Source organism: Pyrus communis, chromosome 9, assembly GCF_963583255.1.
Source record: "Pyrus communis chromosome 9, drPyrComm1.1, whole genome shotgun sequence".
In the NCBI taxonomy this organism is placed as follows: domain Eukaryota; kingdom Viridiplantae; phylum Streptophyta; class Magnoliopsida; order Rosales; family Rosaceae; genus Pyrus; species Pyrus communis.
This window is the reverse complement of record NC_084811.1, coordinates 24891069-24957956: the sequence shown is the minus strand read 5'-3', so window position 1 is coordinate 24957956 and position 66888 is coordinate 24891069. Positions and strand designations below refer to the sequence as shown.

The window sequence follows — 66888 nt, the reverse complement described above, 5'->3', positions numbered from 1 at the left end:
TCCACATTTCTCGCTTATCCATCTCATTACCCGTAATCGGGTCATGAGTAGTGCGAACCCAACATTCACACAACGTAACATCTTCACTGAGCTTCCACGAAGTCATTTTTTTCTCTCAAAGTGTACAAAATATTCAAATGTAGAAATTGTAGAAAGTGTAGAAAATATTGAAATGTGGTGTAAGGTGGAAGATGAGGGTTAGGTATTTATAGAAAAAAAAAATTAATTTTTTAAAATTTTTCTGTATTTTTTAAAAAAATTTTGACATTTTTTAATTAATTTTTAATAAATTTTAATGTTGTAATTAATCTGGACCGTTGGATTTGAAAAATAATCAAATCCAACAGCCAACACGTTGCCACGTGGCCAACGGTCAAATTTCTGACCGTTGGGCCTTTTTTTTTTTTTTTTTTTAAATTTTTGGTGAAATAAACGTGGACCGTTGATCTGTGATCGGACGGTCCAATTTAAAATTTAAATTTAAATTTTTTTTACCGTTGGAAATCCAACGGCCTACAAAAACTAGCCGTTGGAAATCCAACGGCTCTAAGGTGGCCACGTAGCACATTCCCGGACTCATGCAAGTTGGCCTGCACGCGGGCCCCGCCGCCTGCAACGCCTGTCGGCTACTCGCCCCGCAACCCGCGTGTGTTGCACGCGGCAAGACACAGACCGGGGAATGGGTCTGTCCATTTTGGGCTGGGCTGTTGACTGGCACGGGCTGGGTGCCAGTCAATTGCACGGGCTGGAGCAGAAAAATGTGGTGCCAGTCCTTTTTCTTCACTTGGTGCCAGTCCATTGGGCATGGGCTGGAGTTGCTCTTAAGGAAAACTAATGAAAATGACTTGAAAACTTTGAGTTTTAATAATAAGGACAAAATAAAAGGTAAAATAAATAATACCAGGTTTGACTTTTTAGTGTAAAAATATAATTTTTCATTAAAATAAACAGTACCGCAAGCTTTTCATTAAAACTCCCTTATTATTATTGTGAGCTCCGCCTCTACAACTCAAAGCGTTCCGAATTCAAATTCTTTCTTACTCTTAGCAAAGCTTAGAATAGTAATATCATTTATGATAGTGTGCTTAATGCTTACTATTGAAATTCTTGAACAAATTCTTTAATTTTGTCAATTTTTTTTAACGAGATTAATACGCAAATAAAATGTTCTATTTATCTTCCTATTCTTGTCGAGTACTCATAGGCTCATAGCCATGGGGGAGATAAAAACATTGTTTTATATTTTATACAAGCAAATCAAGCTAAATTGTAGCAAAGATTCATGATCAATACCACGAAATTAGTTTTCGTTCTTGAACTTCATTAATAGTTTCTCATGTACTCGAATTATATCATTTGTTGCCCTAGTAGTCATTTTCGTTAACTTTGTCAACTTTTCCGTTAAATTGAGTAGTAGAATAAGAAAACGAATTTTTGAAAGAGAGACTTGGCTCGTCAAGGGTTAAGGAGGAACTCCTCAAAATACCTCGTAACTTAGGGACCGAAGTCGTAGTGATAAAGAACCTGAGGGTTTGCGGAGACTGTCATGTTTATAAAGTTTGAATCGAAAAGGAGGTTTTGGACTCGAAATCATGAGAGAAGTTGAGGTGAAAGGTCGCTATCTTGGCTAGAAGTCCTCATCGGCTTTTGGCTGTTGAACACACAAACACAATGCCAGAGAACAAGTTTCCTACAGGTGTTGGGCGACTTAATTCCAATGATCTCGGTTCTGATTTAGCGGGTTCATGGAACTTCTCTGTGACAATACATGGGTTTGAAGTACAAACTGTTCAAGAGAATCACTGGCTACGAAACCTGATACTAGTGGAGCAAGACGACGAAGATATAGGTACATTGTTCGTAGAAAGAAAGAACTACTTACAAAAATAATCAACAATTCAATCCGCCTATTGGTACGGCCGCATCAGTTCCTGTAACACATTCTTCTTCAACATACGGAATAGTTCTCCGCACCGTCAATTCTATCGGAGCTTTTTCTTTGCCTGCAAATAGTTCAAATTATAAAGTAGAATTGGTTTCTCAATCATTTCATTAATCCACAATAAAAATAAAAATCATTAAACAAAAAGAAAGTGAAAGACTCTCACCTCCAACGGTTTTATGTCTTTCCATACAAATGGCAGCATAATGAGAACCGGCCAACTCTAGAAGCGAAAATTGCCAATTTCTTGTGAGGTTCACGGGGCCAAAAGGTTCAACACTTATTTCGGATATCTAACAACAGAGTGAATGTTCAAAGGGAGGCCAAAACTTCTTCAAGATAAGTAAATTGCATACTAAAACCAATATTAGACCAGAAGTAATTTTTATATAAGCTATATGCGGAAAGTGAAGATGGTGGAGAATATCCTCGGACTCCATAAAATAACGATAGTAGACCATTGTACTTCAACACTATAGTTCATAATTTCATAGCCAATTCACAGCCAGGGTTATCCCCGGACTCTATATAAAACGCTTTCAGTTTGATACCCATGGAATATGTTGCAATAAATTTCTGTTTATAAGTCTCTGACATACCTCAGAATCTACGTCCCCAGATAAATTGATGCCTCTCTTAGCTGCATCCCTCAATCGAATGGTGAAGGTATTAAACGGAGAAGCAGAGAAGCCCATTCCCAATGCTTTCACATATGCCTCCTGGAAAGGAGAAAGGAGATTGATGGCAATAAGGAAATGCTTGAGAAAAACAGAGCCCAGACTTGAAGGTATTATGCGTTTTCAGTATATTCGTGAGCTCGTATTAAATTTTATGGATATCCCAGTTAATTTCAAATGTTTTCCATCGTTCATCCCCACCTTTGCATATGATCCCTATATAAGTGCTTTTATGAGTTTCTTTTCCCTTGACCAATCTCTGGATATTTTTTTGGAAAATCATACAAACAAAAGTTTCTTACAGAAGTTATCAGATTTTCAGGCTTGCCATTTATACCTCAGTCATGTACCAATTCAAGTGTTCATGTAATGTAAGATTTCATACAACTATAAAAGAGAAACTTGATGGATTATCATTATTCAAGCAGTCTCACAAACCTTGAGAGTCCATAATTTTATAAACTGTTGACGCTGAATTTCAATGTCCGAAATAGAAGATAAATGTTCCACTTCATGAGAAGAAAAGTACCGTCGAGCAAAAGCTAAAATATGGTTCTTCAACTTCCGCTGCTTGTCTTCCACATCTACACCAATCTAAAATAGGAATCAATTCACATAGGTTCAAAGTATAATTTCTTCAATAACAATCTGCACTACGCACAATCATAATAAGTATACTTGAATAATCTCAATACATACCGGTGAATCCACAGTTACACCACAAGCTATCAAGGACGAAGTGTGAGAGAGGTTGAAATGCAACGGTGGTGGCTGCCAGCCATCTGCAATTTGCCACTCTACCTACTCAAGTCAGTTATAAGAACGATTAAAATTTGCTCCAGAAAAAGAGCTCAAACAACATGATTGTAAGAAAAACCAAGTCAAGGAAATGAGAGTATACACAAATTTTCACTAAACATCAATACCTCAGGCTTCCCATGATTGTTCTTTTTAAACTTTACGGATCTCGGATCAACTCGATGGTCTGTCTGATCTAGTATTAAACAATATATCCACATTAACCACACAAACAAGAAACAACACAATAAGTCATTTTCTTCAACTTGTAAAGCAAAAATTAGGTGACCTACATATCTCGAAATCGTAGTGCGAACCAACGCCCGGGCAAGCAATGCTCTTTTCTGGAGCTCAATCCCACGCATGCCCAAAACATTCTCTCTCTCAGACGGTGACAGAAGCTCGAAATACCGATTCAAAAGGCCCTCACTCTTCACCTCCTCAGGCAAAACATACCACAAATGACTTTCCCTGCAAAACCCATCATTTTTAAGACGCAAAATTTGAGAATTCGATTTCGAAAAGCAGTAAAATGTGATTGAAAATTGTGGGCTTTGTGGTAAATACACTTACATTCGAGAAGGAAGTTGAAGAGGGAGCAGAGAGCAGAAATTGCTATGGAGGGCATGAATGTTCATTCTGTAAAATGGTCTGCGTCTGAATACAATCATGCGTGATACAACAATCTGTGACACAAAAAATCACGATTTGAACACCACGATATTGAAAGCAAAGCAAATCAAAAAAGTTAGGTTACCTCTGAAGCAAGCAATCTAACTGGTGTCTATCAGCACAAAGAGAAGAAATTTTGCTATGAAACATGGATTTTGCTCCGACGATGAAAGCAAAGACGGGGAAAGGAAAGGTGGAAACTTGTGGAGGTTTGGGTTTTGGGCTCGGCGGGTTTTATCACAAAATATGGGTCGGGTTTCTTGACCCAATAACAGCGGCACTAGTCCCACCCACTTTTCTTATTTCCCGAATCCACCCGCACAGACGGGTAATTCGAAGAAAATAATCGAACTGAATCAAACCGAAAATAACTCAGTTCTCAGTTTTGCCGTTTAAAAAATCGAACCAGATACCTTGTATGGTGTCAATCCACATACAACTTAAATCTTTTTATAAATCAAATATTAATGTAGAATATTGCTTTTAATAAAAAAAATAACAATAAAATTATAATCGTCTCAACTCTCCTTCACGCTCTTGTAGTCTCCATCTACACCTCCAATGATGTCATCCGAATTGGTGTTTCCCTTAAGAGTTGATTGATGGATCCGTGTAGTGTCTGACCTGAATCTTCAAGTGATGATGAGGCAAACCCAACAAAACAAAACGAATGAGTTCGAGGCCAAACCAAATAGACCGAACACAGCCTAGCGAAACTTGTATGTGAGGGGATGTGTCGAATAGGAGTCTCACATCAAATGTAAGTGAAAGATATTAAGTTAAATTTCTCGTCCCTACTAGAAAATACAGAAAATATTAGAATGGGTTAGAGAAATGTGTACAAGGGACAAGGTTAGGAAGCTTAATCCACAAACAAATGTAAAACACACATCACATCATACAGACAAAGACATACACAATATTTCCACATGGGAGACGCAATAATAACCCAAATCTCCCCAACACCCGAAAACACCTCCAGAACACTCTTCAACGCCAACCTTCAGCCAACTCCGTCCTCGAATTTATGCGGCTAAGAATTCCACTTCTTTTGCTCTTATCTGCAATCACAGCAGTTTGAATCAGCAGCTGCTCGTTTACCTTCTTGGGCCCCTTCTTCAGATTCGAACCGCTTGCTTGACCACTTTTGATCTTCCTAATGTTTGGCTGAGCCTCTCTACCTGAACTTGTTAAACCCTCTTCTTGGGGCCCATTTGCCAAAGAGCTAACTTGGGATACAACCTCGCAAGGACAATTATCTGCCAGAAACCAGTTTCCTCCCGGAATGATATTCTTGATAGAAGATAGAAAAGTTTGAGATCCACTTTCTGTTGTGGGATCATTTTGTGTAGAATGAAGGGGGCTCTCTAAATCAGGTTCTTCGCCAACAAATACGCCCTCCTCATTTTCCTTGTTAGCCTCTTCGTTGGCCTCTTTGTCATATGGTTGAAAAGTGCTTTGGTGCTCATCCTCGTCAGAAGGCTCTAGGCGGGGTACAGGGGCTGTTTCCACCAAAGATTCCTCTCTTTCTTTTAGTGTCTTGACAATAAGAGTCTTGAGGAAATTCATCACTTGGACGGCATACATCAATGCAGTCAAAGGATCTACCATCTGCGGAAAACGAAAGTTACAAAGGCTTGTTAAAAATAATTTGACAACGTGTGGCTTAAACATGACAACATGCTGAAACAAGACTATCACATCTAACCCTAAATGGAAAGTGAAAAAAGATACCGGATGAAGAAATTTATCACACCGCGTAGTTATCAGATTAGTAATGGTTTTTCCTAGATGATTCATAACAAGACTGATTTCCGGTCTTAGAACATATTAAGCATGTAACAGAAAACCAAGCATTGCAATAAAATCTCTCTCCAAAAATTATACCTCATCTTATCCCATTCTAATTCATTCTATATATCTTCAAGCTTTGAACATAAAAATTGCCGAATGCATTGATTATTGATAGCCTGATATTTGAGTTAACACATTGGCTCCTACTCTAGTACATAGAACGTGTTGGCATGGATGTCGCTAACAATGAAGATTATGCACGAAATCGGGGTGCGTTTTAACTTTAGACAGTAAAGTTTTCACTCACATGAGTCATGTTTGGTGCAAACACCATGGCAATATTGCGTGCATTCATCTTGTTGAAGTGTTCCATTTGTGCAACATCAGCCATTAGGTTTACTGCCCAATCCAATAACGCAGCTTCTGTTGGAGGTAGGAGCCTAACAAGTTCAGCACACTCCTCTTCCGACTGGGACTGCATTACCTGCTCTGGTGTTAGAGAGTCTAACACACCAGTTGGAAGTTCTCGGAACCAAGCCTGAGAAGCAACAGTACATGAATTTTAACATCAAATGTCATTTTGTGAACTGAAAGCGTTCAAAGATGAGTTCACCCTTTGGTTGACTGTGGAAGGGGACATGGAGCAATGACCATAAGACGGAACAAAGAAGAAGACTAGTCATTAACAAACGGTAAAGCCTTACCTTAATAAGACCGGCCAAACAGTGCACGTCAACACCCTCCGGTATCACTCCCCGATTTAATTGGTCCCTGACGTACTCCTCCTGACTGTTCTCAGCATTAATTCTGAAGATCCCTTCGGCCTGCATGTATGAGTGAACTTCAGTTTTTATTGAAGATAGTTTGAAACTTTGAATTATAACAAAGTGTCCGAAATTATGTCTTCTAATTACATTCTACCCCGGACGTACTGTAAGAAATGAATATAAGCAAAAGAGTGATATACCTGCAGACCCCCTTGTGCATACAAATGTCTCTGCATCAAAATAAGTATTGTTGGGACACTGTTCCCTCTGGCATCAAAAGAAAGCTGCATAGACTCTGTTGAGACCCCAAAAACGTTTGCGCTGCAGATGAAATCAATGTCAGTATAATACTTACCCTTGAAACTTTATTGATGCTGTTAAAATGAAAAACAAAACATAAATATACAACAGACAGACTATAAGTATCAATAAAGAACATAGGTGTATCCAATTTTTTTCTTCATCGAAGCCAATGTGCCGAATCCAGTGCTTATTCTCTATATTACATGTAGATATAGACTGCAGATCATAGTTGGCAGCACAAGCATATTCTCACCTTACTTGAGCCACACAAGGCACCAACTCCTTAACTCATAACAAAACACGCATTTAAATATGAATACCGACAATCATTTTCCACGTATTTGAAATTCAGAAGGGAAAAACAAAATAAGAGCAAAACGAAGCACATTAAACATCACAATACTCAAATTTGACAGCACATCGTCACCACACAGAGTTGAATCGTGATGAAATTTTACTACAACAGACATTATACAGTAATCAGAAAATTGGCATCCATTGTTCCTTGTTGATACATGTTGAAGGATAAAATTAATGGAATAAAGTACAATAATTGGTGAGTCTTGTGAGGAGGAAAAAAATAAAAATAAAAGCTTTCTACGGAGCAGAATCAAAGCAAGCAAAGCAGAATAATGCCATGTGCCAACACAGAAACTAAAACAAAACGACGATTTATCATCGAAATTTTCCAGCAAGGCATAAAAGAACAAAAGAATGCAGCTCCAAAACCCACCCAGAAAACACGTTAGAAATCTTTATCCCCAATACCCCAAATGAAACCCTAACGCAGGGATTCCCAATAAAAATTCAACAAACTCAATTTTTATCAAGATAAAAACTTTCAAGAAACCCAATTATCAGAAACCGAAAACGTTAAAAACCCATCAATCAAAACAGAATTACACATGGCAAAAAAAAAAAAACCCAACAAAAAAAAGATTGAAAATTTGCAATAGACCTGGCACTCGGAGCCCTCCTGGGGACCTCAGGTTCAAGCTCAACAGGCAATCCAAGAAACCCATTGAAGCGATCAAAGGTGACATGGGCAACATGCCTGACATTCGAAGGCCACCCAATCTCCATGGAAGAAAGCTTCCCTCTTCCACTATCTGCACTATTAGTACTGCTACACCCAATCAAAGACCTCCTGAAAGCAGTGACCAAAAGGGTCACAAGGGAAAGCTGATCACCCTCTCTGTCCCTCTCCTTCCTCTTCCCCTCTTCTTCCTCTTCGTCTTCGCTTTCGTTTTCTTCGTCTTCCTCCGAACCCAAATACCCCTGGAGGGTATCCTCTAAAAGGGCATGTGGGTATGGTGAGTCATTGGGTGTAGGTGGAGCAGCAGCACATGGAGTGGAGGAGCTTGAAGGGGAAGGGAAGTGAGATGGGGACGGCGATTGGAGGACCTCGGTCATGTTTTGGAGGAAAAAGATGCAGTCTTTTGTGATGATTGCTGGGCTAATTAATTGGGGTTTTGACTAAATTTGGATTGTGAAATGTTTGGAGTTGGAGTTGGATTGAAGGAAAGGTTTCGGAGGAGGAGGGTGAGACGTGACTGTCATCACTTTACTTATTTTTCTCATTATTTTTAATATCTGTCATTGATGCTCAACTCAAAGACTGAAGATGTTTAGAAAGAGAAAGTGAGGAGAGAGAGATGGAGAGATTAAGTGCTAGGTTGAGAGATGGGGATGATGAAGTATGAGTAGAGAGAGAGAGAGAGAGAGAGAGAGATGTTGAATTGTTTATTGTTGTGGAGGTCTTTGGGCAGATTTGCAGGAATAGAAGGAAAAAGAAAGAGAGGAAGAGGTGGGTGGTGTTTCTGTTTCCGCTTCTCAGCAAAGTCATCCGGTATATATTACCTGGCTGGATTGGTATGTGTAAGCTGTTGCCATAGCTAAAAGTTATACGCGCAAATATGAGAGGCTTTGCTCGTTCTTGAGAATGAGTCCAATAGGATTAAGATGTCGTTGCGACAATATTTTAAATTAATCAAGTAATTGTATATAAAATAGTTAAAATGTAATACGTGATTGTCACTCAATACTAGTGGTATTCCTATTTACTTAGAAGTGAGAAGTCTTAGGTTTGAATCTCGTGAATAGCGAATTCGATACCAAATTAAGCTGCCCATTGTGTGGTTTAACTAAACTCCCCATTTCCTTAAATATCGACGTACTAAAAAAAAATATAATACGTAATTGGTTTGTAATGATGTTGATGTATCTACTCCATTATAGACAAGTATTTTTCCACTCTCATTAGGCTGGATTAAGATTCATTTTGGATCTTAGTGTCCAGAGTTCAAAGATCACAAAATTCGGATCACTCAATTTCAATTATACGACCCTCATTAGCTCACCTCATTAACCTACCTCACAAAACTCCAAAAACTTAAAGTGCCCGGATTTTGAGGTCCTTATGCTTTGGACATTGAAATGGGAGGAAATCTCAATCCCATTAGGCCATGTGTGATAACAATTGGAGAGAGAACTTCATTAACCTTCAAAATACAAGAAATTTTAAGTATATTGTGATTTTCAAGCCCCTGTTTACTCCTTATGCACTTCTCTTGTTTTTATTTTCTGATTTTTTTTAATTCATTTGACGTAAAGACTTTAGCTTATTTAAAATCACCTATTTTAAAAATCTGTCAAATTAATTTAAAGATAAGAATTCCACCTCAGTCTCACTTAGATGATACTAGTTTATGGAGTTAAATCACATTCTTACCAACACCCAAGCGTAATTATGAAAATGGGGACCAAAATCTTAGATGAGATAAAATTGATGCAATGTTGGGACTTTTGTGCCAAAGTGGAGATATTTTTCTCTTTAATTAGTAGTGTGGTAATGTTGCAGGGAATGCAATTAAGATATGATTGAATTATTACCCTTTACCAAGCGTGGTGCCAAAGGGTGGTTGAAGTTGGTACTTAAACTGTCTGGCAAAAGATAGACAATTCAAGCATGAGGTTACACTAAATTACTTTTTTCATTATTTACTCATTGGAATTATATTGTAAACTAGATACACGCTGATAATTATAAGTGATGAGTTGCACCAGTGGATAATATCTTCTTCTTCATCTTATTACATTTGGAGTAGGATTCTCTCCTCTTCTTTTCTCTCTCCTCTTCTATTCTATTTGAATGGTCATGATTAAGTCACGTCAACTTCTTGTGTTGACTTCTTCATAGAGAGAGAAGGGCAAAGTGAAAAGTATGAAAGAAGGGAAGAGAAGGGGGGGGAATTGGTGGGGAGAAAATCCTAGTCTCCCCTCCAAATCTCATTTCCGCCACCCCCCCCCCCCCCCGCCCCTCACCTTCCTCTTTTTATTTCTCTTCCTGTAAAAAAAGTCAACACAAGATGTTGACGTGGCTTAATTATGTCCTTTAACATAAGAAGAGACTGAAGAGAAAGGGAATTTGGAGGAGAGAGAATCCTACCCATTGCATGTGCATCTCGGTTCAAACTTTCCTTTTTGTTTAGTCTAGTTTAGAGTAAAAATATTAGTAACTAAATGAAAACACTTTGATACCACTTGGTAATACAATCTCGTAGTATCCATCTTCACTTATAAGTGAGGTAAGTGTAAGGTCTTAGGTTCGATTCTCACCAAATGCGAAATTGAACCACATTATTATGGCAAACTCATTGTAAGCTTAAGTCCACTCCCCCACCCCCTTAATGTAGATACTATCGTTTGTTCAAAAAAAAAAAAAAGACATATTGATAATTATAAATTATAAATAAAATAAATAATAATAATATAATAAATATAAAAAAAACTATAATAAAAATAAATAAAATAAAAAACCCATTTAGGGAGCTCAGTTGAAGAAAAAAAAAACCTATGAACTAGCCACTTCTGGACTGTTCTAATTGGTTTTTAGATTCAAAATTATTTGTAATGTTCTCATTGGGCACTCAATGGAGTCTTTCATTTATTATTATTTATTTTAAAAATAAAGGCTGAAGTGTTTTTTTTTCCTAAAGTGTAACATTATTAAGAACTTACGTATCACAATTCAAAATCAGACATAAAATTTATGGTGCAATGATAAATACTCTTAATTACGTGATTTACATCTGTTACGAAAAGATCCATATTTATGTAAGTAGGCCTCCCAACCGCTTGCACAATTGAACTTTCAAGTTTCAACCCTTCAATAACTTATCCATAATGATCGAGTTGTCCCAATCTTTGTGTATAAATACAGAAAAGGGAAAAGGAAAGGATAAGCAATTAGCAACAACGAAGTACAAGACAAGCAATGACTTGTCTATTTTTTGGTGCAAATTGAAGAGATTTCTATGGTGCTTCCAAATATACGATACTCTAGACTTTTTAATCTTAAATTTGTAAATCTAACTATCCAAAATGTCTAAAATAACATGTACTTGGAGTATTATAGAATTTCACGCAAATTTAAATCCGTCATAATTTTTTTTTAATAAACGATATTATCTACACTAAATGAGAGATAATGAGTTTAGACTTACAATGGGCTAATAATAATGTGATTCAAATTCGCCTTTGGCGAGAATTGAACCTAAGACATCTCACTTACAAGTGAAGATAAATACAACTATACCGTAATACTAAGTGGCAAATCTATCACAATCTTTATATCTCAATATTATGTACACCAAACACATGTGCCACGTAAAAACTCAGAAGGATTGGTAAATTTTAAAAGGAGAAACTTAGGGTTAGGGGACCATTTCTTCATCTGAGCAGAGCTGGTGAGGTTTTTCTTATCTTACTGTATAAAAACATGTTATGTGTGGCGAGTTATCGATCTAAATCTTACATCCAAACATGCATTACATGATACGATGTTTCAAACTGTACGATTCGACAATTTAGCAATGTAACATGTAGAAGAGCATTCAACGAAAAAAGTTAAATTCAGGAAGTTAAGACAGATTTGAGCTTTCCATTTGAACCACCAAATATAAAACTGGGGATATAAAGGGTTTTTACCTTCCAATATAGGGAGCTAAATGGAGTTCCTCCACTTTAAGATGATTGTGTTATCTTACGCAATTTTTAGCAACTTCGCCTAAAAAATAAAAATATCAAACAAACGGGGAAAAGCTGGCTATCGGAATCGAACTGATGACCATCACATTATAAATGCGATGTTATATTTAGACTTTGTTTACTCTTTTATTTTAGTGGATAACATCTTCTTCTTCATCTTATTACATTTGGAGTAGGATTCTCTCCTCTTCTTTTCTCTCTCATCTTCTATTCTATTTGAATGGTCATGATTAAGTCACGTCAACTTCTTGTGTTGACTTCAAAGTGTGAAAGGAGGGAAGAGAAGGAGAGGGGAATTGGAGGGGGGAGAATCCTAGTCTCCCGTCCAAATCTCCTTCCACCCCCCCTCCCCCCAAAACTCCCTCACCTTCCTCTTTTTATTTCTCTTCCGATAAAAAAGTCAACACAAGATGTTGACATAACTTAATTGTGTCCGTTAACATAAAAAGTGACTGAAGAAAAGGGGAATTTGGAGGAGAGAGAATCCTACCCATTGCGCATCTCAGTTCAAACTTTCCTTTTTGTTTAGTCTAGTTTAGAGTAAAAATATTAGTAACTAAATGAAAACACATTGATGCCACTTAGTATTACAATCTAGTAGTATTCCTCTTCACTTGTAAGTGAGGTAAGTGAGAGGCCTTAGGTTTAATTTTCGCCAAATGCGAAGTAGAACCACATTATTATTAGCAAACTCATTGTAAGGTTAAGTTCACTCCTCCACCCCCTTAATATAGATACTATCGTTTGTTCAAAAAAAAAATCTTGTTAATAATTATAAATTATAAATAAATAAATAATCATTTAGGGAGCTCAGTTGAAGAAAAAAAAAAACCTATGAACTAACCACTTCTGGAGTGTTCTAATTGATTTTTAGATTCAAAATTATTTGTAATGTTCTCATTGGGCACTCAATGGAGTCTTTCATTTATTATTATTTATTTTAAAAATAAAGGTTGAAGTGTTTTTTTTTTTTTCCTAAAGTGTAACATTATTAAGAACTTACATATCACAGTCCAAAATCAGACATAAAACTTATGATGTAATGATAAATACTCTTAATTACGTGATTTACAGATATGCTACGAAAAGATCCATATTTATGTAAGTAGGCCTCCTAACCGCTTGCACAATTGAACTTACAAGTTTCAACCCTTCGATAACTTATCCATAATGATCGATTTGTCCCAATCTTTATGTATAAATACAGAAAAAGAGAAAGGAAAGGATAAGCAATTAGCAACAACGAAGTACAAGACAAGCAATGACTTGTCTATTTTTTGGTGCAAATTGAAGAGATTTCTATGGTGCTTTCAAATATGCGATACTCTAGACTTTTTAATCTTAAATTTTTAAATTTAACGATCCAAAATGTCTAAAATAACATGTACTTGGAGTATTATAGAATTTCATGCAAATTTAAATCCGTCATAATTTTTTTTTAATAAACGATATTATCTACATTAAGGGAGAGAGGATGGGTTAGACTTACAATGAACTAATAATAATATGATTCAAATTCGCATTTTGCGAGAATCAAACCTAAAACATTTTTCTTACAAGTGAAGATGAATACAACTAGACTGTAATACTAAGTGACAAATCTATCACAATCTTTATATCTCAATATTATGTACACCAAACACATGTTGCCACGTACAAACTTAGAAGGATTGGTAAATTTTAAAAGGAGAACCTTAGGGTTAGGGGATCATTTCTTCATTTGAGCATAGCTGGTGAGGTTTTTCTCATCTTACTGTATATAAACATGTTATGTGTGTCAAGTCATCGATCTAAATCTTATATCCAAACGTGCATTACATGATACGATGCTTCAAACTATATGATTCGACAATTTAGCAATATAACATGTAGAAGAGCATCTTCAACGAAAAAGGTTGAATTCAGGGAGTTAAGACGGATTTGAGCTTTCCATTTGAACCACCAAATATAAAAATGGGGATATAAAGGGTTTTTACCTTCCAATATAGGGAGCTAAATGGAGTTCCTCCACTTTAAGATGATTGTGTTATCTTACACACTTTTTAGCAACTTCGCCTAAAAAATAAAAAATCAAACAAACGGAGAAAAGTCGGCTATCGGAATCGAACCATTGACCATTGCATTATAAATGCAATGTTGTATTTAAACTCTCTTTACTCTTTTATTTGAGCTGGAACTGTGACAAAGAGTGTCGAAAGTGTGGTAGCTCCACATTTACATCCCAACATGGGAGATGCTCTAATAAGAAAACATTTTTAAACAGACACCTAACGGCCCAATTAGTCCATTTTACGTTTTGAGTTCTTCTTTTTCTACATTTGATTGCATTAAATTCATCTTAATTACGAAGAAAGGAATTCAAACTTAAGCATAGAGGATTGAGCACGCTGTTCTAATCGAAAACTGCTAAAAATGAAAAACGAAAGCGTCACCAAACTTGCATCAAATGTAGCAAACTTAGCATGCACCATTGCCCGAAAACTGCTTTAAAGTTGTAGGCAAAGCAACCACAAAGCGCATGTCGATAAAGGGAAAGGCAAATGCTGCTTTCAATCCAAGCTTCCTCAGTCGGCATTTTTTAGTTGCCGTTGCCGTTGCCGTTGTCGTTGGCTAATTGTGAAAAAATATGCAAGCATCAAACAAAAGTTGGAAACACCGAAAAAAGTGAGGAAGAAAAAGCAGGTTTAGCGCGTCGTAGTCGAGGCTTTCTCCCGAGCTGTTTTTTTCAGGCAGCAAAAGATGCTTTAGAACTTCCCAGGAGCAAACGCAGCTAGCCGTTGTGTGGCATCTTTGCCTCGTTCAAATTCAAAAATAGACAACCGTTAGTGGTTTTCATTCAACCATGGCATGCTCAATAAAGGTTTTGCTTTTTCTATGACCGCCAGTGACACGCAGATTCTGGCTAGGGGTGGACACGTTTTGATTTGGTCTAGTTTTCCGAATGAAACCGCAAACCGAAGCATAGAATATAACCAATTTCGTTCATTTAGGTTTTGCACGATTCATTTGGGTTGGTTCAATTCCGTTTGAGCTCATCCCCATTTGATTTCTTGAATTTTGGGAGCCGAAAAACGAAATTTCGAGAGAGCATTTCCAACAACCAAATCCATAATATAACTAACTTTATTTAGGTCCTTTGATTGGAGATGAGATATGAATATGAATACGGCATAACATAACTCATAAAAAATAATTTTTTGCAAAGCTATAATTCTAGATTGGGTTATGTTTAGCCCCTTTTCGGTTGAAAATAGCCTAAGAATAGAAAGAAAATTTTAGAGATTAACCGGTCCAGTCAAAATCCGATCTAATTAATAAGGTAATAACCCAAACCATGTCTAACCAGTCTGGTTGAGGTTTTTGAGTCGAAAACCACACCAAACCCATGGGTTTAGACCGGTCTGGTCTGGTCGACAAAATATCATAACCTCTAATTTTGGCATCTTACTATTTTCTAATCATTAACAATCACATATTAAGTTGAATAATAAGCTGTTTTAAACTAAAGCACAGAGTGTTCAAGCTTGAACAGTCTGATGGACCAAAACACAAGCAGAACTAGGCTTCCCGAACAATTAGTAAAGTTTTCTTAGACAGTGAGAGATCTTATATTCGATTCTCGCCAAAGACGAATTTGAACCACATTAAGAGCCCAGGCTCAAAACACATCCCGATGCCTAGTTCTGGCATTCAACATGCATATCAGGCCACCATCCAACTACACAGATATACGTGCAAAAAAGGAGCTAACTCAGAGTTCATAAACAAACAAGAGCTCGTCCCAACTCAACTGCAAGGGAGGAGGGAAGCACGCAATAGCTCGTTTAAATAAGTCTAGAAAGTAGATATCATCGAAGAGAATAAATTCGAAGTGAGTCATATAATCGACGTCCAGGATGACAATTACATTGTATATTATCACAAGTCAACTAACTGGTATTCCATGACAACCAACACAAGTACATATTACCACAAAATCTCTATGAAAAGGGAATCTAAATATTACCGACAGAAAATACATCGAACTCAAAGGAATGCAAAGCCGGAATCATCACTGCATTTTAGCCACCGGTTCGAGTGCTTCAACTGTAACTACACTATTGCCCCTGATCACCTGCAGAAACAAAAGTTAAGAATTAAGCAAACCAACCAAATTACCGGAACATCTGGCAAATGGCAGTGGAATTATAAAAGTAAGAAATAAAGGAGAAAACTGGGACCTACCACCATGCCAATTTCATTCTTTTCGTCGCCGTTGACTTCTACGGTGTTGTCAACGACCAGGTTCATGAATTGGTCAAAACCACGGAGGGTTCCAACAACCATGCGATTGGCATTCATCTTGACTGCAATCCAAGACATCAGTTAATTCAGCCATTTCCATTTAAAGTTCTCGTAATGTTGAAGAGAAGAAAATATAAATTCCAACGCATTAGAATCAAGGAAAATTGTTTCTGCAAATTTAAGACATCAGGTCATCCCTAACCGAAGGCTGGCTAGAGGGCCCTTCAAGAAATTAATATTTTAATGAACAATGCAGGGCCATATTTCTTCCCATCTCCAACCGAGAGCCAAAGGATCATAGGGCTCGTTTTAGCCCTGTCACAAAAAATCATCTCCAAGCGAGGGCCAAATGGCAATAGGCCCAAACATATTATTTAAATTTAAAAATTACAACTTAAATTAAATGCACACTTACCAGTTATAAATGCACATTTACCATCTCTAATAGGAAGCTTATATTTAGGGCACCCATTATATTTGTCCCACATCGGGAGAGAATTGAGCAAGCAAAAGTTTGCATGTGTGGCACCCATTATATTTGTCCCACATCAACTCTGGAAGAGGTTTGAGCAATTAAACATGCTTATAAAAGCAACATCCCCACATAGAAGCCAATCACTTTTCTGGGCCTTAATTAAATATTCTTTTTAAAATTTTGGCCCAAAAAAAACTGTAAAAATTAAAAAATAACGGGTAGCTGACATCAGCTAGCCGTTGAGATTCAAATTTTTTAGCCTAGTCCAAGGCCGGATGGCTCATTTGGGCCGGCCAGTTGGCCCTTTTTTGTCTAGTGGGGCCCACGAGCCATTTGGCCTAGCCCACGGTTGGAGGCAATTTTAGGGCTATTTTCTACCCTCTAGACCCTTCAGTTGGAGATGGTCTAAGGCTGGCCAAAGGGCTCGTTTTAGCCCTCTGGCCCTCCAAGAAATTAATATTTTAACGAACAATGCAGGGCCATATTCCTTTTCCATCTCCAACTGAGAGTCAAAGAGTCATAAGGCTTGTTTTATCCTTGTCACAAAAAACCGTCTCCAACCGAGGGTCAAAGGGCTATAGTATGGAATGTGAAAAATTAAAATAAAACTAAGCCATAAACCCTAAAGTGGGCTGCGCAATGAAAAAGAACAAAAAAATTAAAAATAAATTTGAAATTGGGCTAGACAGCAGGTTGGTTGAAAGTGGCCAACCGGTTAGCCCTTTCAGATTATGTGGGGCCCACGAGCCCACTGGCCTAGTCCTTGGTTGGAGACGATTTTCGAGCGTTTTTCGACCCTCTGGACCCTTAAGCCATCTCCAACCGAAGAGTCCAGAAGGCCAGATTGAAGAAAATAGCCTTAAAACCATCTCCAACTAAGGACCAGACCAAAGGGCTTGTGGGCCCCACTGGACAAAAAAGGGTCAAAGGCCCAACCAGGCAGCCTCAGGCTGGGCTAAAAAATTTGAATCTCAATGACTAGCTGACGTCAGCTACCCGTTATTTTTGAATTTTTCATTTTCTATAGTTTTTTTTTTTTGGCCAAAAATTTAAAAAGAATATTAAATTAAGGTCCAAAAAGGTGATTGGTTCTATGTGCGAATGTTGCTTTTATAAGCATGTTTGATTGCTCAAACCTCTCCCACAGCCGATGTGGGACAAATATAATGGGTGCCACACATACAAGCTTTTGCTTGCTCAATTTTCTTCTGATGTGGGACAAATATAATGGTTGCCCCAAATATAAGCTTCCTATATCGTACATGTGCATTTAATTTAAGTCGTCGTGGTTTTTAAATTTAAATAATATGTGTGGCCCTATGGTTATTTGGCTCTCGGTTGGAGATAGTTTTTTGTGACAGGGCTAAAATGAGCCCTATGTCCCTTTGGCCCTCGGTTGGAGATGGTAAGAAATATGGCCCTGCACTATTCATTAAAATATTAATTTCTTGGAAGGCCAGAGGGCTAATTCGGTTGGGGATGGCCTAAGGGTTTGACCTTCTACCATTTTCCCCTAAACTTCAACAACTACATACAAAACACAGTAACTATTCCTATTTAAGCTTTATCCCAAGCACTGCTAGAGAGGGGCAATCTAGCGAAGCAAGAGGGCCAAGTTAATAACTTGATTTTCACACAACGATCCCAGGTGATCAAACATCTACCATCTAAAAAAATTTCAAAATGCCTAATGATTTTAAAAAGGAGCTAATAAGCCCTTATAAACTCATCATAATATCACGCAAGTAAAGCAACTAATAAGCCCGTATAAAAACAAATGGCATATCCTTGCTAACTAATACAAATACATCTTTATGTGCTCAGACGGTCAGTGTACAGGCATTAGAAAGTGTCCCAACAAACCCCTACTTGACTAAAAATGTACAAGAATATAAAATCAAACTTTTATTAATGAAAAATTAAACAAAATAAACTTCAGAACGCTGCAAAAATAAAGGCCATCATCGACATGCCAGCTCCCAAATCACACCAGATTAGGAATGCAAAGGCCTCCCCTTTTTTATCCTTTTGTTTGAGGCTAGAGAATTAAATGCAGAAATAGGGGAAGGGTTCCAAATCTTTTTTGGTTCCTGTTCAAAATTTCACCTCTACCTTTGAGATTAAAAAAAAATTGATTTTCTTATAACGTAGGAGACATCTCTATTTTTCCCCCGGGGGAATCCTTGGAATTACCATGATCAACCAATAACGAGTAATCCTAATGTTGGGAGGTGGAATCTTCTAGTTCTTCCTATTTGCCGTTCACAGCACAGAATTATAGAAACCAAGCTTGAATGTATGTCATGAAACTCAACTTAAAGTTCATGTTCACATCAATTTAGAATTACATGTTCATTAACAAATTACTTTGACAGTCTGAAATCATGACATTCAACAACAAATTACTGCCAAAGAAAAAACCTAAACCCCCCGTCACGCTCACAAACACAAGCATTGGGTTACAGAAAGCGATCTTGCCTTTTACAAATGATAAGATAATAGTAAACCAATCAAAACATAAAAATATGTAGTATTATTATCTTTTGGCCTCAGAATATTTGGTAGTATCAATTACGGTTTCTGTAAAATCTCAGACTTCTTCCAAGAAAGCAAAACAGACAGATCATTTCGTTACTAACTTTTCCACCTAGTATTTAATACCCAGATAACTGAAAATTACGGTTAAATTCAGCTAAATTTTCGTAGCAACCAAACAGAACAGGAATGCAAATCCAGCAGAAGACATAAAATAGAACAAAATTGAGGAGAAAATGCATCGAAAACTTACTTTGGAGCTTTTTGTCCATGTACCTGTTGAAATAAAAAAGCAACAAATTCGAATTAATTAGCACCCTAATTCATTAAAAAAATTTCAAAAAATAACGAAAACAATGCAGCAGAGAATCGGAACGACGAAATCGAGCATTCGACACAAAATAAAACTTACTTTTTCAGATCCGGAGGCTGGCCTGATCTGCTCATGGCGAGGAATTAGAGAGAGAGAGAGAGAGGTTTTGGGCGAAGTCGACCTCTGCAAAACCCTAGCGAATGAGATTTCTGGTCTCTTAGGTTTCTATGGGATGTAGGAAACGGGTTTTGATTGAGAGGTGGGCCATAAAAAGCCCAGTCACCGGACACTTGGGCTCAATAAGCCCACAAAAAATGAGGAAAATGTTGGGGTGTTGCGAGAATCGAACTCACGACCTCTCGCACCCGAAGCGAGAATCATACCACTAGACCAAACACCCGTTGTTGGTATTAGTTCGGAAAACAACATACTTAGACGTTGCATGATAAAACAAACTTGATAACTTTCATCCGTTTGTACTAAACTGCGGATTGAGATGATTTTACTTCCTTATGACATATGTGTACCCTATATGGCACGTTCTATTAATGCTCTGCCTTGGCGCACGTTTCTTCGTATCTCCAAGCCCAAGAATTGGACGATGCTACTGTGTTGTGATCGTGATCGGCTTTGTTGACTAATGGTTCCGTCCAGAAAGTTTCAGGCCATTCAACCTCGGTTCCACCTTCAAGTCACTCTTACGTTCTAATCGCGTCAACAGACGAGAAACTTTTCATCTCCGCTTGTTTATAATTTGTTGTTAGTTGGTGTTATTTCCCCACTGAACGCAGGTTCTTCTCCAAGTCTTTCACGTTCCGATCCCAACACAGTTGTCTTGTTGTAATTTCGAATGTAATTTACAGTGTTGGTTGCTGAAGTTAGACGATTTGGTGTTGGGGTTGGGTTCATGTTATGGTGATTGGTTTCTTGCCTTGGTTGCTGGAGTTTAGTTTTGTCCAAAATTTAGGTACTGATAATTTGATTTAATCTTGAAGATGTTGTTATTGGTGTGTCGTTGTTGTGGAAATGATGGACGTGGTGTAGGCAAGGTGTGAAAGTTGGTGTACGTTGAAGTTCAAGTGTGAGCGGTGCTCCTTTTTTCTTATCCCGAGTTTGTCCAACGTGGTTTTTTTTGGGAAGGCTTTTTACTGAGACCCACATCAATGGAGCGCACCATTGATTAGCTTCATGTTCTTTTCTTGGAAGAAGTTTGTATTTTATGGTTAGTTACGTTGGTATTTGTATGACCTTTTTGTTTGTTACGTCTCGTGATGTTAATCAGGCAGCGTGTTTTTTAATTAAAACGCAACCTTAGTTTTTTATATTCAATTTGGGTTTGGATAGATTTGTTATTCTATGTACTATCTTATGATATTTAATAAAGTATCAAATTCATATAAAAAAAATAAATAAAAAAAACCAATATTCTTGTTGCTCGCAAGAAGTTTATATATGGCTTGGTGTTGTAAATATTATTTATTATGTGGCTGTTCATTTCTGGGTCAATGTGTAATTTGTCAAGACTTTTCTACGTAAATATTAAGTCTATAAATAGACACTCTAATGAGAAGGAAAAGACACTTTGAATTTTCCTCCCAATCTCTCTCTCGTCTCTCCTTGTTCTCTCTTACTCTACACTTTATTTTTAATAGTTGGTTAATAATAACAAAAATTAATAAAAATGGCTTGAAAACTTTGAGTTTTAACGATAAGTACAAAATAAAGAATAAAGTGAATAGTATCATGATTGACTTTTTAGTGTAAAAATGTGATTTTTCGTTAAAGTGAATAGTATCAGGAATTTTTCGTTAAAGTTTCCATAATAATATTGATCTCGAGTCATGCGTCCGGCTCCTCCCTTATATCATTTGTATTAAAAAAAAAATTGTTATTAGCACTCCAAAAATCTCATTCTACACTCCTCACAAGTGTATTTTTCTTTCTAATTATAAAAAGTTTGAAGTGGCAAATAAGATTTTTGAAGTGTTAATAACAATTCAAAGAAAAAAAAAAAAAAACTAATATTTCAAATGCTAACGGGAAACGTTAGTCCAATGACATAGAGAGACCTTGACAAACCTAGGTCTCCGATAAGTCTCCTAGAACTAGAAGACATGGGGTGAAAGCTAATCGACAACCACGCTTCCCTCAACTTTGTCCCCACAAAATTGGGAATCTTTTGACACGAACGAACACTTTTGTTCGTATGTTCAACTATTTCAATTGTGTGATATTTCTAACTTAAAGACTAAGAAAGTCAAAATTGAATACTAAAGTTTTGGAAGATTTTTGGTTGTCCACATAGATATATCCATCTTCTTATATCGCTCATTAAATGATTAAGAAAAACTGATTTATTCAATCATATGCAAGCATCAAACATCTCTCCACGACTTGGAGAAATTCTTATGTTTGACGATCATACTTGTTCAAATCTAAATGATACGCAAACACATTGAAACACAAATCTTTGTAAATGAGTCCAATAATCAACATTATTTTACTGTCGGACGCAAGAATTTCTCCACTACTCAACATAGACATTTGTGGACACTTGTTTATTAAATTGTTTATGTATTCCTTTCGTTGGATTTAAATTTTTCAAAAGGTGTCCTTGGTGACTGGAGTACATTTTTTACGTACAAATGGATGTCATGGCCCAAATAAACAACTCAAAGTCTCAAAGTATGCCTCTTAGGCCTGGTCAATGCATACTGTTCCAAAGTCTTGAAGTATGATTCTTAGGCCTGTTCAAAGTCTTATTTTTAAAATTTGACAATACATGTTAAACCTTCTATATTGTCAAATGCCGAAGTGGGTCATTAGGCGTTTTTGAATTAAGGAAATTCTTTGAGATCGCACTACTTTCTTCCATTTACTTTACTTGAAAAATCTAGAATTAGATGAATTAGGATAGACTAGTCGATCGATCTCATTCACATTTTCGATTCATGACTTTTCTTATTCTAAGTAAGTAAATAGGCAATATGTAGAAAATTTTCTCAGTGATAATGTTTATTGATAATGATGAGAATCCAAAGTGTAAGTGTTATTCTCATTCTTTAACATATCATGCATTTACTAAGCAGATGTTATTACTGAGGGGATTGTTTATCTCATACTTGAACAACTAGGTCACATTCCCGTATCATCCTTGTATTATTCTCATACTTGAAAAAGTACATAAAGAACACATATATCAACGTTTTATCTAAATTATACATTTTAAACTATTCTAACCTATGTAAAAGTGATTTAAACTTGAAAACAAAAAACAGGCAAATTAAGCTTCGTAATAGCGTAATTGAACTAACTTATATATGTCAAAACTCTATAATATCTTCGCTTGTGAGATTAATTGCTCTAAACAGTTATGTTTGGATCAAATAATTGCTCTAAACTGTTAAGAAGTCAGAAACAAATGGGGAGAAAGAGAATTATTATTACTACTATAGATTAACATTTTAAAAAGTCAAAGGAGACTCCTTCTGAGACATTCAAAGGAGACTCCTTCTGAGACATTCCCCCCATTCCCATAAATCTCATATAAAATCCTCTATCCCACCCACCACCATTTCCCAATCTCCACTAACCAAAATCATGAAGCCACTCCCTCCTCCTTAGCCTTCTCAACCTCCACCACCTCCAATCTCCACCCACCTCTCTCTCTCTTCTCCCCTCTCTCTAAACCTCAAAAAACTAAACCAAAATGCTTCGAAAAAAGATGGTGAGTTTCAAAGAGCTAGCAAAGAAAGTGAAGGTTATGGGAGGAGCTGAGAGAGAACCATCACACCATGAGTATCTGCTGAGGAATTCAGAGCAAGGAGGCTCTCCGTCGGCGCAAACGCCGACTGGGTTTTTGGCCCTGTATGTAGGGGAGGAGCGCCAGAGGTTTCTGGTGCCAACAAGCTCCCTTTCTCATCCACTCTTCAAGATGCTTCTGGAGAAAGCTTACAACGAGTACGGCTTTCAGCAGAGATATGGGCTTGTGGTGCCCTGCAGCGTCTCAGCTTTTGAGGAGGTTTTGAATGCTGTGGAATGCAGCAACGGCAAGTTTGATTTTGGTGAACTTGCTGAGGAGTTTATTTCATGAGTAAAAAATATGTGTTTTCTTTTTGTACGAGAAATACTGAAAGAGAGATAAATCGAAATCGAGACCTCAAGTGCTAGTAACATAGGGCGATCGGGCCAGGCCGAGTCAGAAAGGTTTTGATTGCAAGAGGTGAATGCTCTTAAATAAATTGAACTACGAACGGTTGAAAGTAAAAGGTTGTGTTTAGATGTTTTTTTTTATTAGTGATAGTGTTTAGCTTAGTGATATGGGTTTATAATTTCAAGTATGTACTAGAATATGTTCGTATTACATATTAAACATTGCTCACTATGTTCCTTAATCTCTCTTAATACAATTAATTGAAATTCTCAGTTCAACTTCTACAATTTGACCTCTAAGTTGTGGTCTTTAGAGCGAAGGACAAGACAATTGACGTGGCAAACCTACTTTTCCTTCCACATCAACATTTTATCTTCCAAAGGATGAAGGCAAGCGTCTAAAGGCAATTTGCCTCAACGGGTTTAGCGGCAAGGCAACACATTGCTTTGTTGACAAGGTGAAGGCAAATAGGGACCCATTTTTTATATTATTATTTAGAACATGATTTATATGTATGTCATGAAGTGACGTTGTCTGGGTGTTTGGTTAAGAAAAATAACTTGTGCTTCATTAGTTGCCTTATCACTTAGAGTGGCAAAGTAAAATTTGAGGCACCTGTATTTTGATGATCCATATGAACTTTCTTCAGTATTTGCCTCATGAAAAATTTGTCACTCTAAGCAACGAGGCAAATACTGAAAGCAAAAGTTTACATGGATCATCACAGCACATGTGACTTAAAAATTTACCTTGTCCCTTGAAGATGCTCCAAGATCACTTAATAAGGTTGCAGGTGCTGTGGAGCTAATTCTGCAGATTTTCTACCACATTGAATATAGAGGCCAAATTTACGGTGCAGAAGGAAGTTTTATGACTTGCAAAAGGGAAATTTAGACATGATGGGCTGGTATGTTGCCCGGGATTGGATTGGAGTTGGATAACTCTCTAAATTCAATGTGTGTTGAAGGAAGAAATGAGTAAATTTTCCAACTTGGAAGTAGGAGATGGATGAAACTTATCCCATCCAATTGCTAGAAAATGGTAGGTTTAGAAGAGATAAGTTTCCTTCCTGTCTAATCCCTTGAATTCAACTCGGAAAAAAAGAAAATCATTCACTTCTACCTCCACACATACCTTGAATTATATAAGAATACAAAACCTAATACAACAACATATAACATGAGTACACCACCACTGTGGCAATAATATGACGCCGTGTGTAAAGGTTTTTACACATGGCATCGTATCATTGTCATAAGCCGTCACAATTGCTGTGTACCTGTGCCACGGAATTCCTTCTTCAATCCTAGGCACCACATGAGATAGCCCAAGACCGGACTGTTTCTCATGATGCATCAGAGATTCTGAATAAAAGAGCAATTCATACAGTTGGGCATCTTTGTAGGAAACAAATTTTGTTGTCCATTTTATTGCAGACCATCATACTACACCACCAAGTACAAGTTTGAACAATGATCTTTCCAGGGAGAAGGAGAACCTGGTAATAAACTGTAAACCCGGTGAACTGACGGGTTGGCCTCTTATAGGGCCTTCTCGTCCTTCATCGGAAAACTGTATGGCCCGGGCCAATGGGCACATGCCTCCCTTGATTAAGATCATAAAACAACCTAGCTCTCACCCTCAACATCCTTACAACCGTCCACAAGAATGCTCTTCATGCGGTCCATCAAGTCCTGCATTTGTTCCCTCGAATGCAATGGAGACGGATAAACACAAGCACAGTTCAAGCATCCATCACGTATGGTGTCGAAAATGGCTATGGAGGGGCCAACTCCATGGACTGAAGCGCAACCCTCATAGTCCTCAACCCCAAGCTCTTTGTTGACTTCACTAGACTCATCAATCACGGTGTCCTCAAACACTGAGATAAAGGCAGTTCTCATTGCCGATGATTGGGTCAAGCCAGGGTTTTCAATAGCCTTGCACATGAGAAAGTTGAGGTCTGCCATGTCCGTGAAATGCTTGTTAGAGTTCTTGGCACCGGCAAAGGACGTGTAGCATCTCTTTGCCAGATCCCACAATGTATTGCCTTCTCCGTTGATGTCATGCGTGTTCATGATGGCAGAATGATAAAACCCTGAATCAATTAGTGATGCATGCCAATCTTATTTCACCAGCACTTTTATTATTGACAATTTGACATTGTATTCTCATCAGTGATCAGTGACTTTTAAAAACTGAAATTTAATTGTCAAAAATTCGATTGAAGGTAAAAATAAGCAATGGCTTACCGAGATGATTGATAGAGAGGGGTGGATCAAGAATTGGCCGACAATCGAGTAGGGTTACAACACCATACTTCTCCCATTGATGATCGGGAAGCTGCTTAGAGGCACGGGCAGCAATCATTCCAGCAGCTGCCAAGGCTCCGCATAATTTTATATCTCTAGACTTACAACCCTGCAGTTCAAGTCACCAATAAAGCGACCAATAAGTAATCTAACAACACCATCAGTCACAATTCTTGACATTTTCGAGAGATAACAAATCAACAAATTTGCACTGACAATTACTTAGTTTATATAGAACCATAGATGTAGAAGTACAAAAGAGAGCTCTAGCCTTAAGTTTATAATAATTCACAAGTATGTGTATAACCCGAAAATGTTTGTATGGTTCGCATAATACGAAGCTTGATTGTATGTTATGATTAAGTAAATGGGTTGATTAGAACGATTTATGAGTGCACCAACAAATTTTCAAGTAACATCACTTGAGCATGAGATTGTCCTTCCTATTTACAGACATGAGTCCATGATGAACCCAAGGATATGGAGAAAAACTTCAGTAGCAGTTGTATGCGTAGGTCTGGTCACATAAAACGGACACATAATTATACACAACTGGCTACAGTTAAAATTTTCGTCACAGATGTGACGCATAATTTCTATGGAAGAAGGACAAATCATCAGGCCCATGATGCCCATTCCTACCACTCCAAAGGCTTACACATGACAAGGGTTTGATGCGACAGTGGACCAAACGACTAGTCGTATAGCCCACAGGACCGCGACCCATTTCCATTCTCAATATGGAGCCCATCTCAGATCATTGTTAATTTTGTTACCTCTTTTGTTTCTGCAACAGCACAAATGAACCCACTCGGTTGCTGATACGATATTTCTTTTCACTTTTAAGTAAGATGTTTTCAATTTTACTCTCATTGATAGCAAGTTCGATACTGAATTATTGTAGCAGACTCATTGTGAGATTTAGCCGAAATTCTTCTTTTGTATTTTATTTTATTGTTATATTAAAAAAACAGAAAAAATACACCCTATACATAAGTGGTCACGTGTCAATAAACAGGGGATAGTTTAATCAGAGTAGATGGATTATTAAATTGCCGTTAAAATTAGGGTCATGCGCCGTTACATTTTATAAGGCAACCTACTTTTATGTCCTTTTCAAACTCATGCATGCAGTGACCCTTCTATCTCTAACAAAAATACATAAACTAATTAAAAAAAAACTAAAATAATATCGATAAAGCACAAATATTCTGTTGATCTAATAAAAAATTGTGTAATTATTTATGTTTAAATGTGATATTAAAAGTGTAGAATAATGCATATTTGCGTAATTTCATCATTTAATGTTAAATTTAACGGTGAATAACGATGACCGAGAGAACGTGACTTAAGAATCGAAAACGACTTACAGCGAGCAGCCTGTCGGTATCTTCTGGGCTCAACTGTAATTTCACCACCTGGGAGCGCCTTTCTGAACTCACGTCTTGGAACTCCAGGTTCGACAGCCTCAGCGAATTCAAAGAGTACCCCAGCATGTCTACCCCACGCGCCCAAAACGGCTTATTCGCCTTCCCGTTCGGGATCAAATCTTCTATTCCCAAACTCACCTCCCCGTCTCCCTTTAATTCCCTCTCTGCCGCTCCTCCCCCCGTTGACTTCAACTCCCCCAGCAGCTCCTTCAGCACCGCCACGGCCGCCGCGCGGTCGCATGCTGACGTGTGCAGGCGGAGCACCAGTACCCACCGCGACTCGCTTATCGCGTACGTGCTCGCATACATCACGTCCGTGTCGGATTGCAACGAGGGATCGAGGTTTTGCCACGTGTTCAAGTTCAGCTCGTGCTCGAGGATCTGATGCAACGGGGTGATATTGTCGGGGTTGATTTGGAGAATGGGAGCCGTTGATGGGAGATCGAACGGCTGGATTTGGAGGTGAGGGGTGGGGGGAGTGAGGAAGGAGTAGGTACCGGTGGCGGGGTCGAAGTGGTGTTTCGAGCGGAGGATGGGGTGGGAATTTTGGAGGCTGTGGAGGGCAGTTTGGAGATTTGAGAAGTTTGGGGGTCTCGAGAGGAGGAGGGCTAGGACTGTTATGCCGGTGCCGCTAGGGACGGCTTTGCACCAGCTGAGCTCAGTCCCGCCGACGGGTCGGGTCTTGGGCTCCGGCATTGCTGGTGGGTTGGGGTTTTGATGATCCGACTCCGACATGTTGGAATGCGAGAGATTAGATGAATAAAAAAAATTAGTTGGGGAAATGTTGGGTCCGTTGGGATATAAAGGAGGAACATTATGAGAAAATAAAAGACCACGTTTTATTTATTTATTCATTTATTTTCAACACATAGAAACTAGAAAGTAAAAGACCATTGGCTCCTCAATGCATAGTGAGGAGTTCATCCTCAATTAATTACGTAGCCGATTCATGAAATCGAAATCGTTTATATTTTAGATTCCTATGTAACGATTATTTTTACAAAAAAATTAAATAAATATAATTAATTTGTAAAATTACAAATCGTGTATTTGTTTACAACAATTAATTGATTAACAACTTTAATTTAAATTCTTTTTATAGATAATTTTTACAATATAAGCTGTTCAGATCATAAACTCAAAATTCTGTTTTGTGTGGTTTTAAGTATTTTTCTTTATTTATGGGTCAACTTTTGTGTGCATGTCAGTTTAATTCTTAATGTTTGGTACATTTTCATATTATTATTTTGGGGATACCTAGGCCCGTAGGGATATGCTATCCTGGAAAAGAATACGTGTGCTTTATTTTTGGTAAGTGTTATGTTCTAAATGGTAATTACGACCAAGGTTTGTACCATTCATTTTTCATTTAGTAGCAGTTATACGAACATTTATTTGCCAGGATATGCACACATTATTTGCCACATCAAAAAGTAGATCAATGTACATATTATTTGCCACATCAAATGGTAGATTAATGTCATATGAACATGTGGTCTCCTTAACATGTTCTTTTAAAGAGATGACGATATATATTGTAATGAGATGACCATTGTAGCTAGGTAAATTCGTGGCCTAACTTTTGGAGAAGTTTTTCAATGCACGAAAACTGTCGCGAAGTCAAGAATTGTGTGAGGAAAGACGAAATTTAAAAGGGTAAAAGGTTCAAAAAAAAATTTAAATAACCAAATGCTTTTAGCATGAGATTAAAAAACAAAAATTTAACACATGCACAGCGCAGCACCACGGCAAGTCTACGACAACAAAGTTTTAAATATCGATTTTTACGAAAATATCGGCATATATTCTATTTCGATATCGATAGACATTTGGAGAAAATATTTTACAGATGCACTCAAATATGTTGTATAAAAATTAGGTAGTGTGTATATCATATATTTCATTATATAACATATTGTCTAACTACTACTAATTGACCCAATACGTTCAAGTTATTGTTGACAAAAAAAAAAAAAAAAAAAAAAGGCCGATCAATTTTTGGTTTTGGGCTAAAAAATTGTGGAAATTTTGGTCGATATAATCGATTTTGTGGATATTGACAGATATTTGCCCAAAATTGCCGACATGAAGAAGAAAACATTTCGTCAAACACCTGATGTGCATATTCGGAGGGGCAAATTCCTCCCTCTTCATAGAGATTTTCAATAATATAGGTGTGGCCACACTTCCTTGCATTGTTGTGGCTTCACCACTGCACTCAACACACCGTCATGTGGTGTTAATCTCCACTTATATTATGAAATACGTGAGATGATACACAATGTGACAAGTGTATTCTATACACCAAAATTCATTCAATATTTAAGTTTTACCTTTTATGTCTGATTCCTGTGACAATTGTATAAGCACTTCAAAATGATCGTACACCATCATATATACAATTATATGGACATGGGAATGATTTAACCCATTATATGAGACCCCTATCCATGAAAAATCATCGGAACTCAATCTTAACGGAGTTGACGGGATATGGGTGTGGCATAGAATGAGATCGTCATTATTTATTTTCGGTTTTTCAATTAAAATGGTTTTTGAGAATTGCATAACTTTTCATTTTAGTCATTGAGATTTAAAATCAATACAAGTGGTTCATGAGATTGTCCATCATCAATCATTTTGGTCTTTCCGTGAATAGTTATGTTAAATAAATATTAAAATGACAAAACTACCCTCAATTTAATAAACAATAGGCTAAAATGATTTGACAAAAATTGAGTATTTTTGTTATTTTATCTTTATTTAATGTAGATTTTTCACGGAATCATCAAAATGATTGATGGTGGACAAACGTAAGGACAAATTCTATCGATTTCAAATCTCACAGACCATTTTAGATAAAGAAGTTTTTATTTTCAGTTTCTTCCAATATCTCAAATTCATATGGGTTCCAAATAATTCATTTTCCAAAGCCGTGATGATATGTTCATCCTTTTCTTATCCACGTATCGCTCTCATGTAAGTGTGACCATACATAGGACCATAACATCAGTTAAGTATGTTGTATATATATATGAAGAAAATTCAGTTTCGTTTTAAATTAAACTTTGATTTAAAGGATTTGGACAATGTTGTAAAAAGAACTTCTAGTGATTTCATTCATTTTCGAGTAATACTATACTTACTGTTTATTTGTACTATCTTTCTAATAAATGTGGAGATCACCAATACATGTGACACAAATATACAGTATATTAGTCAATTTGTCTTCAGTGCACACCAAGATATCTTCCATATAATTAACCTAATAAAGAAGTTGACTAAAAAAAAAAAAAAAAAAAGACCTAATCAAGAAGATTTAGGGTTTAGGGTGAACCTAATCATCAGGCAATGAACCTATTCTTTTAGATTACGGAGAGATTTAGGAAGTGTGAAACAATCACGCTAATAAATAGTAAATAAAATAATGGTTCAAATCTCAAAATTGAAGTCACTTAATATTACGGTCTAGTAGTATTTTTCTTCACTTGTAAGTAAGAGGTTTTAGATTCGATTCCAGGCGTATTAGAACCATATTATTGTTAGCTCATTATGAGGCTCAGCCGCCTCCCCCACCCTTTTAGATAGGCTTGACAAATGGGTTGTGTGTTAAGAATATGCAAAATGTGAGAGTTTTTCTTTTCAAGGTTGTGAAACCTTTCTAAGAAGTTAAAACAAAATACATATAAAAAAAATATTAACAAAAAGAAAAGGTTAACGCAAGCTTGGAGACAATCGGTATGGTGGAGGAAGACTTGAGAGGGTGGTCGTGGACTCGTGGCCGAATTTGAGGTTCGAGACTAAGATTCGAGAGAGAGAGAGAGAGAGAGAGAGAGAGAGAGAGAGAGAACGGCTACTTCAATTTGAGCCTTCGGCATTGAGAATGAAAGAGAGAGAGAGTGCAAAGTTCAATCGAACCGGTTGTTTTTATATTAGAGAGTGCAAAGTTTTGAGTCTATATTCATAGCAAAAAATAGTCTCTCCACCAAAGCCGTTGTGAGCGGTAATATCAAAACCAATGTAAATGCTTACATTGGCTAGGATTAGATTCTAAAAAACGTTAGGCGCTAGTTAGACAGCGGACTGAGGTCTTGTAGCTAGGCGCCTAGACGAGATCTAGGCAGGAGCACAGATGGATTTAAATGAGTTTCTTTTATCGTAAAATAAGCATTAAACAATATTTGCATTATTTTTTTAAAAGTAATACAATATTTTAGATAATGTGAGAGTTTAAGATAAAGGACAATACTTGGGACAATACTTACTCACCATTCAGTACCAATTTTACTCACTAGACTTCATGGCCCAATTAAATTACGACAACTGTCATTCTCAACCGTCTAACCAAACAACAACATATCTACTATTCTAGCAACCACTTTAGATATCACCCTTAATGCCTCTTCTCTGTGGCCCCCGAATACACCTTGCCCAATCCCTTCCTTCTTTGGCGACCCCAATGCCAATGACCTCCACCATCTCCACCAAAACCATAATTAGGAGACTAAAAGCGTCGTCGCTAGAAGCAGAGGCGTCCAACTCTCGCCGTTGAAGCAAGCCAGCACCGACAACCTCTTCATTCCGCTGCTTAACTTGTCCATGGACAATAATTTGGGATTTTTTATTTTTTTATTTTGTAGTTTTAATCGTTCTTATCCTATGTCAATTGATGCTATTGCCTATCATGTTTTGCACAGGAATTAAACTGTGTGTTTGTATAAGATATGTACTCTAGGAGAATGGGCGTTTTAGGGCGGGATCTAAAAGCTCTACAACGTGTTGCGGAGCCTTCGGCCGTGAGAGGGGAGGGTCTGCTCATTTTTCATTTCGACAATGAGAGCTATGATGAGCATCAATTTTATGGTGGAGATGAATCGATGCAAGAGTTTTCTTTTGGGTTTAATTTTTCTTCAGTTGTCGCTATTTGGTATAGGGAATGTCAAACTGATTAGCCTTCATCTTCTTTGCAAGTTCCGCTGCTCTACAACAACTTTTTTTTTATTTGTTAATTTTTTTAAGATTTCGTTTTCAAATCTAAAAAAAAAAAAAAAACAAACCCAGCCCTGCTGCAGAAACCAGATCACCGGAGCGGGAATTCTCACTTTCGGCAAGAGTGGAGGGGCTAAAGCAATGCTCCTAGGCGTGTTTTCCAGCGAGGGGAGGGGCGGCCGCCACTCCTCGCCCTCACGTAGCTTCGCCACTGAACCGGAAGGGTGGCATGATATCATCAAAAGTGGTGTCATCCATTCTAATTGAGCAAATTTCTTCCAACTATTAAAGGCAACTGAGATTATGAAAGATTTCAAGAAATATTATGGGTTGGATATTTTGTATCATATTGCTTGGTATTTGATGGTATCGGCGAAGAAAAGGATGTACGGTGACAAGTCGTCGTAATATAGGCATTTAGCGTGATATGTCAAAGCTATCGCTAGTTCTAATTCTAGCTCACATTGCGTGTTGGAGTGCGATTCCCACTCATCCTGTTTCAAAAGAAAAAAAATTCATGCCATTCCATGTTATACAGAGTGGTTTACGTTTTGCAGGTAAATGTTTTCTTAATTTTTAGGGAAGTGTTATTGGCACTTCAAAAATCTCATTCTACACTTCTCAAAAATGTATTTTTCTTTCCAAATATAGAAAGTTTGGAGTGTAGAATGAAATTTTTGGACTGCCAATAACAATTCCCAATTTTAATTCTACATCAATATTAGTGGTGTCATCGTCACATTCTTTAATTTACCTACCAACGCTTGTTCAGGCCTATGTTATTTCTTGAAGGATTCTGATCAGAACCGCATGAATCATTTAAAGAAAACGGAATAAAAGAACATACAAAATGCATAAATTGACGATGAGAAAGGAAAAGAAACAAATAATTTGTCGCTGCCGTTCTCATCTCTTCCCGGCCCTTTTGTTATTTTTGTGGCAACCGAATAGACGGAAACGAAGCTATTTGGGATTCTTCCCTAAAAATTAAGGGTTGCGGATGGCTTGTACAAGTATTTGGACTTTGCGAGACTATTATGCCTTTTCAGATCATGTATTTTTTTTTCTTTTTCTTGTAAGTTTAGTTTTCAATTTGTGAGAAGTTTTGTTAGAGCATTCTACCTCTATTTCAGTATAACGTACAAGTCAAACGGTAGTCGTCGCAACGTCGTCCAAATACCATTCAACAAAGCCTATATGTTTAGATTTTGTAGCTCTTAACGTTTCCAGGATTCTCATTTTGCATACGTCGTTATACCATCTTGTGATATAACGAAATGTCAAAGTGGCGTTGTAGCTGCTTGTACAAGGAACTACCTCAGGATGTGAACGATACAGCTGACCGGCTAACTTTAGTGATTTCATGGAAGTTTTCGCCTCTGACGACATGGAACGAGAACTTGTTCAAGTATTAGCAGAAACACGTACGATGGATGGCGAGCTAATCAGTTCAATGAATTTTATAGATAAAGATCACAAACGCAAATCATATATAATTATGCCAGCATATATAGAACAAGTGCTGCATCATAAACTGAAAAACATACAAACTTCAGTTTATGTAGATGGTTTAGTACTCAATTTTTTCAGCACACACGTAATGTTAACTACGTTGGAAAAATTAAAGAGCAATGAAGAATTGAGAAGATGAAGAGCTAGGGAGCCAACTGAGAAGAAAGGAAATGATCTTTATTATCAAAAGACTTGAATAATTACAATATGATTCATCACTCAATTATATAGAGTACGAAGCTTAGCTCCAAAGATAACAGATATAACAAGCATAACAGCAATAACCAACTCTATCAATCTAACAACCTTTCAACAAACTCTTGATGACATGGCAGTTTGATGTGAATATTGCCAACATGCCCCCTCAATCTCAACTCGGATTTCCAGTTTGAGATTGTATGAGTGCTTGAGAAATGCAGAACAATGAAATCCTTCTTGTCCATGTACTCCTAGCCTTGCTCCCATCATCAATTAATCCTCTGTTCTTGGTGTTTAAAGGTGTCTTCATGCATCTGCATTATCAATTAATCCTTTGCTCCCATCATCAATTAATCAGCCTAGTTTTCAAAACGTCTCTGTCTAGTTGTATTTCTTGTCTTCACTATGTGACTGGAATTGATAGCTCCACTTAACAAAATTATCATCCTGAAGTTTTACAGTCAACATTCCCAACAACCCTTCAATCTTGACACTTGAATCCACCATTGTATCAACACTCTAAACACTTCAAATTGAATCTTTGCAAGAACCCTTCAAACACTTCTAGCTATCGGCCTTTCTAAAGCAATAAAATCTTAATTTTCGTAAGTAAATCACAACAAGAATTCTACACACACTTCTGGCTAACGGCCTTTCTGAAGTGGGATGCAAAAGGGAAATGGCTATCGACCTCTCTATCCCAACAAACACCTCGCAGCAAGAATTCTACACACTTTTGGCTATCGGCCTTTCTGAAGTGGAACATAAAAGGGAAATGGCTATCGGCCTCTCTATCCCAACAAACACCTCATTTATCTACAAATTCCATGATTTCAACACTTATGGCTATCAACCTTTAACAATTATGCAATTTGAAGCAAAGAACTTGGACTGCGACACTCCATCAAACACATAGAGTGCAAGATATGAATGAACCTGACAATTTTGCGAACCTTGAATCTGTACCCGAACTAGAAAATATATGAATGAAGATCTTCACCTCTGTTTTGATCACAATCAGCAGAAGTCGGTCAAACGACAACGAACTCACAGCGTCCCTCAAACGTTTCTTAGGAACTTTGTAGATCTTCTTGTATCCGTGCATGTCAATGATCTGATTGAGATAAGCGACGGTGAGATAGAGGTGGGAGTTGGATTGAATAAGGAGAAGGTAATCTTCTAGAAAATCTTGCTCTTGGAACCCGGCAAGAACAAATTTTAGTATGAAATAACACATGCGACTAAGCATTTGTTGTTCTGTTGAGAGCCTATGTGATAACTTCTGATCGAACTTCCAAAACCCAGTTGGGAATGATCAAAGCTTCATCTCTCTGGAACCCGAATTCGATCCCTATGTGGATTAAGTTGTTGATGTCGTCGTCTGGGTTGCAATTTCTCTTGAAAAAGATGAACCCATATCAAATCGCCAAGCAATTCTACTTCCCGAGAGTATGGACCCCTTCAAGAAACAGAGCCGCCTGGAACACGTTGGTGGCACCAAGGATCTCCAAAAGAACGCTCCTTCTCAGCCGATTCACATCCACAAAAACTGAGTAAGAAATTGATTCTGCTTCCTTCTCCGATTCAGGGATCAAAGTGAAGAAGGAAACACCGAAGAACTTGATGAAAATTCAAGAAAATCTGAAGAGAAAATAAAACTAGAAAATGAAATCTAATTAAAAAAAATACGGAACCACCAGAATCAATGGCGTGAGCCTGATGGCTCTGATGCCATGTTAACTACATTGAAAAAATTAAAGAGTAGTGAAGAATTGAGAAGATGAAGAGCTAGGGAGCCAACAGAGAAGAAGGGAAATGATCTTTATTATCCAAAGACTTGAATCAATTACAATATGATTCATCACTCAATTATATAGAGTACGAAGCTTAGCTCCAAAGCTAACAGATATAACAAGCATAACAGCAATAACCAACTCTATCAATCTAACAACCTTTCAACAAACTCTTGATGACATGGCACTCTGATGTGAATATTGCCAACACATAAAACCCTTCAATAACCAATAATAATATTACTACCTGGCCACACACTCTTAAGCTTATCTCTTGCTGTCACAATCCACAAGAATTTTCTTCATGTTATCAACCAGCTCCAGCATTTGCTCTCTCGAGTGCAACGGTGTTGGATACACACAAACACAGTCCAACCTTCCATTCCTTATTGTGTCGAAAACCGCAATGGAAGGGCCAATGCCATGCACCGAAGAGCAGCCGATGTAGTCATCTACTCCCAGCTCTCGCTGTATGTCATTGTAATCATCAATGATCGTGTCTTCAAACACTGTCATGAATGATGTTCTCAGTGAAGATGATGGGGTCAAGGCCGGGTTATCGATGGCCTTGCACATCACGAAGCTCAGGGTAGCCAAATCCGTGAAGTGTTTGTCGTTCTTTTTGGAGTTTGCAAAGGCCGTGTAGGTTTTCTTGGCCAGCTCCCATAGATTTTCTCCTCCTTTTATGGTGTGGACGAGGGGGATGATAGAGTGGTAATTCCCTGAAGGTCAAACGGTAGTTCTCTTTATTACCATCACGGGTAGAAAAATCCTAGAATTGTATGGTCTAAATAAAAAACAAGTCATAGAGTTCTCATCCAGTACGACCTTTTGTAACTATATATGTTTTGTAGCATCATATCACACGAGAAAAACTTATGTGAGATTGCTCGTGCCATGTGACACGAGTGGATTGGTCAGCGACATGTGTGTAAATTCAATTTCAAGATGCCATCTCATACATTAATTCTAGATATGCTGCTATTAATTTATTGAGTACTCTTAGCAAACCAAGTTACTGTCAAGTCTCCCTCGCAAGGACAAATAGATAGGTCAAGTATACCAGACACAAACCCAAACATGTCTAGCTAGGATTATGACTTTTCATGCCTTCGATTTATTATAGATAATCATAACATGTTAGAACAACTTCTATGACACAAGAGTTGTTACGATAACAAAGTACTTGTTTTGTGAAAATCCTCTCTTACTGTCTGTACGTTTATGTATGATTAAGATCACTGAGAGAGTAGTGTGAATTACCAAAGTGGTGAATTGAAAGAGCTGGATCAAGATCGGAGCGGCAATCAATGAGTGTCAGCACTCCATACTTCTTCTTTTGATTAGGTTTCGAGCATTTATCTGCTGCAATCAATCCAGCAGCCACCAATGCTCCACATAGTTTAATCTCTCTGGCCTTGCATCCCTACAAATTTTGATTTCATATAACACAAGGGTCTCAACAAACTCTATATATTTTGACCAAAGAAAAACCTTATATATATAAATGATAGAGTTATTGGGTACCGGTACTCATCTACAATGTTAGAGTATACTTTGATACAATACTATTGATAGTCTGCTGTTATTGATAGTCTAAAAATGTCATTCTACACTTTCTATTTTTTTTTATATATACAAATTTCTTTTAGATTTTTTTAATTTATCGATATTTAGAAATATCAACACTCTATCAGCTACTGTAAATTAGTAGCGGTAGCTGCGGTACTACTCATTACAAGCGTGACGGAAAATTTGAGGCTGCATGCATATCTATATACATATAAAACTTACAGTGAGAATCCTCTTCGTTTCATCTTGATTCATCTGAAACCTCACCACCTGGGACGATCTAACTGATTTGTAGTCTTTGAATTTCAAACTTGACAGCCTGACGGTATTCAGAGAGTAACTAATCATGTCACCCCCACGACTCCAAAAGGGTTTCTTAGCAACCCTAGCAGGAACGAGATCCTCAATTCCAAAATTGGCCTCCCCTTTATTCCCAGTTTCCTTCACTATCCCTTTCCCCTCTCCACCATCATCACCATCATCAGCACTCGTCAAGAACCCAAGCAACTCTCTCAGCATAGTCTCAGCTGTAGTGTGGTCGCATGCTGCCACGTGGAACCTCATCACTGCCACCCACTTGGCGTCCGGTAGGGTGTAGATGGTTCCAAAGAACATGTCATGATCATTTGGCGGAGACGACGATGACGACGAAGTAGTTTTAGTCCAAGTGTTTTGGTTGAGCTCATACTCAAGGATCAGATGGAAGGGAGAGACTGAACTGTTGCTAGGGTTTGAGAGGGTTTCAAGGATTTCCAAAGTTGATGAGAGGTCCAATGTTTTGATTTGGACAAAAGGAGTAGGGGATGTGACAAAGGAGAATGTGTTTGCTTTGGTATTGGTATGGAGCCTAGAGTTGAGGATTGGGTGGGCATTCTGGAGTTTGTGAAGAGCGGTTTGGTATTTGACCATATCCGGGGCTTTGGATATGTCAAAACCTAGCACCGTTATGCCCGTGCCGCCGGGGACCGCCCGGCACCAGCTGTTCTCCATGGCACCAACTGCCCGGCCTTTTGGTTGCTCAGCCATTTTCAAAAGCCTAGTTGGTTGTGGTAGTGGCAGTGGTGGTAGTAGTAGTAGTCAAGGTGGTGGGATTTTATACAATATAGTGCATAAATTATAAAGAGTTGGGATTGTAAGAACTGTAACGCAAATTGGTGAATTTTGCATTAATTTTCTATCTGCCCTCTGTTTGGTAGGTGGTTGCTTTGATGTTGCATTAAAGAAATCTTGAAGGCCCAATTAATTTCTTAGCTATCCCAAATTCCCAATTCCACGAGAATGGACTTCATTTGCTATGCATCTCAACCATTCTTATGTGTAGGTTTAGGATTTGAACTTTGGGGGTTTTAGTGTTTAAAATTAAAATTTTTAAGATAGAAATAGAGTGTGAAGTGCGCAAAAAAAATTTAGTTTATTTATTGAGACATTGCGTCGAATAATTGTTCGGCGTGTTGCCAGCCAACCCATGTTGCGCACAAGTATACAGATATTGACACATGCCAAAGCAATCTGAGTAGTATCAAGAGAATTTGGCGTGTGTTGTCTACACAACTTGTCGAGATATGCCTAGCAGATATTACATCAATTACTTGGTTTGCACAAAAAGGACTTGTACCAAACATTCAAAGGGTCCTCAGAAGATCTTCACATGAATATTTTCCGAACCCCGGGTGGTCCTGGGACCTTCATCCCAATGTACATCCTCCTCTAGTAATGGGGCAGATCGGTCTCATCATCAACCACATTATAACACGTGTAATAATAGTACTATGTGAGGGTATTTTAAGTGAACACAAAAATTTTACATTGAGAACGAGTTATATGAAATGAGGATGATAAGGTGACGATATCTCAAAATAATCATGGGAAAATGTTAAAGCACATGAGTAACGTATGTATGATATCTAATTTAAGATACAACTAGACGTTCCGTTGCAAATTGAGACCTAATACGAAAATGAAATGAGACCTTTCTAATTTAGTACCTTAATGTGATATTTTTCACAATAATATAAATTGGAGGTGCATCATACTAGATTTCTAAGAATAAGAGATAAATGATGAATTTTTTACATATATAATGAGAACATGAAGAAAGTACGGTGCCTAATTTAAAGCAAGGCCTAAAACGTATGCCTTATTCACCTTGTCTCCGGGCTGCCTCTAGACCCAACCATTTTGATGTCTCTTTTTCGTATAAAGCTCGTTTGCAATTGCTTTTAAAATGATTGAAAACATTTTATGTGAAAAATGTTTTGGAATCAATTTTTAGTAAAAATATAAATGAATCTTGAAAAAGTATTTGAAATGTTTCCTACAATAAGCATATAAATAGTGATTTTTACAAAAAAAAAAAAAAAAAAAAAACATTTTTAATACTTTTGAAACCCAAAAATGTTTTTTTTAAACCAATTTTAATCATTTTTAAAACATTGTCAAACAATTTCTAAGCCTCTCACCCAGTCCACATCAGCCGAAGTTGGAAAACCATCAGCCGAGGTTCTTTAACATTAAAAACTCCTATCTTAATGCAACTTAAAGGAAAGTGCCAGCCTCCTGTCTCTCTTTTACTCACATTAACTACTTCTCCTGTTTTATTCTCCTACAAAAACAGAGATTTCCTCTCGTTAACAAATGATTTTGACAATTGGTCTCGTCCTGATGTCTCTTTTCCTTTATTACTACATTTTTTTTATAAACAATAATATCTACATTAAAGATTGGATTTAGCTTCATAATTGCTTAGCAATAATATGGTTCAAATTTACCTTTGGTGAGAATCGAACCTAAAACTTCTCACTTACAAGTAAAGATAAATTTCACAAAACCGTAGTATTAAGTAACCCTTTATTACTACTATTTTAATTTCACATAGGAAAATTGTTTGAGGTCTCCACCCTTGCTATTGAACGGACAGGCACTTCTGCTTCACACATGAGAGACTAGTTTGGTGTCAAGAATTGAGAAAAAAAAAATGGTGATAAATCTCGAAAAATCGATTAAAAACACGAAGAGGGATCTGCAGAGGAATTTATTGATGTGCAAAATGAAGAGAAACATGGCACTCATTTTCTTAGATTTGTAAATGGCTTCTTAATTGTTTTCCATTTTGGTGTGAAACAAGAACGAGCTTTCATAAGTTCATTTTCTTAGGTACAACAATAGCTTATCGGGCTTATAGGCCATCCACCAAAATAAATTTAGGTAAGGAGCTCCATCACTGGCATGTTAAATATCAATGAGTTCAGTTACGTTGTATTGGAAGCCCTAAATTTTTTAGGTGATTCGAAGTACTCGATAGTCTGGATGTTTTAGCTATTGCATTGCAGAGTTACCTAAAATATTGGGTGCTCCGGAGCATCCCAAAAAAGAGCTAAATACGGCACCGGGCGTACTCGGTAAACTTTGATTTCTTTAGAGGGGAATTTATTATTGATTTCATGATAAAAGGAGGGAGGGGAAATGTTAAGATCGGTACTTTGAGTCCGATCCTCAATGAAGACAGTTGCAAAAGAACTAGCGATTGTAATGAATCAAAGTCGCTATCTTCTTACCGATCCCTCTCTGTTCAAAATTTTCCTTTTCATTTATTTTATTTCTCTTACCATAACTACAAACTATCATATTCATGTTCTTCAAAATATATTTTCCATGCTAAATCTATTATAATTAATATTTAAACACTTGAAATTAATGATTTAAAACCTAAATTTAAAGATACTCTCAAATTTTCAACTTAAAAAATCAATAAAAAAAATAGTTTCAGGAGCTAATAAACGGTATTACGTCCAAAGGTCTTCCAATATTTTCCTTAACTCCGACGCAAATATTTCCTAAAGCTAAAAATCTCGAATTTTCACAAAAATTGTGATTTATAACCCATACTTCTCTAATCAATGTTGTGAACTTTTACAATATTCATTATAAACTTATAAGCCAAAGTTATAGTTATTTTACTCGCACCACATGTTTCCTAAAATTAAGTTAGCAAATTTCCAAGATTTTGTACACCTACAAATCTCTTTTGGGAGACCCCACTGTTAGTTTTCATTTTTTCTTTCTATTTTTCAACTTCAAAAAATTAACGAGAAATAGTTTCGGGGCTTCATAAAGGATAAAATCACATCAAGTGAACATTTTCGTTAATTCCCGCGTAAAATGTTTTCTAGAGCTAAAGGTTATGGTTTAGTAATTAGTAATTATGATTCACTAATTAATTTTACGTAGTTAATAAGTGTCAGGTTTAGTGATTTTTCAATATTTATTGGAATCTAAATATTTTTAGATTAAAACGGCTATAAAATTAACACGCCCCTAAACACTTAAACTCAAGGTGTTACTATTCACGTGCCCCTAAACACTAAACCTCATGGGCCTCCACTGCTTCTATGGCGTCTTGAACTTTCTAGTGGGCATAAGTTTGGGCTTCGGCGTGAGTTTAGACTGCGTCTAAACCATTAATTTTATTTATTTAAAGTTTTCTTCTTTTTTTTTTGTTAACTTTTCTTCTTGCCCATACCACAACACGAAACTATCATCTTGATGTTCTACAAAATGTATTTTTGGTGAAAATTTTCTTATAATCCATGTCAAAAAAATTGAAAATAAGGATATAAATATAAAAGGTATTTGAATCTGAATAAAGTAATGCACTAGCAAAAGAAATTCAATGAAAAAAGAAAAAGAAAAAGAAGGGGGAAAAATATTACGATCGGTATTTTCCTTCGATTCTCCTTGAACAGAGTTGCTAAAAAAATAGCGATTCAGTTCACAAAAAATCGCTAGTATGGTAGCAATTATACTTGGATAAATCGCTTACTTCTTACCGATCCCCCTCTTTCTAAATTTTTCCTTTTTATTTAATTTATTTTTCTTACCATAACTACAAACTATCATATTCATGTTCTTCAAAATATATTTTTCATGCTAAATCTATTATAATTAATATTTAAACACTTGAAATTAATGATTTAAAACCTAAATTTAAAGATACTCTCAAATTTTCAACTTAAAAAATCAATAAAAAAAATAGTTTCAGGAGCTCATAAACGGTATTACGTCCAAAGGTCTTCCAGTATTTTCCTTAACTCCGACGCAAATATTTCCTAAAGCTAAAATTTCAAATTTTCACAAAAATTGTGATTTATAACCCACACTTCTCTAATCGATGTTGAGAACTTTTACAATATTTGTTATAAACTTATACGCCAAAGTTATAGTCATTTTACTCACACCAAATGTTTCCTAAAATTAAGTTAGCACATTTCCAAGATTTTGGACACCTACAAATCTCTTTTGGGAGACCCCATTGTTAGTTTTCATTTTTTCTTTCTATTTTTCAACTTCAAAAAATTAACGAGAAATAGTTTTGGGGCTTAATAAAGGAGGAAATCACATCAAGTGAACATTTTTGTTAATTCCCGCGTAAAATGTTTTCTAGAGCTAAAGATTATGGTTTAGTAATTAGTAATTATGATTCACTAATTAATTTTATGTAGTTAATAAGTGTCAGGTTTAGTGATTTTTCAATATTTATTGGAATCTAAATATTTTTAGATTAAAACGGCTATAAAATTAACACACCTCTAAACACTTGAACTCAAGGTGTTACTATTTATGCCCCTAAACACTAAACCTCATGGGCCTCCACTGCTTCTACGGCGTCTTGAACTTTCTAGTGGGCATAAGTTTGGGCTTAGACGTGAGTTGGGACTGCGTCTAAACCATTAATTTTATTTATTTAAAGTTTTATTTATTTTTATTTTTGTTAAATTTTCGTCTTGCCGATACAACAACACGAAATTATCATCTTGATGTTCTACAAAATGTATTTTTGGTGAAAATTTTCTTATAATCCATGTCAAAACATTTGAAAATAAGGATACAAATATAAAAGGTATTTGAACCTGAATAAAGTAATGCACTAGCAAAAGAAATTCAATGGAAAAAGAAAAAGAAAAAGGAGGGGGGAAAATGTTACGATCGATACTTTCCTTCGATCCTCCCTGAAGGGAGTTGCTAAGTCGATAGCGATTGAGTTCAGGAAGAATTGCTAGTACGCTAACAATTGTATTCTTCCTAGTACGCTAGCAATTGTATACCATCAAAGTCGCTTTCTTCTTACCGATCCCCCTCTTTTTAAATTTTTCCTTTTTATTTATTTTATTTCTCTTACCATAACTACAAACTATCATATTCATGTTCTTCAAAATATATTTTCCATGCTAAATCTATTATAAATAATATTTAAACACTTGAAATTAATGATTTAAAACCTAAATTTAAAGATACTCTCAAATTTTCAACTTAAAAAATCAATAAAAAAAAAGTTTCAGGACCTAATAAACGGTATTACGTCCAAAGGTCTTCCAATATTTTCCTTAACTCTGACACAAATATTTCCTCAAGCTAAAAATTTCAAATTTTCACAAAATTTGTGATTTAAAACCCATACTTCTCTAATCGACGTTGAGAACTTTTACAATATTTGTTATAAGCTTATAAGCCAAAGTTATAGTCATTTTACTCGCACCACATGTTTCCTAAAATTAAGTTAGCACATTTCCAAGATTTTGGACACCTACAAATGTGACATCCCACATCGCCCAGGGGAGTGATCCTTATATGTATATTCCCATCTCTACCTAGCACGAGGCCTTTTGAGAACTCACTGGCTTCGGGTTCCATGGGAACTCTGAAGTTAAGCGAGTAGCGCACGAGAGAATTCCCAGGATGGGTGACCCATCGGGAAGTTCTCGTTTGAGTTCCTAAAAACAAAACCGTGAGGGCGTGGTCGGGGCCAAAAGCGGACAATATCGTGCTACGGTGGTCGAGCGGGGCCGGAAAGTGGTCCCCCCCGGGCCGGGATGTGACATTTTGGTATCAGAGACTAACCTTGGTCGTGGTGTGTCGACGAGGACATCGGGCCCCTAAGGGGGGTGGATTGTGACATCCCACATCGTCCAGGGGAGTGATCCTTATATGTATATTCCCATCTCTACCTAGCACGAGGCATTTTAGGAGTTCACTGGCTTCGGGTTCCATGAGAATTCTGAAGTTAAGCGAGTAGCACGCGAGAGCATTAGGATGGGTGACCCATCGGGAAGTTCTCATATGAGTTCCTAGAAACAAAACCGTGAGGGCGTGGTCGGGGCCCAAAGAAGACAATATCGTGCTACGGTGGTGGAGCGGACCCGGGAAGTGGTCCCCCCCGGGTCAGGATGTGACAACAAATCTCTTTTGGGAGACCCCATTGTTAGTTTTCATTTTTTCTTTCTATTTTTCAACTTCAAAAAATTAACGAGAAATAGTTTTGGGGCTTAATAAAGGATAAAATCACATCAAGTGAACATTTTCGTTAATTCCCGCGTAAAATGTTTTCTAGAGCTAAAGGTTATGGTTTAGTAATTAGTAATTATGATTCACTAATTAATTTTCCGTAGTTAATAAGTGTCAGGTTTAGTGATTTTTCAATATTTATTGGAATCTAAATATTTTTAGATTACAACGGCTATAAAATTAACACGCCCCTAAACACTTAAACTCAATGTGTTACTATTCACGTGCCCCTAAACAGTAAACCTCATGGGCCTCCACTGCTTCTACAGCGTCTTGAACTTTCTAGTGGGCATAAGATTGGGATTAAGCGTGAGTTTGGATTGCGTCTAAACCATTAATTTTATTTATTTAAAGTTTTATTTTATTTATTTTTTGTTAAATTTTCGTCTTACCCATACCACAACACGAAACTATCATCTTGATGTTCTACAAAATGTATTTTTGGTGAAAATTTTCTTATAACCCATGTCAAAAAATTCGAAAATAAGGATATAAATATAAAGGGTATTTGAATTTGAATAAAGTAACGCACTAGCAAAAGAAATTCAATGGAAAAAGAAAAAGAAAAAGAAAATGGAGGGGAAAAAATGTTACGATCGGTATTTTACTCCGATCCTCTCGGAAGGGAGTTGCTAGCACTTTAGCGATTGTGTCTAGTACCCTAGCAATTGTAATGAATCAAAGTCGCTATCTTTTTACGATCCCCCTCTTTTCAAAATTTTTCTTTTTATTTATTTTATTTTTCTTACCATAACTACAAACTATCATATTCATGCTCTTCAAAATATATTTTCCATGCTAAATCTATTATAATTAATATTTAAACACTTGATATTAATGATTTAAAACCTAAATCTAAAGATACTCTCAAATTTTCAACTTAAAAAATCAATAAAAAAAATAGTTTCAGGAGCTAATAAACGGTATTACGTCCAAAGGTCTTCCAATATTTTCCTTAACTCCGATGCAAATATTTCCTAAAACTAAAAATTTCAAATTTTCACAAAAACTGTGATTTATAACCCATACTTCTCTAATCAATGTTGAGAACTTTTACAATATTCGTTATAAACATATAAGCCAAAGTTATAGTCATTTTACTCGCACCACATGTTTCCTAAAATTTAGTTAGCACATTTCCAAGATTTTGGACACCTACAAATCTCTTTTGGGAGACCCCATTGTTAGTTTTCATTTTTTCTTTCTATTTTTCAACTTCAAAAAATTAACGAGAAATAGTTTCGGGGCTTCATAAAGGATAAAATCACATCAAGTGAACATTTTCGTTAATTCCCGCATAAAATGTTTTCTAGAGCTAAAGGTTATGGTTTAGTAATTAGTAATTATGATTCACTAATTAATTTTATGTAGTTAATAAGTGTCAGGTTTAGTGATTTTTCAATATTTATTGGAATCTAAATATTTTTAAATTAAAACGGCGATAAAATTAACACGCCCCTAAACACTTGAACTCAAGGTGTTACTATTCACGTGCCCTTAAACACTAAACCTCATGGGCCTCCACTGCTTCTACGGCATCTTGAACTTTCTAGTGGGCATAAGTTTGGGCTTAAGCATGAGTTTAGATTGCGTCTGAACCATTAATTTTATTTATTTAAAGTTTTTTTTTTTGTTAAATTTTCTTCTTGCCCATACCACAACACGAAACTATCATCTTGATGTTCTACAAAATGTATTTTTGGTGAAAATTTTCTTATAATCCATGTCAAAAAATTTGAAAATAAGGATATAAATATAAAAGGTATTTGAATCTGAATAAAGTATCGCACTAGCAAAAGAAATTCAATGGAAAAAGAAAAAGGAAAAGGAGGGGGGAAAATGTTAGTTTTCATTTTTTTTTTCTTTCTATTTTTAAACTTCAAAAAATTAGCGAGAAATAGTTTTGGGGCTTAATAAAGGAGAAAATCACATGAAGTGAACATTTTCCTTAATTCCCGCGTAAAATGTTTTCTAGAGCTAAAGGTTATGGTTTAGTAATTAGTAATTATGATTCACTAATTAATTTTATGTAGTTAATAAGTGTCAGGTTTAGTGATTTTTCAATAGTTATTGGAATCTAAATATTTTTAGATTAAACCGGCTATAAAATTAACACGCCCCTAAACACTTGAACTCAAGGTGTTACTATTCACGTGCCCCTAAACACTAAACCTCATGGGCCTCCACTGCTTCTACGGCATCTGGAACTTTCTAGTGGGCATAAGTTTGGGTTTAGGCGTGAGTTTGGATTGCGTCTAAACCATTAATTTTATTTATTTAAAGTTATTTTTTATATTTTATTTTTGTTAAATTTTCGTCTTGCCCATACCATGACACGAAACTATCATCTTGATGTTCTACAAAATGTATTTTTTGTGAAAATTTTCTTATAATCCATGTCAAAAATTTCGAAAATAAGAATATAAATATAAAAGGTATTTGAATCTGAATAAAGTAACGCACTAAGCAAAAGAAATTCAATGGAAAAAGAAAAAAAAAAACGAGGGGGAAAAATATTACGATTGGTATGTTCCTCCGACCTTCCCTTTATTTAGTTGCTAAAAAGCTAGCGATTGTATCCACATTAATCGCTAGCACTGTAGCAACGTTTCGGGGTTAGAGTCGCTATGTACCTACCGATCCTCATCTTTTCAAATTTTTCCTTTTTATTTATTTTATTTCTCTTACCATAACTACAAACTATCATATTCATGTTCTTCAAAATATATTTTCCATGCTAAATCTATTATAATTAATATTTAAACACTTGAAATTAATGATTTAAAACCTAAATTTAAAGATACTCTGAAATTTTCAACTTAAAAAATCAATAAAAAAAATAGTTTCAGGAGCTAATCAACGGTATTACGTCCAAAGGTCTTCCAGTATATTCCTTAACTCCAATGCAAATATTTCCTAAAGCTAAAAATTTCAAATTTTCACAAAAATTGTGATTTATAACCCATACTTCTCTAATCGATGTTGAGAACTTTTACAATATTCGTTATAAACTTATAAGCCAAAGTTATAGTCATTTTACTCGCACCCCATGTTTCCTAAAATTAAGTTAGCACATTTCAAAGATTTTGGACACTTACAAATCTCGTTTGGGAGACCCCACAGTTAGTTTTCATTTTTTCTTTCTATTTTTCAACTTCAAAAAATTAACGAGAAATAGTTTTGGGGCTTAATAAAGGAGAAAATCACATCAAGTGAACATTTTCCTTAATTCCCGCGTAAAATGTTTTCTAGAGCTAAAGGTCATGGTTTAGTAATTAGTAATTATGATTCACTAATTAATTTTATGTAGTTAATAAGTGTCAGGTTTAGTGATTTTTCAATAGTTATTGGAATCTAAATATTTTTAGATTAAACCGGCTATAAAATTAACACGCCCCTAAACACTTGAACTCAAGGTGTTACTATTCATGTGCCCCTAAACACTAAACCTCATGGGCCTCCACTGCTTCTACGGCATCTTGAACTTTCTAGTGGGCATGAGTTTGGGTTTACGCGTGAGTTTGGACTACGTCTAAACCATTAATTTTATTTATTTAAAGTGATTTTTTATTTTTTATTTTTGTTAAATTTTCGTCTTGCGCATACCACGACACGAAACTATCATCTTGATGTTCTACAAAATGTATTTTTTGTGAAAATTTTCTTATAATCCATGTCAAAAAATTCGAAAATAAGGATATAAATATAAAAGGTATTACAATCTGAATAACGTAACGCACTAAGCAAAAGAAATTCAATGGAAAAAGAAAAAGAAAAATGAGGGGGAAAAATGTTACGATCGGTATGTTCCTCCAATTTTCCCTGAAGTTAGTTGCTAGAAACATAGCGACTACAATACGGTATAATCGCTAGTACTATAGCAACGGTTCGGGGTTAGAGTCGCTATGCATCTACCGATCCTTTTCTTTTCAAATTTTTCCGTTTTATTTATTTTATTTCTCTTACCATAACTACAAACTATCATATTCATGTTCTTCAAAATATATTTTCCATGCTAAATCTATTATAATTAATATTTAAACACTTGAAATTAATGATTTAAAACCTAAATTTAAAGATACTCTCAAATTTTCAACTTAAAAAATCAGTAAAAAAAATAGTTTCTGGAGCTAATCAACGGTATTACATCCAAAGGTCTTCCAGTATATTCCTTAACTCCAATGTAAATATTTCCTAAAGCTAAAAATTTCAAATTTTCACAAAAATTGTGATTTATAACCCATGCTTCTCTAATCGATTTTGAGAACTTTTACAATATTCATTATAAACTTATAAGCCAAAGTTATAGTCATTTTACTCGCACCACATGTTTCCTAAAATTAAGTTAGCACATTTCAAAGATTTTGGACACTTACAAATCTCGTTTGGGAGACCCCACTGTTAGTTTTCATTTTTTCTTTCTATTTTTCAACTTCAAAAAATTAACGAGAAATAGTTTTGGGGCTTAATAAAGGAGAAAATCACATCAAGTGAACATTTTCTTTAATTCCCGCGTAAAATGTTTTATAGAGCTAAAGGTTATGGTTTAGTGATTAGTAATTATGATTCACTAATTAATTTTATGTAGTTAATAAGTGTCAGGTTTAGTGATTTTTCAATAGTTATTGGAATCTAAATATTTTTAGATTAAACCGGCTATAAAATTAACACGCCCCTAAACACTTGAACACAAGGTGTTACTATTCACGTGCCCCTAAACACTAAACCTCATGGGCCTCCATTGCTTCTACGGCATCTGGAACTTTCTAGTGGGCATAAGTTTGGGTTTAGGCGTGAGTTTGCATTGCGTCTAAACCATTAATTTTATTTATTTAAAGTTATTTTTTATTTTTGTTAAATTTTCGTCTTGCCCATACCACGACACGAAACTATCATCTTGATGTTCTACAAAATGTATTTTTTGTGAAAATTTTCTTATAATCCATGTCAAAAAATTTCGAAAATAAGAATATAAATATAAAAGGTATTTGAATCTGAATAAAGTAACGCACTAAGCAAAAGAAATTCAATGGAAAAAGAAAAAGAAAAAGGAGGGGAAAAAATGTTACGATCGGTAGTTTCCTCCGATCTACCCTCAAGTGAGTTGCTATAAATTTAGTGATTCTTATAACGAGTGATCGCTAATACTCTAGCAACGGGTCTGGCCAAAAGTCGCTATGTATCTACCGATCCTTTTCTTTTCAAATTTTTCCTTTTTATTTATTTTATTTCTCTTACCATAACTACAAACTATCATATTCATGTTCTGCAAAATGTAATTTTCCATGCTAAATCTATTATAATTAATATTTAAACAAACCTAAATTTAAAGATACTCTCAAATTTTCAACTTAAAAAATCAATAAAAAAATAGTTTCAGGACCTAATAAACGGTATTACGTCCAAAGGTCTTCCAGTATATTCCTTAACTCCAATGCAAATATTTCCTAAAGCTAAAAATTTCAAATTTTCACAAAAATTGTGATTTATAACCCAAACTTCTCTAATCGATGTTGAGAACTTTTACAATATTCGTTATAAACTTATAAGCCAAAGTTATAGTCATTTTACTCGCACTACATGTTTCCTAAAATTAAGTTTGCACATTTCAAAGATTTTGGACACTTACAAATCTCGTTTGGGAGACCCCACTGTTAGTTTTCATTTTTTCTTTCTATTTTTAAACTTCAAAAAATTAACGAGAAATAGTTTTGGGGCTTAATAAAGGAGAAAATCACATCAAGTGAACATTTTCTTTAATTCCCGCGTAAAATGTTTTATAGAGCTAAAGGTTATGGTTTAGTAATTAGTAATTATGATTCACTAATTAATTTTATGTAGTTAATAAGTGTCAGGTTTAGTAATTTTTCAATAGTTATTGGAATCTAAATATTTTTAGATTAAACCGGCTATAAAATTAACACGGCCCTAAACACTTGAACTCAAGGTGTTACTATTCACGTGCCCCTAAACACTAAACCTCATGGGCCTCCACTGCTTTTACGGCATCTTGAACTTTCTAGTGGGCATAAGTTTGGGTTTAGGCGTGAGTTTGGACTGCGTCTAAACCATTAATTTTATTTATTTAAAGTTATTTTTTATTTTTTATTTTTGTTAAATTTTCGTCTTGCCCATACCACGACACGAAACTATCATCTTGACGTTCTACAAAATGTATTTTTTGTGAAAATTTTCTTATAATCCATGTCAAAAAATTCGAAATTAAGGATATAAATATAAAAGGTATTTGCATCTGAATAAAGTAACGCACTAAGCAAAAGAAATTCAATGGAAAAAGAAAAAAAAAAAGGAGGGGGAAAAATGTTACGATCGGTATATTCCTCCGATCTTCCCTGAAACTAGTTGCTAGATATCTAGCGATTGTATTCCAGAATAATCGCTAGCAATATAGCAACGGTTAGCGGTTAGAGTCGCTATTCTTATACCGATCATTCTCTTTTCAAATTTTTCCTTTTTATTTATTTTATTTCTCTTACCATAACTACAAACTATCATATTCATGTTCTTCAAAATATATTTTCTATGCTAAATCTATTATAATTAATATTTAAACACTTGAAATTAATGATTTAAAACCTAAATTTAAAGATACTCTGAAATTTTCAACTTAAAAAATCAATAAAAAAAATAGTTTCTGGAGCTAATCAACGGTATTACGTCCAAAGGTCTTCCAGTATATTCCTTAACTCCAATGCAAATATTTCCTAAAGCTAAAAATTTCAAAATTTCACAAAAATTGTGATTTATAACCCATGCTTCTCTAATCGATGTTGAGAACTTTTACAATATTCGTTATAAACTTATAAGCCAAAGTTATAGTCATTTTACTCGCACCACATGTTTCCTAAAATTAAGTTAGCACATTTCAAAGATTTTGGACACTTACAAATCTCGTTTGGGAGACCCCACTGTTAGTTTTCATTTTTTCTTTCTATTTTTCAACTTCAAAAAATTAACGAGAAATAGTTTTGGGGCTTAATAAAGGAGAAAATCACATCAAGTGAACATTTTCTTTAATTCCCGCGTAAAATGTTTTATAGAGCTAAAGGTTATGGTTTAGTAATTAGTAATTATGATTCACTAATTAATTTTATGTAGTTAATAAGTGTCAGGTTTAGTGATTTTTCAATAGTTATTGGAATCTAAATATTTTTAGATTAAACCGGCTATAAAATTAACACGCCCCTAAACACTTGAACTCAAGGTGTTACTATTCACGTGCCCCTAAACACTAAACCTCATGGGCCTCCACTGCTTTTACGGCATCTTGAACTTTCTAGTGGGCATAAGTTTGGGTTTAGGCGTGAGTTTGGACTGCGTCTAAACCATTAATTTTATTTATTTAAAGTTATTTTTTATTTTTTATTTTTGTTAAATTTTCGTCTTGCCCATACCACGACACGAAACTATCATCTTGACGTTCTACAAAATGTATTTTTTGTGAAAATTTTCTTATAATCCATGTCAAAAAATTCGAAATTAAGGATATAAATATAAAAGGTATTTGAATCTGAATAAAGTAACGCACTAAGCAAAAGAAATTCAATGGAAAAAGAAAAAGAAAAAGGAGGGGGAAAAATGTTACGATCGGTCTGTTCCTCCGATCGTCCCTGAAGTTAGTTGCTACATATATAGCGATTGTTTTCCCTTTTAATCGCTAGTAATATAGCAACGGTTAGGGGTTAGAGTCGCTATTTTTTTACCGATCCTTCTCTTTTCAAATTTTTCCTTTTTATTTATTTTATTTCTCTTACCATAACTACAAACTATCATATTCATGTTCTTCAAAATATATTTTCTATGCTAAATCTATTATAATTAATATTTAAACACTTGAAATTAATGATTTAAAACCTAAATTTAAAGATACTCTGAAATTTTCAACTTAAAAAATCAATAAAAAAAATAGTTTCTGGAGCTAATCAACGGTATTACGTCCAAAGGTCTTCCAGTATATTCCTTAACTCCAATGCAAATATTTCCTAAAGCTAAAAATTTCAAATTTTCACAAAAATTGTGATTTATAACCCATACTTCTCTAATCGATGTTGAGAACTTTTACAATATTCGTTATAAACTTATAAGCCAAAGTTATAGTCATTTTACTCGCACCACATGTTTCCTAAAATTAAGTTAGCACATTTCAAAGATTTTGGACACTTACAAATCTCGTTTGGGAGACCCCATTGTTAGTTTTCATTTTTTCTTTCTATTTTTCAACTTCAAAAAATTAACGAGAAATAGTTTTGGAGCTTAATAAAGGAGAAAATCACATCAAGTGAACATTTTCCTTAATTCCCGCGTAAAATGTTTTCTAGAGCTAAAGGTCATGGTTTAGTAATTAGTAATTATGATTCACTAATTAATTTTATGTAGTTAAGAAGTGTCAGGTTTAGTGATTTTTCAATAGTTATTGGAATCTAAATATTTTTAGATTAAACCGGCTATAAAATTAACACGCCCCTAAACACTTGAACTCAAGGTGTTACTATTCATGTGCCCCTAAACACTAAACCTCATGGGCCTCCACTGCTTCTACGGCATCTTGAACTTTCTAGTGGGCATGCGTTTGGGTTTACGCGTGAGTTTGGACTACGTCTAAACCATTAATATTATTTATTTAAAGTGATTTTTTATTTTTTATTTTTGTTAAATTTTCGTCTTGCCCATACCACGACACAAAACTATCATCTTGATGTTCTACAAAATGTATTTTTTGTGAAAATTTTCTTATAATCCATGTCAAAAAATTCGAAAATAAGGATATAAATATAAAAGGTATTTGAATCTGAATAAAGTAACGCACTAAGCAAAAGAAATTCAATGGAAACAGAAAAAGAAAAAGGAGGGGGAAAAATGTTATGATCGGTATGTTCCTCCGATCTTCCCTGAAGTTAGTTGCTAGCAACTTGGCGACTACATTCCCGTATAATCGCTAGAAATATAGCAACGGTTCGGGATTAGTGTCGCTATGTATCTACCGATCCTTTTCTTTTCAAAATTTTCCTTTTTATTTCTCTTACCATAACTACAAACTATCATATTCATGTTCTTCAAAATATATTTTCTATGCTAAATCTATTATAATTAATATTTAAACACTTGAAATTAATGATTTAAAACCTAAATTTAAAGATACTCTCAAATTTTCAACTTAAAAAATCAATAAAAAAAATAGTTTCAGGACCTAATAAACGGTATTACGTCCAACGGTCTTCCAATATTTTCCTTAATTCCGACGCAAATATTTCCAAAAGCTAAAATTTTCAAATTTTGAAAAAAAATGTGATTTATAACCCATACTTCTCTAATCGATGTTGAGAACTTTTACAATATTCGTTATAAACTTATAAGTCAAAGTTATAGTCATTTTACTTGTACCACATGTTTCCTAAAATTAAGTTAGCACATTTCCAAAATTTTGGACACCTACAAATCTCTTTTGGGAGACCCCACTGTTAGTTTTCATTTTTTCTTTCTATTTTTCATCTTCAAAAAATTAACGAAAAATAGTTTGGTGGCTTAATAAAGGATAAAATCAGTGTAATTATACCTCCGCGGCGGCACCGTTCTTTTTTTTTTTTATTTAATGTCAACCACACTCTTTTATTTTTATTTTTATGGAAGCTCTTTTTTTTCGTCTGACAAGTTTGCATCAAATGGGTTGCTTGACTCCAAGCCCAGCAGTGATGCCTGCACCCTCGTCTGCAAGCGCTAGCTCGCCCTCGAGCGCCTCAGCAGCACCGCCCTCTGCATCGGCACCACCGGCAGCCCGGACCTCATCGTCGGCCTCCTCACCACCAATTCCGCAACGTCCGCACCGTTCACATTGACGAGCGCCTTAACCTTTCGTCGGTGAGGCTGCATTCTGCCACCAATGGCTCCGACGACAACGTGCTTGATTTGAACAGCTTATCGGACGCCGGTATGACTGCTATCAGCGACAGATTACCCAGGCTCGAAAAGCTGAGCTTAATCTGGTGCTCCAATGCCTCCAGTATCGGTCTAATTTTGCTGATAAGTGTAAATTGTTGAAATCATTGGATTTGCAGGCAAGTATTTGCTTAATTGGCTTCTAATCTCTTCTGTTATTGCTTTGTTAGAGTTGAATTTTAATGCTTGAAGTCTGCAATTCTTCGTTTGAATACTTAACTGGAAATTATTGATACATTCCTAAATGGGTTTCTTTTGGGATAATGTGTTGCAGTCTTGGTTTCGAATAATGTTATTCCTACATTTTTAAGATTACAGAGACAGAAAGAAAATGGCTAACAGAGAATAAATGTGTGAGAGCCTGGAGAGTGAGCCGAGAGGAGGTACAATAACACAGACAGAAAGAGGGAAGAGAGAAGAAGGCTAAAAAGAAAGAGTGGTTGGACATTTTTATCCCTACATTTAACTGAGGTTCAAGACAAATCTCACATTTGGGTTAAATTTGCTAATAACTTTCACCACAAGGGTTTAAATTCTTTTTTTTTTTTACCACAGGGGCAATCTTATTAATACTTTATCACCACGGGGATCATAAATCCAATTTACAATGCTACGACATCTTACTAGGAGAAATTGTAGACTTTTCTAGCATAATTAATCCTCCTTGTCTCTTGCTTTGCTTTTCTTGTTGTGGAAGAACCAGCAACCAGGCAAGATATTGCTACAGGATCTTATTTCGTTGATCAGACTAACTAAAACAAAGAATTTGGCATCAGCTTCTCCATAGTATCACTATCATTATTTCTTAATTTTTGTACAATAACTACACTCTGAGTTGTGCGTACCTCATGCTTATTTATAATGTTTCAATCAAATAAAGTAAAAAATCGCAAATCAACGGACAAAAACATACAGGATGTGCAACTAGAGAAAATGATTGTGTAGAAAATTTCTTAGGATTTTATTTTAACGGGGATGATGAACCCCTGTTGTATTTATTATGATATAATTGTGATTTAATTCCCGCTGAATCAATCTTGTATTTCGTGTTTTGGATACACGTAAGATTGATTGAGTTCTTGACAATTATGTATTTATGATACCTAACTGATAGGCTAAGAAAGTGGGATTTGAGATTCTTTTATGGACGAAACCATAATGCCTTAGCCAGTATAAATTGCAAACCCTAGATACACAACAAACTGAACCTGACAGACACATTTTATCCTTTTGGGAGGCTTCCCATAAAGTAGTTGTATCCGGCTAGGTGCTTGTAGTAGATCTCAATATTGCAAAAGCTTTTCTTCATGTTCAAACTGATTCCATGGATGCTGGAGCCACATCAGGTTAGTCATCTTTCTTTTATTATTGTGTTTTAATCGTATAATCATATCAGGCTAACTCCCCCTAACTCCCCCCTCACACAAAAATATGTAAAGATGGAAGTTCATAACGAATTAATTAGTACCTTGTTGTGCTGCCGTTGCGCATGCTAGTAGTACTTCAATTACTGCAACCTGTGCCACTTTTTTATTTAGGAAAAACGTACGCATCTTACACCAGTATCTTTGTGGTTCTTAGGTTCCCCAGCTGACGGCCTTGGTGAGACTTTCGAGCGATTCTCAGGTGCTTTTTCTTTCTTCTTTGAACCTACAAAAGTTGGAAAGAACACCTTAATTCAGAAAATTTCACTTCCATGCTTCAAATCCTTGATATCTGGCGTGTCGTATTATTGTTTTTCTTCTTTTTAATCTTTTGCTTCCTGATTTGGGGTTCATTGTGAAAATTAAAACTCGTCTCTTGGGCATCATTTTCTTCTTTAACCCCCTTCATACTTTGTTGTTCATCCATGAGGTTCATCCTACTTTGAAGAATCCCTTGTCTTCGCGATGTTGGAAAAGGAATGTTATAATGATGGTTGTGTGGGAGCAAAGGAGAAGACTCGCCTTTCAAGTTTGATCTCAACTTGTTTGTTTCCCATGGTACCGGTGAGTAACCACCACAGTCCTCATCGGTATGTGCTTGTTTATGAGCACTCCCAAAATCAAAATCCTATTCTTCTCTGCACTTTCATGATTGGCGATGCAATGGGCATGGCGGGTTGGATAGAGCCTAGGGGTGAATCTGATTTCTACGGACGTTTTGACACTGATCAAGATGAAACATATTGTGAAAAGGGAAAAGTAGTCGGTACTGAAAGGTGAAGCAAGTTGTGAGTCTAAGTGTGAGAGCTAGAACTTGAAGTGGGTGTAAAAGTATATCATGTCATGGGAAGATTTGGTCATTGTCATTTTATTCGCAGAGTTTAATAGGAAGCACTTAGTCGTTGCCATCTAAGATGGGGTAGTCAAGTAATTAAATAGCCCTTTTGTTTATTTTATTATAAGCTTTATTATCGTAAGCTACACTAAAAAAAAGGAGAGTTTAAACCTGAATCCAAAAGAAGAAGACATCGTATGTCCACCAAAGCAATTCACCGTTTGTTGCATTGAAGTGTTAGAAATATATATAGTGAATATTAAGCTTATAAGGAAAAAAATGAATATTAGAAGTTGTTGCAGGCATACATCACGGTGATCGAGGGTGATCATTATAATGCCAAAAGAAGTTTCCTTGAAGGTGAAAATTGAGTATGGACTTCGACTTGTTAGTGGCCAAAGCCAAAGTTCCATGGTTTCAACATTTTGATAGGATTCAGTTAGCTTAGAAGGGACACCGTATGTCCTGTAGTCACGATTTCTATTCGAAACTACACGGATTAACGAGTGACCATTTAGGTGTCGTCAACTTTCAGGAGGGCACCAAATCAATTTCACTAAAAGTCTAAAATAGTGGGGTACATAAAGAGAGCAACGTATATGCAACATGGTCATTGTAATCCTGGTGTCTCAATGTATTGTCATGTAGAAAAAGACATGTACATGATATGACCAAGTATTATTGAATTGATACGCTGTTTGGCTATAAACATGTTCCATGCAAGTTATTTATGTACATGAGGAAAGAAGTTGCTTAAGCAATAGTGAATGAAGAAATGAAGTTCCACAATTTCTGAGATGCAATTTGAACTTGTATTTGTATATAATTAAGTTGTAGTTGTGTTGAAACCTGTTGAATGTTTTATGTATATTTCATGAATGAAACTTGTTACAAGATGCGGCATATATGGAAAAACAAACAAGACAGCTAATGCCAACATCATGATGACCTTCAAAGCTAATGCCAACATCATGATGACCTGCAATCCCTCTAAACTTATTCTATTATCCAGCTTTGGCTTTTACAATAGGAATAGCCGAAAGGAATGGATGAAAACAGTAGGTGAGAGGGAGGACCGAATATAATAGCTAGGCAATGATAGTAGGTGAGCTGTTTCTCCATCACCACTAGACACCACTTGTTATTCTTCTAATATTTAACCCTATTTTTAATAATGACATCCAATACTCCCCCTCAAGCTGGATCCAGTAGGTTGATGGATCCAAGCTTGCCAAGAAGAAGCTGAAACTGATGAGAGGCCAATGATTTTGTGAATAGGTCCGCAAGTTGATCCGAGCTCCTTACAAAATGCGTTTGGATAACCTGAGATTGAACTTGTGTACGAACATAGTGACAATCGACTTCAATGTGCTTGGTTCTCTCATGAAAAACTGGGTTGGAAGCAATGTGCATTGCAGCCTGATTGTCACAGAAAAGGGACATGGATTGATGATTGAAAACACCTAAGTCACACAGTAAACCTTTGAGCCAGATTAGTTCACACGCAGTAGATGCCATTGCCCGATATTCTGCCTCAGCACTGGATCTTGCAATGACAGTTTGTTTTTTGCTTTTCCATGAGACAAGGTTGCCTCCCACAAACGTGCAAAATCCCGTTGTAGACTTACGATCAATGGAATTGCCAGCCCAATCTGCATCACAATAACCTGTAATCTGAGTGCTTGCATTTTTCTTCATGATTATACCACGTCCCACAGAACCTTTTAGATACCGAAGTATCCTTTTGACTAGGTTAAAGTGCTCCATCGTGGGAGAGTGCATAAATTGGCTAACAATACTGACAGCATAGGTAATGTCGGGCCTTGTGATGGTCAGGTATATCAACTTACCAACCAACCGCTGATAATAACTTATGTTTGGAAGAGATTGACCCTCTAAGCTGACCTTAAGTTTAATGTCAAGAGGTGTAGGGACCGGTTTAGCATCACTCATGTTTGCTTCCTTAAGGAGATCCAGAACATATTTGCGCTGGTTAAGGAATAAGCCCTTGTGAGATGTAGCCATTTCGATGCCAAGGAAGTATCTCAGAACACCAAGATCTTTTATTGCAAAGCGTTGCTGAAGGGAGTGCTTGAGTTCTTTGATTTCTTCAGGGTTATCTCCGGTAATGATCAAGTCATCAACATACACAAGAACAACCAATGTACCAGCGGTGCCTGAGCGTACAAATAAAGAGGAGTCCGCATTGCTTCTTCCAAAACCAACACTGATAAGGACTGAACTGAGCTTAGCATACCAGGCTCTCGGTGATTGTTTAAGACCATAAATTGATTTGTGCAGTTTACACACAACATCCTGTTTATGACTTTGAGAGTGACCCGGTGGTAATCTCATGTAGACGTCTTCTTCAAGCTCACCATGTAAGAAGGCGTTTTTTACATCCATTTGATACATAGGCCATCCTTTGTTGACAGCCACAGACAAGAGTACGCGCACTGTGTTCATCTTTGCAACGGGGGCAAAGGTTTCCTTGTAATCCACATCAAATGTTTGAGTGAAGCCACGGGCCACTAATCGTGCCTTGTGTCTTTCAATAGACCCATCCGAGTTGAATTTAATCTTGTATATCCACCTGCAGCCTACTATCTTCTTTCCTTTGGGCAGTGGCACAATGCTCCAGGTTTTATGTTGATCGAGTGCATGCAGTTCATCCTGCATTGCTTGCTGCCACACTTGGGATTGGTTAGCTTCTTGAAATGATTGAGGCTCTTCATGCGCAGATATATTACTCAAATAGGCAGTGTAATTAGGTGACAACTTTTGATAAGAACAATAGTTGGATAAGGGGTGCTTGAGCTTGTACGTAACAAAGTCTTGCAGTCTTGCTGGTGGGTGCCTCTCACGAGTTGGATTTCGTCGAGGTATGGTAGGAAGAGACTCTTCTGAAGGTTCTTCAGGACCAATACTACGTAGAGTTTCATCTTCTACAGGCATGTTGCTGTCGTCATATGAATCCGGTTGATTTGGAGCCACAAGATCCATTGTGTGAGTTTGATCACCCGCATTGTTGTGTATCTCAGTCCTTGGCAGTGGAAACATGTCCAAGATAATCTCCCCCTGACTTGTACTATCCAGAGACTTACTGTAATAAGAGTTAGTTTCATGAAATTGAACATCCTTTGAAACAATTAATCTCTTAAGTTGTGGATTATAACACTTATACCCTTTTTGTGTGGACGAGTAGCCAAGGAAAATGCATTTAGTTGCCCTAGGATCAAGTTTGTCTCGATGTAATGACTGAACATGAACAAAACAGATGCATCCAAAGACTTTGAGGTGAGACAAGTCCACCTTTCTGTTCTTGACTATCTCCATTGGGGATTTGAACCCCAAAACCCTACTAGGTAATCTGTTGATCAGGTAAGCTGCTGTCATGACGCTTTGAGACCAAAAACGTTTTGGTACATTCATTTGTAACATCAATGCCCTAGTTTTTTCAAGGAGATCTCGGTTTTTTCTCTCGGCAACACCATTTTGTTGGGGTGTGCCAACACAGCTAGTTTGATGTATGATGCCATTGTTGCTCAAATATTGAGTCATGACTTGGGACATGTATTCTGTGCCATTATCAGACCTTAGGGTTTTGATTTGAGAAGAAAAATGATTTTTGACAAGGTTGTGAAAGTCCTTAAACACTTCCATCACCTCACTTTTTGATTTTAACAAATATAACCAGGTGGCTCTTGAATAATCATCAACAAAAGTTATGAAATATTTATAACCATCAAAAGATTCATTTGTTGGTCCCCATAAATCAGAGTGTACAAGCTCAAAAAGATGAGAAACTCTAGACATCGAAGACCCTAGAGGTAGTCTTGTTGCCTTTGACAAATGACAAGTTTCACAGTGGGTTGATTCTTTGCCTAAGTCAGGAAATAAGGTGGATAAGATAGGTTGAGATGGATGAGCTAGTCGTTGGTGCCACAAGGTGGAAGCTTGAATGGAGGTATGGATGGACTTTGACTTGGCATGGAACCCACAGGAAGAGCTTTTTGATATGTAATAGAGACCATCAAGGTAAAACCCCTCACCAATCGTCCTCTTGGTTATACAATCCTGAAAAATGACAGTTTTTGGTGAAAAAATGGCCAAACAATTTAAGGAATTTGTGATTCTTCCCACTGAGAGAAGTTGAAATGGAAATGATGGGACATATAGGGCCATAGACTCTATTTGATCAGATATCAGGTGGATTTTTCCCTTTCCTACAATCCTAGCACCTTCACCATTAGCAACAGATACATGTGAAGGATTATGTAGTTTCTCAAATCTATGTAACTTTGACATTTGATTAGTCATATGGTCTGTGGCACCAGAATCTACAACCCAAAAATCATGTAACTCATTTATTTTAAGAGCAGTTTGGAAAGCAGTTACGATACCTTTCAAGTCTGTCTGAGGTACATAATCAGCATCAGCTAAAAAACCTGCAAATTTGCCCATCAATGCAGTAGTACTTCCATCTTCATGATCAACCGATCCATCCTCTTTTCCCTTCTTTTGTTGGAGATACGCTGCGAACTCATTTAAAAGGATGGCAGGATTTGCAGTGAACTGTTGATAGGTATCAACATTGTTGATAGATGAAGATGTTGCAGTGTTGGCACGAGGGTGTGCTCGACTTGTCTTTGATGCGGATTTATCCTTCACGAAGTCAGGTTTGAGTTCTGGATGTAGGATCCAGCACTTGTCTCTCACATGCCCGATGTTGTCACAATGTAGGCACTTTAAATGAGGGTTTTTTCCTTTATATCTTTTTTCATTTGTCAGGTAAGCCCTAGCTTCTGTCACGTTGGTTTTTATACCATTGTTCATGACTTTTCTCCTTACTTCCTCACGTTGGATAGTTGCACAGATACTAGTGAAGGATGGTAGCTCCGAGTTCATGAGAATGTGACTTCTCAAATCCTCATATTCTGAGCTCAAGCTAGACAATAATTGAAAAATTTTATCTTCTTCAGTTCTTTTAAGGAGCACAGAGAGATCAGTTGTGTGAGGTCTGTACACATCTAACTCATTCCACATGCTTCTCAAAGAACCAAGATGTTGAACAAAGCTTTTACCTTCTTGCTGTATGTTGGAGATATCCTTCTTGAGTTGAAAGATGCGAGCTGCATTGTTTTGATTTCCATACATCTCCTTCACGGTGGTCCAAAGGATGAGAGACGACTCGGAATAGCTGAAGATTTCAGCAATATTCCTTTCCATAGAATTTAACAACCATGACATGACCAGTTGATCTTTACATAGCCACCCTCCATATTCTGGAGAAGAAGCATCTGGTGCAGGTTGACTGCCATTGATGAAACCGAGTTTGGATCTTCCACCGAGAGCAAGACTAACAGCCCTTGCCCATGGCAAATAATTAAACTCATTCAATAATACTGAACTGAGTCGTTGGTTTGGATTGATATCCATTTCAGAAGCACTTCCAGATGAAGAAGCAATGATACTTCCATCTGCCATTGTTTTTGAAAAATAAACACAGTAGGTTCGATATACAGAACTGGCTCAGGATGATGCCCGCTCTGATACCATGTTGAATGTTTTATGTATATTTCATGAATGAAACTTGTTACAAGATGCGGCATATATGGAAAAACAAACAAGACAGCTAATGCCAACATCATGATGACCTTCAAAGCTAATGCCAACATCATGATGACCTGCAATCCCTCTAAACTTATTCTATTATCCAGCTTTGGCTTTTACAATAGGAATAGCCGAAAGGAATGGATGAAAACAGTAGGTGAGAGGGAGGACCGAATATAATAGCTAGGCAATGATAGTAGGTGAGCTGTTTCTCCATCACCACTAGACACCACTTGTTATTCTTCTAATATTTAACCCTATTTTTAATAATGACATCCAATAAAACCAATTGAGCTTCACTTGTGTAACTTAACTTTAAAGATGTGTGAGTTTAGTAAATTCACCTCATTATTGAAAATATAAATTCTGAAACCCCCTTAGACCATAAACCTAAACGCTTTCAATCACTTGAGCTCTGCAAACCTTAGCATGTAGCAAGCTCGTTATTGAAAATATAAATTCTAAACCCCCTTAGTGATCGTACATAAACAAGTAATTAAAATCTCACACGCTCTATACATTGCTATCACAATCCACAAGAATCTTCTTCATGTTATCAACAAGCTCTTGCATTTGCTCTCTTGAGTGCAATGGTGCTGGATACACACAAATACAATCCAACCGTCCTTCTCTTATTGCGTCGAAAATTGCAATGGAAGGGCCAACGCCATGAACTGAAGCACAACCCATGTAATCCTCCATTCCCGCCTCTCTTTGCACGTCGCTAGAATCATCAATCACGGGGTCTTCGAACACCGACATGAAGCTCGTCCTCAAGGAAGATGAAGAAGTCAATGTCAGGTTTTCGACGGCCTTGCACATCAGGAAGTTGAGGTCGGCCATGTCTGAGAAGTGCTTGTTGCTGTTCTTTGAGCTTGCAAAGGCCTTGTAGGTTTTGTTGGCCAGCTCCCACAGAGTTTCTCCTCCTTTGGTGGTGCGTGTGTTGAGGATGGCAGAGTGGTAAGATCCTGGAAATCAATGAGGGTGTTATAGTCATTTCAACTTGAAAAAGAAAATGGAAAATTAGTAGGGCTCACATGAAAGGATTTAATGAGCGTGATAGAAAGACATTATCTCACGTGTAACGATTAAGTAGGGCTCAATATTTGGAAGTGTGTAGTGCTACGGAGAATATTAAAATTGTAAACCGAATGATATAGTGGTTGATTATTGGATTATGGTCTGGTTTGATACTGAGGTAATTCTAAAAAAAGCTGGGAGCTATTTTTGTGTTTGGTAAACATTCAGCTTCAGCTTTTTTTTATAGTTTTGGATGAAAAAAAGCCAAAAACAATAAGCTGCAAAACCCAGCTTTTTTTCACATCTGTTTTACATAAAAGTTTACCAAACACTATAATACTGTTTTTTTTTTCAAAAGCACTTTTACAAAAAAGTTTACCAAACACTCTGCTGCTTTATTTCACAGCTGCTTATTCTCACAGCACAGCAGAAACAACTTTTTTTCAAAGCACAGCGATACCAAACCAACTCTATTACTCAACCGTTGATTAACCTGCTTAATTTATATATTTTTTTTGTCACACGATAAATTTTGTTAGATTAAATGTTAGATTAGCCACCAACAGAGTTCGAATTCACGTTGTTATGCAAGAGCTCAACTCTTTTCTAACACTGTAGTAAAAGGCCACTTTGCTTAATTTATATTGGTGATACATTATTTGATTTGCAAATTTAGTTTAAAATTTTAGTCTTCTTAGCATTATTCTTCGAAAGTGCTCCCATAGTAGCAGAAGCGCTTGACACTGCTTCTCTAGCAAACGATTCTGCTTGATACATAGACTCATTAGGGGTTTTGAATTACCAAAATGGTGATCTGAAAGAGGTGGATCGAGACTGGACCGACAATCGGTGAGTGTCACTACACCGTACTTCATTTTATAATCCAGACGATGTTTTGAGCACTTATCCACTGCTATCAATCCAGCCGCCACAAAAAGTGCACATAATTTTATCCCTCTTGCCTTGCAACCCTAAAAATCAGTTCGATTAATTTCATTAACAAGAATTATAATTATTAATTAATCCATGCATGCATATATATATATATATATGGACGGTTGAATAACGTTGCATCAGAAACTTTATGAAGTTAACTACTTCTATTAAATTGTTTCATTACTATTCATTGGTGTCGTTTATATAAAAGAAACTGTTATTAACGCTTCAAAAATCTCATTCTACACTCCTCATAAGTGTATTTTTCTTTCTAATTATACAAAGTTTGGAGTACCAAATGAGAGTTTTAGAATGTTAATAACAATTCTCCATATAAAACTCAACACCTATTAGATTTAGATTGTACAAAGAATATAAGTTGAAGGCGTGTTAATTAGTAGCAAATTAGCAATGACAAATTAATTAATAAAACTTACATTGAGAACCCTCTGAGTCTCGTCTCGATTCATCTGAAGCCTCACCACCTGAGAAAACCTTGCTGATTTGGTGTCTTAAATTTCAAATTTGCTAGCCTCAGAGAATTGACAGAATAACTAAGCATGTCCATCCCACGTAACCACAAACCCTTATTTGCCTTCCCACTAGGAATAAGATCCTCAATTCCCAGATTAACCTCCCCTTTGTTCCCAATTTTCTTCTTTACCACCTCCCTCTCCCTTCCTTCATCTCGACCACTCATCAATCCCGCCAACTCTCTTAGCAAAGACACCGCTGTGGTGCGGTCGCATGCTGAGACGTGAAGCCTCAGCACGAGGACCCACGTGGTGCCTGGAAGAGCGTAGATACTCGCAAAGAACATGTCCTGATCAGGATCGGCAGTGTTGTGATGCTGCCACGTGTTTTCGTTTAGTTCATGTTCACAAATCAGGTGGAGGGGAGAGACTGATCGGTTGCTAGGGTTGGCTAGGGTTTCAAGGATGTTTAGAGTTGATGAGAGGTTGAAAGATTTGAGTTGGACGAAGGAAGTGGGAGATGTGACAAAGGAGAACGTGTTTGTTTTAGGGTTTGTATGGAGCTTGAGCTGAGGATTGGGTGGGAGTTTTGGATTTTGTGGAGGGCGGTTTGGAGGTTGAGCATTTTTGGGGGTTTGGAGAGAAGGAAGGCTAGCACCGTTATGCCCATGCCGCTGGGGACGGCGCGGCACCAGCTAGTCTCGGTGCCACCAACTGGTCGGGCATTTAGCTCAGCTGCCATTTTCGAGTAGCTAGCTAGGTATGGTTGCTTGCTACTTTGCAGGTGCTGTTTTTGTTGTAGCAAGTTGTGATGGGTTTATATAAAAAGAGAGGTGGGTTTTAGTTTTTGTCAATTTCCTGTATAAATAAATTTAAAAAATAATTAGATAGGGCGGTATGATCTCATGGCCAAATCTCACGTGAACTTCTATCAGCCTAGGTTGTGAAATAATAGATGCTTAGTAGAAGATTTTGAAAGCCTCAGGTGAAAAAAGAAAACAAAATGAAACCCAAATTTGGTAACATTATCATGACTCATCTCTTGAAGCGTTACGCATGCAATTGCGATACTTGATGAGATTCGGGCATTCCTTGAAGGAGCTCAAACACAAAAAAGGGAGCACCAACTAAAAATGGAGTTGGGTGGTTTCCTTATATATAGAGGAAATTTGGAGCACTAGTTTCCGAATTTAACTCAATTGGAGCGATTCTCTTGAAATAAAAAATTTTGACTATTGGTTCATGAACTTGTCAAAACAATGATTTTTTTTCGTTAACTTCGTTAAAACTTTCGTTCAAGTGAAACATGTGTGTGTCACGTAAGGCGGACTTGAGGCCATGTCCATTCTCCATTTCCTCAAATTCCTTCCAATTGTCACGAATTTTTTGTTCAAAATTTTTAGTACTAGAAGTCGCTATCTTCTTATCGATCCCTCTCTGTTCAAAATTTTCCTTTTCATTTATTTTATTTCTCTTATCATAACTACAAACTATCATATTCATGTTCTTCAAAATATATTTTCCATGCTAAATCTATTATAATTAATATTTAAACACTTGAAATTAATGATTTAAAACCTAAATTCAAAGATACTCTCAAATTTTCAACTTAAAAAATCAATAAAAAAATAGTTTCAGGACCTAATAAACGGTATTACGTCCAAAGGTCTTCCAATATTTTCCTTAACTCCGACGCAAATATTTCCTAAAGCTAAAAATCTCAAATT

General features: G+C 36.3%; 6 protein-coding genes, 1 non-coding gene and 1 pseudogene across 10 annotated transcripts; 1 reads left to right on the top strand and 7 right to left on the bottom strand.

Annotated features, from left to right (window-relative positions):
• Positions 1-1699: 1699 nt before the first annotated feature.
• Positions 1700-4703, bottom strand: LOC137744937 (uncharacterized). 3 transcript variants are annotated; one of them, XM_068484756.1, is made up of 9 exons: positions 4175-4703; positions 3991-4103; positions 3711-3888; positions 3546-3608; positions 3319-3420; positions 3058-3213; positions 2542-2661; positions 2109-2235; positions 1700-2003 (listed from the first exon to the last, which is right to left on the bottom strand). In XM_068484756.1, exons 2-9 carry the CDS (start codon positions 4086-4088, stop codon positions 1891-1893), a joined length of 957 nt encoding a protein of 318 aa, XP_068340857.1. In that variant the 5' UTR covers positions 4089-4103; positions 4175-4703; the 3' UTR covers positions 1700-1890. The 3 variants fall into 3 exon arrangements, with proteins under 3 accessions (XP_068340857.1, XP_068340859.1, XP_068340858.1); XM_068484758.1 differs by having other exon boundaries at positions 2109-2165; XM_068484757.1 differs by lacking the exon at positions 4175-4703 and having other exon boundaries at positions 3991-4134.
• Positions 4704-4830: 127 nt separating this feature from the next.
• LOC137744936 (rho GTPase-activating protein 5-like) lies at positions 4831-8851 on the bottom strand. The gene is made up of 5 exons (XM_068484755.1): positions 7912-8851; positions 6851-6971; positions 6588-6707; positions 6191-6421; positions 4831-5700 (listed from the first exon to the last, which is right to left on the bottom strand). Exons 1-5 carry the CDS (start codon positions 8364-8366, stop codon positions 5080-5082), a joined length of 1548 nt encoding a protein of 515 aa, XP_068340856.1. The 5' UTR covers positions 8367-8851; the 3' UTR covers positions 4831-5079.
• Positions 8852-15859: 7008 nt separating this feature from the next.
• LOC137746026 (probable small nuclear ribonucleoprotein G) lies at positions 15860-19838 on the bottom strand. Its single transcript, XM_068486074.1, has 4 exons — positions 19709-19838; positions 19550-19572; positions 16227-16348; positions 15860-16116 (listed from the first exon to the last, which is right to left on the bottom strand). Exons 1-4 carry the CDS (start codon positions 19741-19743, stop codon positions 16054-16056), a joined length of 243 nt encoding a protein of 80 aa, XP_068342175.1. The 5' UTR covers positions 19744-19838; the 3' UTR covers positions 15860-16053.
• A 99-nt stretch (positions 19839-19937) lies between these two features.
• On the bottom strand, positions 19938-20009 carry TRNAP-CGG (transfer RNA proline (anticodon CGG)). The gene has a single exon. It is a non-coding gene; the product is annotated as a tRNA-Pro (tRNA).
• Positions 20010-23333: 3324 nt separating this feature from the next.
• On the top strand, positions 23334-23702 carry LOC137744568 (auxin-induced protein 15A-like). The gene has a single exon (XM_068484350.1). The coding sequence runs from the start codon at positions 23334-23336 to the stop codon at positions 23700-23702; it is 369 nt and encodes a 122-aa protein (XP_068340451.1).
• Positions 23703-24878: 1176 nt separating this feature from the next.
• Positions 24879-28303, bottom strand: LOC137745318 (uncharacterized). The gene is made up of 3 exons (XM_068485259.1): positions 27445-28303; positions 26015-26183; positions 24879-25860 (listed from the first exon to the last, which is right to left on the bottom strand). The coding sequence occupies exons 1-3, from the start codon at positions 28237-28239 to the stop codon at positions 25391-25393; spliced, it is 1434 nt and encodes a 477-aa protein (XP_068341360.1). The 5' UTR covers positions 28240-28303; the 3' UTR covers positions 24879-25390.
• Positions 28304-34163: 5860 nt separating this feature from the next.
• On the bottom strand, positions 34164-38686 carry LOC137745747 (uncharacterized). 2 transcript variants are annotated; one of them, XR_011069723.1, is made up of 4 exons: positions 37791-38686; positions 37260-37422; positions 35011-36718; positions 34164-34914 (listed from the first exon to the last, which is right to left on the bottom strand). XR_011069723.1 is itself a non-coding variant. In XM_068485749.1 (3 exons), exons 1-3 carry the CDS (start codon positions 38592-38594, stop codon positions 36264-36266), a joined length of 1422 nt encoding a protein of 473 aa, XP_068341850.1. In that variant the 5' UTR covers positions 38595-38686; the 3' UTR covers positions 34164-36263. The 2 variants fall into 2 exon arrangements, 1 of the variants encoding a protein (XP_068341850.1); XM_068485749.1 differs by having other exon boundaries at positions 34164-36718.
• A 24559-nt stretch (positions 38687-63245) lies between these two features.
• On the bottom strand, positions 63246-65903 carry LOC137744567 (uncharacterized; annotated as a pseudogene).
• Between the last annotated feature and the right edge of the window lie 985 nt (positions 65904-66888).

Coding starts and splice junctions, on each gene's coding strand:
- LOC137745318 (XM_068485259.1), bottom strand. CDS start 28,239: ATGTCGGAGTCGGATCATCAAAACCCCAACCCACCAGCAATGCCGGAG. Junction 26,184..27,444: donor ATACCGACAGGCTGCTCGCT/GTAAGTCGTTTT, acceptor CTTGAACTGCAG/GGTTGTAAGTCTAGAGATAT. Junction 25,861..26,014: donor CCTCTCTATCAATCATCTCG/GTAAGCCATTGC, acceptor TAATTGATTCAG/GGTTTTATCATTCTGCCATC.
- LOC137745747 (XM_068485749.1), bottom strand. CDS start 38,594: ATGGCTGAGCAACCAAAAGGCCGGGCAGTTGGTGCCATGGAGAACAGC. Junction 37,423..37,790: donor AAACGAAGAGGATTCTCACT/GTAAGTTTTATA, acceptor CAAAATTTGTAG/GGATGCAAGGCCAGAGAGAT. Junction 36,719..37,259: donor TCTTTCAATTCACCACTTTG/GTAATTCACACT, acceptor TTTGACCTTCAG/GGAATTACCACTCTATCATC.
- LOC137744568 (XM_068484350.1), top strand. CDS start 23,334: ATGGTGAGTTTCAAAGAGCTAGCAAAGAAAGTGAAGGTTATGGGAGGA.
- LOC137744936 (XM_068484755.1), bottom strand. CDS start 8,366: ATGACCGAGGTCCTCCAATCGCCGTCCCCATCTCACTTCCCTTCCCCT. Junction 6,972..7,911: donor AGGAGGGCTCCGAGTGCCAG/GTCTATTGCAAA, acceptor TTTCATCTGCAG/CGCAAACGTTTTTGGGGTCT. Junction 6,708..6,850: donor ATGCACAAGGGGGTCTGCAG/GTATATCACTCT, acceptor TCATACATGCAG/GCCGAAGGGATCTTCAGAAT.
- LOC137744937 (XM_068484756.1), bottom strand. CDS start 4,088: ATGATTGTATTCAGACGCAGACCATTTTACAGAATGAACATTCATGCC. Junction 3,609..3,710: donor GCACTACGATTTCGAGATAT/GTAGGTCACCTA, acceptor ATACTAGATCAG/ACAGACCATCGAGTTGATCC. Junction 2,662..3,057: donor TAAAATTATGGACTCTCAAG/GTTTGTGAGACT, acceptor TCTCCTTTCCAG/GAGGCATATGTGAAAGCATT.
- LOC137746026 (XM_068486074.1), bottom strand. CDS start 19,743: ATGAGCAGATCAGGCCAGCCTCCGGATCTGAAAAA. Junction 19,573..19,708: donor CAGCCTCCGGATCTGAAAAA/GTAAGTTTTATT, acceptor TTATTTCAACAG/GTACATGGACAAAAAGCTCC. Junction 16,349..19,549: donor CATGGACAAAAAGCTCCAAA/GTAAGTTTTCGA, acceptor CTTGGATTGCAG/TCAAGATGAATGCCAATCGC.